The 72,089-nt window shown below is 36.5% G+C and overlaps 3 protein-coding genes across 3 annotated transcripts; 1 reads left to right on the plus strand and 2 right to left on the minus strand.

Moving 5' to 3' along the window:
• The first annotated feature begins 35,596 nt into the window (after positions 1-35,596).
• On the plus strand, positions 35,597-38,063 carry LOC133823692 (uncharacterized). The gene is made up of 3 exons (XM_062256537.1): positions 35,597-37,423; positions 37,504-37,832; positions 38,012-38,063. Exons 1-3 carry the CDS (start codon positions 35,597-35,599, stop codon positions 38,061-38,063), a joined length of 2,208 nt encoding a protein of 735 aa, XP_062112521.1.
• A 440-nt stretch (positions 38,064-38,503) lies between these two features.
• On the minus strand, positions 38,504-39,462 carry LOC133820954 (uncharacterized). The gene is made up of 2 exons (XM_062253508.1): positions 39,048-39,462; positions 38,504-38,950 (listed from the first exon to the last, which is right to left on the minus strand). Exons 1-2 carry the CDS (start codon positions 39,377-39,379, stop codon positions 38,731-38,733), a joined length of 552 nt encoding a protein of 183 aa, XP_062109492.1. The 5' UTR covers positions 39,380-39,462; the 3' UTR covers positions 38,504-38,730.
• Positions 39,463-39,508: 46 nt separating this feature from the next.
• LOC133823693 (uncharacterized) lies at positions 39,509-43,924 on the minus strand. The gene is made up of 7 exons (XM_062256538.1): positions 43,310-43,924; positions 41,600-42,439; positions 40,876-41,508; positions 40,265-40,402; positions 39,878-40,167; positions 39,660-39,783; positions 39,509-39,574 (listed from the first exon to the last, which is right to left on the minus strand). Exons 1-7 carry the CDS (start codon positions 43,727-43,729, stop codon positions 39,509-39,511), a joined length of 2,511 nt encoding a protein of 836 aa, XP_062112522.1. The 5' UTR covers positions 43,730-43,924.
• Positions 43,925-72,089: the final 28,165 nt, after the last annotated feature.

A 72,089-nucleotide genomic window follows, 5' to 3' on the forward strand; every position in this document is an offset into this window, starting at 1 on the left:
TCGGGAGATACTAGATCGGTCAGTATGTATGACCGAGGTCGAAAAAATACTAGGAGCCGCAAGAATCATTCCGACCTGCGGGAACACTTGAATCAGAATCGGGGTAATGTTAACCCGACAAACCCGGACCTGAGGGATCACCTAAATGGGCGAAAAGATCCCCTGTAGAGGCGCGAGCCTGTAATTGTGATCAATGACAGCCAATTTCAGACAAGACCCCTCATGGATCCGATCCAGGAAAGAATTGACCAGTTGGAGAAGGCCTTCAGACTTTTGCAAAATGAGCAAGGCCAAGGTCGGCATGAGGACTTGGATGAGGAGCTCGAACCGTTCGCTCCCCATATTTCCAATACCCCATTTCCTCAAGGATTTCGAATCCCTCACGTCCCAACATTTGAGGGAAAGTCTGACCCGTACAACCATCTGAGTACATTCAATACCATAATGATAGCAAGTAACGTGGGTTACGAGTTCAGATGTATGTTATTTCTGTTATATTATTTTATAATATAATGTAAAATTATATTATATTATTTTATAATATAATGTAAAATTATATTATATTATAATATAATGTTTTAGATTAAATAAATGTGACAAAGTGTGTCACATATTGTAACATATAATAGAGAGTTACAATATTTAGATATATGAGATATATCCAAATAATGTAACATATTTGGTGTTACAAATTTGTAACTTCCAAATATTACCCTTTACTGTGTAAAATTGTTGTTACACAATATTGAGATTAATTTCATAAATTCATATGTGATATGGTTGTTAGAGATATGATTTTAACCCCAATAATGTGTTTTGGGAGTTACAAAATCATTTGGGAGGGATTGGAACCGTTTGGAAAAATAGCACAATTTTTTGTGCTGAAATTGGTCAGTGGCCGCGGCCTGTGGGACAGAGACCAGTGGTCGCGGCCACCAATGTCTCTGGCCGCAGCCACAGGCCAAAAACTGACCAATTTTCAGTTTTTTCAATATTTGTTGAACGGCTCAAAAACCCAAATAACTCCCAAATCTCTTTTTTAATTCCATATTAATCCAATTAAACATTGGTAACAGCCATGGGGGTTGGTGGAATTTGAAATTCAAAGGCTGTCTCTAAACTCTATAAATAGGAGCCTATAGCTCACTTGAAAGACACAATTTTTCTATCCACTAGAGCACTTGGCTAGAAACACCTTGAGGCTTGATAATTCCAGAAAGCTTTTCCAATATCTGAGAGAGATCCCTTAGTGCTTGAGTTAGGGGGAAATAAGCTTTTGGACAAAGGTTTTAAACCTTGTTCAAGTTCGTGATCCCCAATCCTCTTCACTTAGGTTGTGTAAGTGAGAGTTTGATTGTGTTTCTGTTCTTCTTTTTATTCTATTGTTTTTCTTCTTATTCTCTTGTTCTATTTACTTGTATATTTTGTTTAAGAGTTGTAATATTTTTATTTGGTCTAAACACTTTATTTTACTTGTAATCTTTTGGTTAGAGTTGTATTCTCCCTATTCTCTTCTTCATCATCATCTTCTTCCTTTTATTTGTTTATTTGTAATTTTCAGTTATAGAGTTGTAACCTTATTTAATCAATCATTATTTATTTGTAATATATTGCATAGAGTTGTAATATTATAATCATTTCCATTGAGGCAAAACAATATTTTCCTAAAAATTTCCGGCATCGCTAACAGGACCAGCCAAGAGCTGGTTCGAAATATATAGAAGGAACTCAATCACTTCTTGGGATCAGCTGTCTAGGGACTTCAAGAAGCAGTTCAGAGCCATGATGGGGGTCAGGCCCGAAGCATCAACTCTGACTAATGTTCGACAGCAGCCAGGCAAGACATTAAAAACATACCTTACGAGGTTTAACTTAGAAGTTGGACGGGCCCGAAATGTGGATGACAGCAGTCATCTAATGGCTGTCCAAGCTGGAGTAATGCCAGGAAGTGCCCTTTGGGACGACATGCAGAGAAAACTGGTGAGGTCCCTAACCGAGTTTAACAAACGAGCATAGAGGTTTGTCAATGTAAAGGAAGCGAGGTTGACAGTTAATGTGACCTCCCAGCCCGTAACTACAACGATAAACGTGAACTCTGCCTCAACTTTGGCAGACCCACAAACCTCAAAGCCAGCTGCGGAAAACCCTTCCAAGAGAAAGAAGAACGAAGGGAATAACCCTGAGGCTGAAGGAGGAAAGAAACAGAAGGGGGAAAGATATTTCTCCGTATACAGAGTGTACACCGAGCTCAACGAGTCTCGGGAGAACATATACCTGGCTAATGAAAACCAGGTCCCCTTTAGAGGTCCAGACCCAATGAGAAATCAGAAGTCAAAGAGGGACTCCAGTAAATATTGTCGATTTCACAGAGACACTGGGCATACTACTGATGAGTGCCGACAGTTGAAAGACGAGATCGAAGGTTTGATCTCAAGGGGCTACTTTAGGCAATATGTCAAAAACCAGAATACTAATCAGGCGCCTATAAGCCAAAGGTCAGCTGCGCCACCACCTGCACAAAACAATAATTCCCGAGCCAGGGAAGAAGATAGGCCCCCTCCGATCGATGGAGAAGACGTGATAACCATCTCGGGAGGGCCTCATCTCGCGGGAGTGGGCAGAAATGCCCAAAAGAGATATGTGAATGAGCTAAAAACTGGGGACGGGTCTCCTTACGAACCCGAACCCAGAGCTCCTAAAAATCAAAAGATAGAGTCTCAGCCAATAACCTTTACAGAGGACGACGCGTCCCATGTTCAGTTTCCTCACCATGATCCACTGGTCATCACTCTCCAGCTGGAAAATAAGAGAGTTCACCGGGTTCTCATAGACAATGGGAGCTCAGTTAACATTCTCTATAAGGAAACCCTAGAGAAAATGGGACTCACTCTTCGCGACCTGAAAGCATGTGCGACAACACTGTATGGTTTTTCAGGAGAAGGGACCGCCTGCATGGGATCCATCGAACTACCCATAACCTTGGGAGATTACCCAATCTCAACAACCAAGATGATGGAGTTCGTGGTGGTGGACCTGCCTTCGGCCTACAGCGTGCTGCTCGGAAGACCAGCCCTAGTAGGGCTGGGGGTAGTCTCGTCTGTTATACATCTGGCCATTAAGTTTCCTACTCCTAGTGGCATCAGGACGTTGAAGGGAGACCAGTTGGCCGGAAGGGAATGCTATAGCATCTCCTTAAGAGGGAAGAAATAGACGAGTGCTCAGACACTCATGATCATCCAAAATAAAGATGGGATGATCTTGGAGATAGATGAGGAGATCGACCCAAGGGTAGAGGAGAAGACTGACCTCGAACCATTGGAAGAGCTTGAAGAAATCAAGCTCGAAGAGTCAGATCCTTCCAAAACAGTAAAGGTCAGGAAACATCTCCAGGAGGAAACTAAATAGCAATTAATTTGCTTCTTGAAGAACAACCAGGATGTATTCGCGTGGTCGCATTCGGACATGGTTGGAATAAGTCCGTACATAGCAAGCCACGCACTGAATATCGATAAAAGCTTCCCACCGAAGCAACAAAAGCGAAGACAACTGGATGACGACAGGAAAAAGGCACTGAAGGAGGAGGTCGACAGGTTGAAAGCAAACCGGTTCATTAGGGATGCTTTTTATCCTGACTGGGTGGCCAATCCGGTGTTGGTCCCGAAGCCAAATGGGACATGGCGAACCTGCATTGACTATTCGGACAGGTTGAAAGCACCTTGTAACGCCCTGGTTACCCCAGAACAGTTACGGTGAACCAGAAATTTGACTCATTGCCTGAGTCCTTTGGTTAAAAACGTGTTCTAAGTGTTATTAACAGGTTAAGGTGAAAACCAATAAAAAGGAAAGGATATGTTTTATTGATACATAAAACTGTTCATGGGCCCACAAGAACATGTACAAGTTATTTACAACTCAAAAAGGTCATTACTATTTCAAAATTTCAAACCCCGCCAACCTAAGCGGCAAAAATAGGGTAAACCCCCTAGTTCCTCTGAGAACTCCTTGGCCGTGGTGGTCAAGCGGCCACATATGTACACATCACCACCTAAGCTCTCCACTCAAGGCTGGGTGAGCTTTTCTTTCCCTTTACCTGCACCACATAGCACCCATGAGCCAAAGCCCAGCAAGAAAACATAACATTATATGTAAACATCATCAAATGATTATCATTATGATCACACTGAGCTCAAAGCTTTCAAACAAATGAGTGAATATCACTTGAGGTTCTGGTAAACCGTACTGAGTGTCTGACAAGCAAGTCACTAATTCAGATGGAATAGTGGCTGCTAGGTAAGCCACTAGCCTTCAACAGGTTATGGTAAACCATACTGAGTGACTGACAAGCAAGTCACTAAATCAAATGGAAGAGCGGCTGCTAGGTAAGCCACTAGCCTTCAAGCGCTTATAATATTCATCGAACTTGAGGTCGGTCCAACATTAATGCTCTTTGAGTCATTCAATGCAGAAAGTCGATTAGATCTAATCTTTATTGGCTTGTGTTGAACACGCTAAGGCCGTCCTGACTAATGAGTCAGCACAATGTGACCAGTGCCCAGTACCACTGCCGAACCTGACTAATAAATCACAGCTTCACAGTTGATACTAGCACCTTTGCCAAATCTGACTAATGAATCAGTACCATGCACAAGTGAGCAACATTTGCTAAGTATTCCACAATCAATTCATGTCCACATTTATACAACCAACATGCCTCATGAATAATCATGCATGTCACACTTGGGGTGCAATTTTCTTACCTCTGATTCGAGCTAGAATGAACAAAAGAACGACCCTTGAGAACGGTTTAGCTTTTAGTCCTTTAGCGGTTACCTAATCACAACACATTATAGGATACCATCAATAACATGATAATCAAAGGTTCTCACACCAATATCTAGCCTCCGAGAGATCAATCCAAAATAATCCAAGTAGTAGGGACACTCTCGAGGCTTAAAACCATGATCCCGAGGTCAAAACATGCAAATGGGCTCAACCCTGCACCTGAGCCGCGGCCCCCAGAAATTCCAGAGGCAAGTGCTGCGGCGCCCAACCCAAGGGTCGTAGCACCCAGCGCAAACAGAACCCCTCCTTCTTCATCGAGCAAGGGTCGCAGCGCCCAAGAACAGGGCCGCGGCCCCCAACCCTGGGCCATACCCAAACACGTTTTCAACTTCTCAAAACCTCCAAAAACATACCTAAACATTCTCCAATCATCAAAAAAAGGTTCCCAAGCTTCCCAATGCATCAAAACCCTTAAAACCCAAGGTTCAAATGAATTGAAAACTCAACAATTCACAAAGTCCAATTCAAAGCTTAGAAACTCTAAAAACTCAAAACTTAAAACTTAGATTACCTTCAATTAGGTTGTTTTCTGTCAAATCCTTCGGTCAAGAAGCTTCTAATCTTTCCTAGGATCGCTATGCCTCGATCCTCGCTCGATTCTGACTCCTACAACTCGAGATTTCTTCGAAAATGCTTCGGGTGGCAAAAATCAACTAACGAAGGAGAACGAGAGGTTTTCTAATCGTACGTTCTATCTGACAGCTACTTCAAGCTTAAGTAACCTCAAATAAAACCTAGTGCTCGGGGTCCCAAATATACCCCCGGGGACATTATAGTCAAAACTTCCAGAATTTCACCATGATCTCAAATATTCCCAATTTATCATCAAATAAACATTCCTATTACCCCAAAATTGACCCCGTTATAACAAAACCGCTAATCCACTAAATATGACCGTCTCATGCCAAATAGCTCGAATATATCTCCATAATAATGGAATCTCATTCACAAATCACATCATGCACCCAAATACACAAATTACCCTCAATGGGCCAAATTATCAAAACAGCATAATATATCAAATGTGGACCCACATGCATGCATATATCATCATATTATAATATAATTCACATAAACATGCATATATTCATTTAATGGCGTAATTAAACAAGTATGGCCCTCCCGGCCTACTAAACCGCCACTAAACACATCGGAGAATTCGGGGCATTACACACCTCGCAGAACCCCCCATCTTATCAAAGCATGTTACGGGAGAAGTACTATACTTGTATCTTGCCACTACCGAATATGCAATAAGTGCAGTGCTCGTGCGAGAAGAGGAGAAGGTACAGAGGCCCGTATATTACATCAGCAAAAGATTACTGGGGGCAGTATCGAGATACCCCTTGATGAAAAGCTAGCTCTCAGCTTAATTCATTCATCTCGCAAATTACGACCCTACTTTCAGGCGCACCCCATCCATGTATTAACCGATCAACCGCTGAGGCAAGTCTTGTCTAAGCCAGAAGCTTCAGGTCAACTTCTTAAATGGGCAATTGAGCTCGAACAATTCGAGATCACCTACCACCCGAGGATGACCATTAGGGCACAGGCCCTGGCAGACTTTATTGTGGAGTGTACTGGCATGACCAACGATGAAGTTATAACCCCGGCCCATGAGCTGTGGAAACTTTACGTCGATGGGTCATCTAACGAAAATGGATCGGGGGCAGGGGTCATTTTGATTACTCCCGCAGGAAGCAGATTTCATTCTGCATTAAGATTCGACTTCAACGCATCAAATAACAAGGCCGAATACGAGGCTTTACTGGCGGGACTCCGTATAGCCAAAGAGCTCAAAGCTAAGGCCATACATTGCTACAGCGACTCACAGCTTGTGGTGAACCAAATTTTGGGAGAATACCAGGCTCGTGGCACGAAAATGGCAGCTTACTTAGAATAGGCCAAGTCCGCATTGGAACATTTCAAGTTTTATGCAATCGAACAAGTTCCCCGAGAACAAAACTCAAATGCAGATGCCTTAGCTCGACTCACTACTTCCCCCGAGAGTGATGAATTGAATGTTGTGCCAATAGAACATCTCTCGGCACCCAGCATTAATGAGTCAGAGCAAGAAGACGTGTGTATGATTGATTCTGAGCCTACTTGGATGACCCCAATAGTCGAATATCTCGAGACCGGCATCCTTCCGAAAGATCGGAACTAGGCTCGAAAGCTGATGTATCAGCTTCCCCGTTACACCATTTTGGATGGAAGGTTGTATAGAAGGGGATATTCTATGCCATTACTTCAGTGTGTGACTCCTCCCAAAGCCAGGAAAATCATTGAAGAAATTATGTGGAGACCATACTGGGGGGCATAGTCTGTCGAAGAAAATCATACGCCAAGGCTATTTCTTGCCTACCATCAAATCGGATTCTTTAGAATACGTAAAGAAATGTGATAAGTGCCAGCGGTTCGCCACAATTCCTCGAGCTCCACCCTCCAAGCTGACCATGATGACTAGGACCCCATGGCCATTTGCGGTGTGGGGAATCGACCTCATAGGCTCTCTCCCAACTAGCAAGGGCGGTGTGAAGTACGCTGTAGTTGTCGTAGATTACTTCACAAAGTGGACAGAGGCTGAACCGTTAGCAACAATAAATTCCAAGAAGGTCCTTGACTTCGTGGTAAAGAACATCATATGCCGATATGGGATGCCGAGGAAAATTGTATCCGACAACGGAACCCAGTTTAATAGCGATTTGTTCACCAAATTTTGTGGGAGGAATGGAATAATAAAGAGTTTTTCGTCAGTAGCTCATCCCCAGGCGAATGGCCAGGTCAAGGCTGTAAAAAAAACTCTCAAAAGTTCGCTAAAGAAAAAATTGGAGGAAGCAAAAGGACGATGGCCCGAAGAATTACCCCAAGTCCTACGGGGATATAGGACTACAACTCGAACGTCAACAAGACATACCCCGTTCTCTCTGGCATACGGTTGCGAAGCTATGTTGCCCATCGAGGTCGAGATTCCTACAATTTGAACTCACGCATATGACCAAAACTTGAACCACACTCAGCTCGAAGAAACCCTAGACCTGATCGAAGAAAGAAGAAACGAAGCTCAGCTGAGGAATGCTGCCTACCAGCAACGAGCTACCAGGTACTTCAACAAGAGGGTTCGAGATCGAAAGTTCGGTGTGGGCGATCTGGTGCTAAGGCGTGTATTTTTGGCAACGCGAGATCCAGCAGCTGGCGTGCTCGGACCAAATTGGGAATGTAACGCCCTGGATAGCCAAGACCGTTACACTGTGTACTTATAAAGGTGCAAGACTTGCTAATCAAGTCATTATTTTAAAAGCGTGTCACTAAACATGTAAGAGCTAAGGTTAAAAGGGTTTTGGTCTCAAAAGACTCATTTCATATATTTACACTATTATAAACACGGGATCCCATAGGGAAACAGGGTTAAAATAAGTTTACAGACTCCCAAAAGTACATGAGTAATCGCTAGCCATATTAAGGCAAAACAGACAGTTTCCAGGTCTCGCATCCCTGCCTAAACCTCAACCGTGGCGGCCGGGCATCTGGCTATGTACATTCTGCTCGCTGAGCTCTCCAATCAAGGCTGGTCTAACTTGCCCTTGCCTTTACCTGCACCACGTAGCACCCGTGAGCCAAGGCCCAGCGAGAAAACATCTTATACAACTCAATCAATAATAACAGACAGTTAATTCATTAAGCATGTATTCCCATCAGATAATCCACAACAGATGTTCAACACATACATTTAGATTCAAGATACAATCAATCACATATTACGCTCATATCACATAATATTCAGGGTCGACGACTTAGGCCGCACCCTCTGTTTAACCCACTGACTCCGGCCCGCTTAAACCGAGCTCAGTGCATAATAAGCTGTCCTCGGCTACTAGTGGCCGAGCCGCGCCCTGTGCGCTAGTGAAACCCTTGGCACCCTTAGGCTATTGGTCCACTAAATGGCTTGCATGGCATAATACCATCTTTTCAAGCTTTTACAATAGGGAGCCCTTGGTCCCGTCACATATATTCAACCAGGTGCAGTTTTCTTACCTTTAGTCTGTACGGTTATTGATTACGAGCCACACCCCTCAAGCACAATCTGTTCCCGAGCCTAAGCCTTTATCACCTAGTCACAACCAAAGTATAAGGTTCCATTAATACTCGAATATAGGTTTCTGGTCATAAAACTAACTCCCGGGAATCCGAATTCCACCAAGCGCGGTGGTGAAACCAATCCCGAGCACACTAGACCACTTTCCCGTGCCTAAAACCCTCAAAAACTCATGCGTGCAACCAAGGGCTGCGGCCCTTGAAGCTTAGCCGCGGCCCTTGCCTCAAAACAGAACCAAGCCCATGCTGAAAAACACACGCACCATGGCCCTTGCCACGGTGCCCTCCCATGGCCGAGCCTCCTTGGCCCTTTTTCATCCTAGGGTCGCGGCGCTCTAGAACAGAGTCGCGGCCCTCCCCTTCGTGCTCAGAAAACCCATCATTTCTAAGCTTGAAACCTCACCTTAAAACATCCAAAATCTCCCCAACTCATAACCAATTAATCCCAACTCCTTTAACATGACTTAAACGACATAATTCCATAGAAAACACAGCCTAACACACACTAATCTTCTCTTTTCAATTTCTGAAACTCAAGAGCTATAAACACTCAAACCAGCCATTCAAATCCAATTTAAAACCTCTAAACCATGAGTTGAAACTTACCTCTTCTGTTGAACCACTTCACCAAGCCAAAGCCAAGCTAAGTCCCCAAGTTTCCTCCTCAATTCTGCCTTAAAACATCAAAACCATGTTTGCCTCAAAACTTAACCAAAACCTAGAATTTCCAACCACAGAAGAGAAGATTAAATTGCTTACCTTAACCCTGACTCAGTTCTTGATTAATCCCTGAGCTAAGCCTCCAAATCCCCACCTCAATCCTCAGAAATTCCAGCTTAATTCCCTTAAGTTTTCTGTGTTCTCCTTCCCTTTGTTTTCCTTGAGAGTGAGAGTGAACTGAGGTAAAAAGTCGTAGTCGGTTTATCTTTCCTTCTAAAAGTTTCCTTAAGTCTATCTTATTGCTAAGTCAATCCCAAGGCTCGGGGTGCTGGAACCGTCCCCAAGACCAAAACAGTAAAATCCCTCAATATTCCTGCCTAGACATCCTAACCTCAAATATATCTCCATATATTTATTTGCATGACCCGATAGTCCAAATCGCTACCCGATACCTAAAATACCCCTGACTTATCCAAAGTCATATCTTAATTCCCGCTGTGACTTTTCTCACTATCTGACCCTAGGATCGTCTCGAGTCGTGCTCTGCGAACCTGTCCACATAATAATGTGGTTCTCACATATATCACATATTTATTTCATATTATCACATAATATCATCAGCTATCATATAATCAACATTAATCACATATTCGCACATTTAAGTCAACAATGTCCACTCTAATCCCATCTATGCCTTCTCGGCATGCTAATCAAGGCTCCTAAGCCTTATTAGCAAATTTGGGTCGTTACAGGGAAGGACCATACCAGATAGAGTCAGTCATCCGACCTAGTGTCTACAAGCTAGCGAGATTGGATGGGAGCGTAATACCGCAAGCATGGAATGGCGAGCACCTAAGACCTTACTATTAATAGTATAGGAAGGATGTTGCCTGTAACCATGCTTGTCTTTTTGTACTGTTTTGCCTACTTTTGGATTTTATCAAATAAAGATTTATTTCATCCAATATGCTTTATTTTTGCAATCTCTCTTAATCTAATAACCTATGGTCACATTCATAGGATATTAAGGGGGCATCATTGGTATATATAAATACCATCAGCTTGAAAAATAAAGTTACATATACATACAAGTGTTTGGAAATAACCAAATGCGCGAAATAAGATAATTTGGATATAACCAATTATCAAAAACATAAGTGTCTGGATGTAACCAGATGCGCGATCGTAGATAGTTTGGACGTAACCAAATCATCAAAATATTGAAATATTTGGATATAACCAAATATGTGAGTTAGACTAAACATATAAGTGCATGGATTACAAACCAATCACAACCTTAAAAGGTTTGGAGCAAACCAGCTAAAACTAATCGACAGTAAGTTGGAATATAAACCCACTTCGAGTTAAGTCGAGATCGAGGCTGGAATATCTTATAAAAAATAGTTTCGAACTCATAACCTCGGAGAGATAACCGAGAACGAGAAAAAGTAACTAAAAAATAAGGTATAACTAAACCGTCTACATTACACACCATACAAGTACTTTCGGGTTCATGGTTAAAGTAATATCCGACCTTGATGAATAACAAGATCGGAAGCGGATAATTCAAGCAAACTGTGCATGAATGCATTGAACTTCGAGCCTAAATCCAAACTATGTTTGTGCGAATAAACAAGCATATGCGACTCTTTAATGTAAAGTGTGCAAAATATTTCAAATCAAGAAATGTAAAGCATGTATATTAAAAGAAAAGAAAAAGAAATTGTATCAGCCCTACGGGCATAAATTAAAACAATTACAAAAATAAGGGGACGCAGCCCCAAGGTGGGATTCAAGATGGAGCAGTCTCCTTGGCCTTCTCAGCACCAGCAGCGCTAGACTCCCCAAGACGAATAGCATGACTATCCTTCTGAGCAGCCTCCTCCGCCTCAAGCCAAGCATTCCACTTATCAAGGAGCTTCGCCTCAAGAGGACCTAGGAAGCTGGTATCGAGGTCTTCATTATTGGCCCACATTCTGTACATGGCCCAATCGACCGCCTGGTCTTTCTTCTCTTTGTACTCAGCAAGGAGGCGAGCCTTTTCACTCTCGATTATATCAAAAGTGGCAGCCTTGTCTTCTTCGAGCTTTTTATTGGCCTCCTTGATCCGAGCATTCTCCTCCTCAAGCTCCGCGAACTTAGCATTCCGCTGCTCGAGCTCAGATGTCTTGGCCTTAAGCTCCTCAGCTCCTGTCTCAACTTTTGCCTTTGTCGCCTTCAGTTCATCACTCAGTTTGAGTTGATGATCCTTGGCCTCCTGAACGTAGGATCTGCTCGAGTGAACCTCGTTGTTCAAATTATAGTTGAGCTGAGCAGAGACAGCAAGAGCCTGACATACAAAGAAATCAATGTTAGCATACGGACCATCTATAAATATAGCCAGCAGCGAGTTGTCAACTACATACTCCTCAACGTGAGTAGAAACTGACAACTTGTGGGTTCGGGAAACAGAGGGTTTTTTGGGAGGAGGACCGAGCGTCGAGTGAACAAGGACGGAAGGATGGGTCTCGACCATAGTGGATGCCCCGACCTGCAAAGTCGGTACCACAGCGGAGCTCGTGGTAGGCGGAGCTGGTGGGGGAGGTGGCATCTTTTCGGTCTTCTTAAGGACCTTGGCAGGCCGGTCTATTTTTCGCGACCCCGCCACTCTCGAGAATACTGTCGAGATCGGAGTCCATCTCACCTACACAGTCACACCACAGTATGAGTCACCACAAAAGAAAGAAAATATACATAAAGTAACTCAACATCACACAAGTATGCAAAGTGATGAAGAGGCAAGTGAAGAGGAACCTAACTGGAACTCTCCTTCGAGCTTGAGCTCGGAGACCATGAAATTCCCCCATCTTCAGAAGAGGCGGGGGGAGTGCCTTCCCTAAACGTGGACGTCAACCTCGAAAGGTCCCTATAGTCATTGGTCCCATATTGGACGGCTATTCTGTTCCATACCTCATTCAGGCTATACATAGTATCGTATTGCCCGAGCCAGCTATCAAACCTATGAACCCGTTCATCTACCCAAGTCCACACATAGAAGTGGTTCCTATCGTCCTCGCACAACACTAACCTATCGGGTTTGTGTTTTAGTAAGGTAGGGGACCACATTTTCGAGCTTAGGATGACTGTACCTTGATCATCCGAGCCCGAGCTTGAGGCTTCATCGTTGGCCTCATTCCCTGATTGCGGGCTCCTTCGGCAAACCGGAGGCAGGGGCCTCACCTCTCTTCTCGGGGGAAGGACGCCTGTTGGCCAGGGCACGAGCTCCCAGCGGTCGTATTTTTTGTTAGACCAGTCCGACGTGGATTGGCCATCTCCCAAGAGCCCGCAAGCTCGAAGTTTATCTTCATGCAAAAGGTATGAGAGTGATCTCCTGTCATAAGGGAGTTGGTGCAGGGTCTCCCTACGCTCCTTTATCTCGTCAGAAGGAGTGGGACGATGATATTTGGCTGGAAAATAAAATACAACTCAACTAAGTGCAAGCCTATAGAAAAAAGTTCGAGCACAGAGATAAAGAAGGTTGGGATACTTACGAATCCGTCTGAAGGAATAACATTGTGACGGAGACAGGTCGTCCAGAAGAAGGCCTTCTTAAAGTCAGGAGGATGATTGGGAAGATCCTCAAACATCTTTTTCTCCTTCGGGTAGCTCGAAAGATAATAAAATCCATCTCCTCCCCCAGCTCGGGAGGGATTGCTTTTCAAACAGAATAGATACAAGATATCTGCTGGCGTGGGTCCTTCTCACTTCAACTCATTGTAAATCGACTTCAGGGCAGACAAAACCCTATATGAATTAGTGTTGAGCTGGAATGGAGCCAACCCAATGAAGTCTGTGAAGTCCTTGAAGAAAGACTTCAAAGGCAGTATCGCTCCTGCCTTCATATGTTCTTGGCTCCAGGCCGCATACCTCAGCTTGTTGTCAGAATTTTCATCTCCTGGGGTGCGGCAGCTTCGCTCTTGGGAGGTAGGAGCTCAACACCTTAGCGAGCCTGACAGTCTTATACCATGAAAGGCCAAGATATCGCTTATTTGACCTAGCGAGGTAACCGAGCTCCAGTAGTGCTCGGCCTCGAAAAATTCTCTCCTTGGCTGTGAGGTAGAGGGCTCCCCCATCAGTGAGAATTGAAGCTCTCCCGGGTTGTATGTGATCGTCACCTTTAACCTAGGATCAAGGGGGATCGATCTGGGCCCTGAACCAGATTCCGGATAAAGTGCCTCTCCAAGGATTCTTCTCTTCTTCTCTATGACCTCGACGATTTGGCGGCGATAATGATCTCGGGTTTCTTCCTGTTCACGCGCGAGATCGTATTCGCGAATCAGACATTGGTTCCGAGAAAATGACAATTCTGGGCTCGGAGTTTTTGGCGAGTACGGGATGGCAAGCAGGGACCCCCACCGTCTTTCTAGATTCTATGACATCTAGCGAGAAAGAAAAAATGGTGAGGGCCATGCATGCAAGGAGTCAAGAATTATGAGCTTGGCAAGACAAGCTTGGAAGGTGCTTAGGTACGAAACGAGCTCAATCCTGGAAACCCGATTAAGGGTCAGAACATGTATTCTACGAAAGAAAGGAGTGAAGTAGGACTAATTTTTTAGAATCCCGAAATATCAGGAAAAAAGGTGACGGTTGTACAAAAATGGTATTCTTGGGTATCGTGCATTCTTCAAAACCAAGATTTTGTACCCGATATCTTGGTGTGCAAGATACGTCTTTTAAATTTTGAAAAACCCAGAAATAAGAGACCTTGTTTGAGTTTGTTCTACATCAAAACTGGATTTAGAACCAGTAACGGGGAAACTTAAACCTAAATGCCTATCAGTCAAAGCTTCCTAGCGTGTCAAACTAAAAAATAAACCAGCACATTCCCATAAATAAAAGAGCAACACAGACAGAAACCGGCATAAAGAAAAGTGAACAGATCATCAGATACTTACACAATGATGGCGATTGTAGAGAAATCATTGATTAGAGGAGAGGCTGCAGGTATAACCTCACGGTCTCGAACAAGCTGGCGGTCCTTTGTTTCTTTGGCTGGGAGAACATGCAAAAGCAAAAGGCTCTCTGGGACGGCTTCTAGTTTTGTCTCTTTATTTTTTTCTCTGATTAATGTAAAGTAAGAGGAAGAAGATGTCCAGGGCCTTATATATAGACAATCAAAAGTGGTAAAAAGGGATTAATCCGAGCCGTTGACCAGAATCCTTATTAAATCCGACGGCCAGGGACAAATGACAAGATGGTACCGAAAAGATAGCAGGCGAACGATCGTGGGCAGATTTCCAAGGTATTCAAGTACCTTGGATGAGCAATACCCAACTGACACGTGTCCATACTCAAGTATGTGTTGCGGTGCAGTTCCCGAAGAAAGTAGTTCAAAAGTTTGATTCGAACAAATACTTTTGAGGGGGCAAAATGTTACACCCAGATTTCGAGCCTTGAGAGTTGTGATCTCAAAAGCTGGATTCGTCAGGTATGGGCTAGCAATATCTAGAAAACGTGTCCGCAACCTAGGCACCGAACCTATAAAGCAGGTGGCAACCTCGGAGATGGTAGCCTCGAAATCCTCACAAGCTCGGAAGACAGATATCGAAGTACGTCTATTTTCGGATGGCCTCGGATCGGGAGTTCCGAGCCTGACATAAGTATGAGCTCAACGCCACATGATCTCGGGGAAAATACTACAACTCGAAAGTCATTAAGAGACCTGGGTTGGCACAGCACTGACGATGTGAATTGCTAACTTTGAACATCTTAATGAGTCAATGTGGAGAAATGCAGTATACATTTATTGTTGTAACTTCCCTATAATAAATGGGTATTTATTATTCAATTATACGCCCCCTGGTCTTCAGGGGAGGTTTCCTTGTATATAGGAGTTACAGGCTTTTAAAGCCATTAAATATATTTACATAAAGAATAATTTCCCAGAAACATGTGGGAGAGTATCCTGAGACTTCCTCTATAAATAGAGAAGTCCTGTACCTTTGTAAGGGACCGAATTTTTGTAATCTTGAGAGAAACTCTGGAGAATTTATCATTGAAGAATTTCCAGAAATCATCTTAAGTTCTAATAACAAAGACTCGTGGACTAGGCAGAATTAACTGCTGAACCACGTAAAAAATTCTACTTGTGTTATTGTATTTTTCTGGTCATAACTATTTGTTGTTTACATGCTCTATATTCACTGTTGACGAAAAACGGCGTCAACAAGTAATTTTGTTAATTATCAAATTTATTAATAATTTTATATCTTTTAAATTAAAAATTAAATAATTAATTAGATAATAAGTGTTATTTCTCCTACCTTTACCCAAATTTTAACAGAAATATTCACTTAGAGTCAAAATAATATATTTCTTTTACTTTTATTTTTATACTTTATTAATACATTTATACTAATTATTCCACTAACTTTTTAATTTGATTTCAAATTTACATAAAATTTATATTTTTCTTCTAGGCTTGAGGTTGGTCATTGTCGTAGCCCATAATAAAAATCATAGTTTAAAAGAATAAGATAGAGATAGTTATAAATTACACAGAATATATATATACTAGATACAAGTAACGTTTATTTAATATTATTTATAGAATTTATTAATTATTTTTATTAAATTTATATTAATTTCATATAAATTTTAAAATAAATATCCTATTTTAATAAAATAATTTATTTATTTTTGTTTAAGCTTATGTTTGTTCTAATTTTTTAATTTGGGAGTGACAATAAGAGATTATATATTATATGTTTACTGTAATATTAAATATTATACGTGGATTTTAAATTTAAGATTTTGCTAGTTTTCAAAAAAAAACAATTCGTTACTAATTTATATTATATGTTTAATATGATATTATTCTAATAAGTGGGTTTAAGTTTAATTAAATTTTATTTAAGTTTTAAAACGTATGATTTTATTATTTTTAAATAATTATTATTGTAAAATATCTTATTTTAATTTTTTTAGTTATTTATTTTATTTTATTTAAGTATAAGTGTTTACAAACTATATTTAAATATAAGAATATTTCATTAAAGTTAATATTAAAAAATAAAATACCGTTAAAACTAATAAATTTTATTATCTACACACTTATTATATAGAAGATATATATATATACACACAATAATATACCTTATGTAAATATTAGAATTGATATTAATGACGTTATATATGTATTTTGTTTGTAATTCGTAAGTCTCTATCGAATTACTCTTTGATTATGGTAGGTAGAAGTATTGTTATACATACATACGACTCCAGCTAAATAATAGTTTATTTTTTAAATTTATTTATTACTTACCAAACATTAAGCATGGAAATATCATGCCTATATATTAATAAATAGGAACGCAATCTAACTATTTTTTAAAAAAATAATCATAATTAGAAGAACGGATCCACAATTTTTATTTATTGGAGTTAAAAATATATGAGATGATAAAAATATAAAATATTACAACTAAAAATTAAATAATTTTTTTCAGTAAACATATGTTACTAAAATTTTACAAAAATGAACAAAACACACATAAGTAAAAAAAAATATCTTCAATGTCTCTAATCTCTATCATAAGATATAATATAATTAACACTACATATATAAATCATATATACAGTGAGTATCGATGGTGGAAGAATTTGTGTAAGTTGATAAGTTGATGTAGATGGGATTGACTATCAACACTGAACCATATATGTATGACTATTGACTATAAGAAAATCGGGAAAAAGTTGAAGAAGATAGTGCATGTAATTGTCTTTTTCTAATTGAAGCAAAACAAATTAATTAACGAGTGTATTACGTGTAAGCAAGTAAATCATTTTTTACATATAGAAAATCTTACTCAATTAGATTGAATTGATAGCCAACTTGATTTAAATTTATTAGGCAAGCAGGATTCGTCAATAAAAAAATTTGTTTTACTCTTATAAAAATTGTAAGAACCAATACGTCGCTTTCTAGAATTTTTCAATACAAAATTACCTATTAATATTTTTTTTAATTCCTAATAACTCTATAATTAATTAATTAAACATTTTTTCCCAACTCTCACATAAAAAATAATTATTTATAAAACGAAAAAAACCTATAATCTCAAATTTAATTTAATTTTTAACTCCAAATAAAAATAAATATAAGCATCAATAAATTTCAATTAAAATATTTATGTAATTAAAATTAAAATTATTAGCAAATTACAATATTTAATTTATATGTTTATAAACTAATTTAACGATGTAAGTATTTTAATACTCTTATCATTACAAGAATCATGACTTTTGTCGGCGCATTTGAGAATTGTGTCAGCAATAGTCGGCACATTTGTTGCCATAATCAACCTATACCAACGAAACAACAAAACACGTCGGTAAAAATAATGTTTGCCAGTGCAAATCTGAAATATGCTGACAAAAGTTAAAACATTTTCACGAAGATATTTTTGTCGGCACGTTTAATGTAATTGCGCCAGTAAAAGTTTATTTTTTCAAAAGCTATTTGACTTTAGCCGGAGCATTATGTAAATGCGCCGAAAAATGTTAGAAAAATGCGTCTGTGAAGGTATTAAAAGCGTTTGGAAATGTGTGAATTGTGCCGGCAAAAGTATCTTATAATTAAAAAAAACACATTTTTTTAGATTTATATAACCATATTTAATTTTTTTTCTTGAATTATATTCAAACTAATGAGTATTTAAGACATAATCAACCATCTGATTTCCTCGAGAGTCTTCCAAGATTAACAATGATACTAATCAACCTTGTTTTTATTAACTATTAGTGGTTAAAGTGTTGTAGTCGGTGTAGATTGTTGCTGATCTAAACACACGATTAAAGTTTCTTTTTACTATATGTTATCTTAGACCTAATCAAAAGTTTGATTACACACAGAGTGTATGTATATCCACAATTTTAAAATTAGTGGGCATTGTTATAATTTGTATCTATCGATGTTGATATATATATATATATCAAACCAACATGCTAGCTTATGGCAACATTAACTAATTATTCATTATTTAACAACTAATGAAGGGGTCGATATACCACTATTCTACTTGAATAAAAAAAATTATTAATTAATTATGCTCGTATTGAATGTTAGTAGATACTCTCTTGTAATTTGTATCAGGGAGCATCAATCTCATCCAAATTTACCACTTTGTTGCGACATTTATTTATTAGTTATTCTGTACTTAAAAAACATAGTTAGATTAAACCCTAAGTGTTGAATATCCATAATAATGAGAAATAATCTTGTTCATTGATATAATGTGATCATCTCTATTTGAATCGTTGCCAATCGATGACACCCTAAAGTATTAGTTTGTTTAGACTTTTATTTTTTATTTTGTTGTTTAGAAATAATGAATGCTTCGATTATTGTCCCCCAATTATTATTAAAAAATAATATAAAAAACTACATTATTTTTACCGACGCAAAAATTCCTTTCTCAGCGCGTATTTGCACCGGTGTAGAAAGTTTTCCCAGCGCATTCCCAATTGCACCGGGAAAACTGTGAGCGGGAAAAATTCTGCCTTGGCAATTGAAATTTCTCGTAGTTAAAAACTTTTGTCGGGGCATTTCACCTAACACACCGACAAAAGTCCCACGTTTTTTTACCATTGGGACTTTTGCCCGTGTGTTAAGTGAAATGCATCGGCAAAAGTCCACGTGGTTAATGAGGTAGATGAGAAGACTTTTGTTGACGCATTTCATTGCATCAGGAAAATTCATATATGTGATGGTAAATGTTAGGAAAAATACATATTTGCCTCAATGGGAATGGTAAGAAATTTACAACTCTATGCAAAAAATACAGTAGAGAATGATTGACTAAATAAAGTGTTACAACTCTATAACTGAAAATACAAATAAACAAAAGGAGAAATAGAAGTAGAGAATAGTGAAATACAACTCTAAGCAAAAGATACAAATAAAGTGAAGGGTTTGAAACAAAAGAAATAAAGATTACAACTCTAAACAAAGATACGAGTAAATATAACAAGAATGATGAAAAGAGAAGCAATAGAAGAAAAATAAGAACAAGAACAAAACAATAAGAAACTCTCACTCACACAACCAAAGTGAAGAGTGTTGGGGATCACCAACTTGAACAAGGTTTGAAACATTTGTCCAAAAGTTTATTTCCCCCTAACTCAAGCACTAAGGTATCTCTCACATATTTTGGAAATGCTTTTTGGAATAATCAAGCCTCAAGGTGTTTCTAGCCAATTGCTCTAGTGGATAGAAAAGTTGTGTCTTTCAAGTGAGCAATAGGCTCCTATTTATAGAGTTTTGAGACACCCTTTGAATTTCAAATTCCACCAACCCCATGGCTATTACTAATGATTAATTGGATGTTTATGGAATTAAAATAGAGATTTGGGAGTTACTTGGCTGTTGGAAATGTTCAAAATTGGATAAAACTGAAGTTTGGAAAATGTTGTCAGCCGCTCAGGTCGCGGCCTGAAAAACACTGGTTGCGGCCCACGATATTTTTCTGCCTCTTGGGCCGCGGCCTGAAAAACACAGGTCGCGGCCCAAGACGTTTTTTCAGCAACCAATTTGCCAAAACGTTCCAAATTCATTCCCACTTGATTTTGTATTACATACACATTATGGAAGTTAAAATCACATCTCTAACAACCATTTCACATATGGCTTTAAGAAATTCATCTCAATATTGTGTAACAACAAATCTACACAATAATGGGTAATATTTGGAAGTTACAAATTTGTGATTGAATTTGTAACATCAAATATGTTACATATTTGGATATTTCACATATATCTAAATAATGTAACTCTCTATTATATGTTACAATATGTGACACTCTTTGTCACATTTATTTAATCTAAAACAATATATTATAAAATAATGTAATATTACATTATATTATATTATAAAATAATATAACAGTAAAAGTCTGACTTAATGAAACATTAGCGTTTTGATTCAGGATTTTCGGATACACTATTGTTAGCGCAATAATTACTTTTTCCAGCGCAGCGAAAAGCTTCGGCAAAAGTTTAACGATAAATAATTTAATTATCAATTAATAAATTTGGTAATTATAAATTTTCTTTGGTTGTTCATAAGGCAATGCATTACTTTCCATTGACACTGAGACTAAAGAGGATGTTCCACAAGAGATATGTTATATGAGGTGGCACTATTCTAAAAGGCTAAAGGAAGAAGGTGGGATGAGACACCCTACTGTAGTAAGGCATGGAAGCATTTTTATCATTTGTACCCTTCTTTCACAATCAAACCTAGAAATGTTAGACTGGGGTTGGCTACAAACGATTTCAATCTGTCTGGTAACATGAGAAACTCTTACAACATGTAGCATGTTATCTTGGTCCCTGACAACTTATCATCGTGGAAGTGTATGAAACCACATAATGTAATGTTGTATCTTTTGATTCCAGGCCCTTCTTCATCTGAAAAAGATATAGATGTGTATATGATTCATTTACTTGATGAGTTGAAAGAGTTATGGGTGATCGATGTTGAAACACGAGATGCATACAATAGTTCTTTATTCACTATGTGTGCAGCAATCTTGTGGACTATTAATTATTACCCAACTTATTCTATGATGTCCATTTGGAGCACAAAGGGGTATAAGGCGTGTCCTACTTGTAATGAAGAAAATCCTTCTGTAGGAATTCAAAGTAAAATTTCTTACATCGGGCATTGACAGTTTCTTGAAATGGATCATGAATGGAGGAATAAATGTGCATTGTTCGATGGTAACAAAGAACTTAGGGGACTGCCGAAAGATTATTCAGGGGATGATATCTTGAAGCAATTTGGGGGGTGTGAAACGCAAACGGACTCCGGCTGAACTTAACTGGTCTAAGAAAAACATTTTTTTTTAACGTGATTATTTGAAAAACTTGTTAACTAGGCAAAATCTAGATGTAATGCTTATTGATAATAATTTTTGTGACAGTGTCTTGGGTACTTTGTTAAGCATAGATGGAAATTTTAAATATATAGATAAATTAAGCAAGACTCGATCTAGCAAACATGAAAATTAAGAAAAAGCTCCATCTTTTCAAGGATGGGAACAAGTGGAAGAGACCTCCTGGTAATCAACTTCTCAGTGTTGGTGAGCGTCAAGAACTTTGTGAATTTGTGAAATCGGTCAAGTTTCTGGATGGTTTCGCAACCAACCTATAAAAGAATGTTAATGTCCATGACTGTAAGATTTATGGGCTAAAATCACATGATTGCCACATTTTGTTTAAGGCTCGGGATTAGAACTCGGATAGCTTGTGGCTAGGCTAGGGGATCACCATTCACAACTGAGGTAATGGTTTAATCTATGTTTTTAACTGAATTCTGTTAGAGTTATAGGTTGTTCTTGAAGTGTTCTTGAGTCTTATAGTTCAAAAGTTGACTTGGGAGTATTAGTGAGTTTCGCATCTAGGTTTTAGCTAGGTTTTATTGTTGGGAAGATATTAAAACTGTTATGATGATTGCATTATTGTTTTAAGGTGGAATTAGGATGGTTTTGGTTGAATTTGGCTGATGAAATATGGAGGAAATCTATGTTCGCAGGGCCAAGTCGCGGCCCTGTTCTTGTGGGGTCGCGACCCAACTGAACCCAAGGCCCTTGGGGGCTTCTGTCTAGGAGGCGCACTACAACCCTCAAGGGTAGGTCGTGAGCCATGTTCCATTTCCAAAGGAGGAGGGCCTCTGACTTGAGGGGCGCCCTGCGACCCTCAAGGGCAGGTTGCGGCCTGCCTGGGCTGTTTTGGCCATGGTGAGTTTTTAGAGATGGGAATCTTTTCCTTAGGGCTCGCAATCGATTCTACTACCCGTTTTAGTAGAATTCGAGGTCCTTGAGGCTAGGACTCGGTCCGGAAGCCTTTATTTGCTCGTTATTGATGGAATCCTATACTATGGTTGTGACTAGATTATCGCTAGGGGCTCAGAACTGGGATCGTGCTCGAGGGTCGTTCTTATTTTACGTTATACTCGAACCTGAGGTAAGAAAAATGCACCTAATACGTGTTATATGTGAATAGGGTTTGGCCCGACTGTTAATAATAATTATGAATAGGGCTTGGGCCCCTGAGAATGATTATGATTAATTATCATTCCGTTTATTGATTAAACATACTTGAATATTCTATACCTGCTTAAGTGTTTCATGACTGTTCACATGGTTTGCGTGGCTAGGGCTTGGCCCCGTTAAATAAGCATGATTATTATTATGATTATGGTTACTTGATGATGTTATGTGATTAATATGTATGCGTGTATGTCTTGTTGAGGTATGCCTATCAATATCTGTTTCTATATCGATATTCGAATACCTGGTTCAGGGCTTGACTTATTAGTCAAGGACGGCAATAGCGCGTTGCGTGCTGGTCGAAAGGCTTAGGCCTAAATCAGCAACGCACTATTACATTGGTCGACCCAATGGTCATTGTAAAGCCAAAAGTGTTTGGCTAGCTCTATGGCTAGTTACCCAGAGGTAAGGGCGAGGGCCCCAAGTGACTCTATGGTCACATAGCTAGGGCATAGGGCCCCGGGGTTGACCCTATGGTCAACTACTCAAGGCAATGGCCCCAAAATGGTCCAATGACCATTTATTTGTAATTGTATGCCTGTATGAGTAGGTTACTACTACTGGACATGCCAGATAAGTATCTGGAGATTTATACTTTCTGTTCATGCACATGTTTAAGTTTTCTTGCTGAACCTTGGCTCACAGGTGCTTTGTGGTGCAAGTAAGGGAAAAGGAAAGCTTGACCAACCATGAGTTGGAGAGCTTTAGTGGTGGTGTGTACATATGTGACTGCTCGTCCACCATGGCAGAGGATATCTCAGAGGAACTAGGGTTGTAGCCCTGATTTTGCCGCTTAGGTCAGCCGACTGTAACTTTTGATGGATATACACCCTTTTAAACATTTGTTTGTAATATTTTGGGATCCCATGTATGTATAAACTTTTTAAATAAAAGTCAACAGTTCCTTTGACTAAAAATTTTAACCCTAACCTTTGACGTTAACCTTAGTTACACGTTTATAATTAAATGATTTGATTAGCAAGTCTGACACAATTTAAAGTACACAGTGTAATGGTCCTTGATTAGGAGGGTGTTACAAGTTGGAAATTACATGAATTATAGGAGAGGGAATCAAGGAAATTAGAAAATTTGGGACCTTACCCTTTTCCCACTTGCTAGATTTCGGCCACTAGGGCCTCTATAAAGGCAAAGAGAGCATGAGTGTTCTCATTTTGTCTTGGTGGCTATCGTGTACTTGGAGAAGGAAGAGAAGAAGAGAACAAAGGAGAAGGAGAAGAAGAAGAAGAAGGGAATTCCGAACCCTAGGGTAATGTATTTTAGTGTTCTTTTCTTTCTTTTTCATCTATTCTATTCATCTTAAGTTCTAAGCAATAGAATGTTTTCTTTGGATTTTGATTGAACCTAGGTCTTAAGGTGCCAAAGGGTTGATCAAATATTGTGTATATTTGATCACTACAAAGGAGGTAATGGGAAATCCTAGTCTTTTGCTATTTTGATGTTGAGTGTTGTTATTATCATTTTTAGTTTGAATTGTGGTTGTTGTTTTGATGCTAAGTTTCGGCCAAGCATGTGTACAGGTTCTAATATATATTTTTATTAATATTGCTATGGCAAATACATGTATTGGTAAGATATTTTTAATAGAGGCATGTTAGGATTTAATATATAAATGGAAACAAGAATGAGATTTGATGTATGTTTCGGCCTAGTGTATGTTTTAGGGTTCTTTTTTTTTAATTTTTAGAAAACATGCAAGAGATTTGTTGTTGTTGGAACATGTAGGATTCGGCCTAAGGGTCCTTTTGCATGTTGGGTTATATTTTTTTTATTATTTGTATTACATGTTGTCATTGTTGATCATAGGAGTTATGCTAGGTTTTGTCTTTGGTTTGGAAACAACAAGAGATAGAAACATGCTATAGGTTTCGACCTAGTGCTTTAATAAAAGGGTTATGAACTTTGTTTGGTTTTCGTGACTTTACTTTACTATTTTTGGGTAATGAGAATATTGTTACTTGTGATATTTCATGTTATTAGGTTGTATAGAATTCGATATGAGCATGCATTGTGGTGTAAGTTTGTTTTGATTTTGATGTTGGTTTTGCATGATTAATTGTATTCTTGAATTGTTCAAGTGTAGAAACATGTTCATTACATTCCATTTAGGATTAGGAATAGGCGTAATCAAACTTGCTTTCTACATATCTCTCGTTATTTGGGACCGTATTCACCTCTTTGGGCTTCTATTGAATTGAGAAATAGGTTTGATTGTCCATCTTTTTGATATAATTTATATAAATATAAGGCATCCTCCTGATAATTCAAATCGAAGCAATTGGATGTCTGACATGGGCCTATATGACATGATCAATCAATAGAAATACTCTAACACTCTGCCTTTGTCATATATTTCAGACATCACACTGGATAAATATCATATTCATGGAATACGATTCACTTTCAAGATGCCTTGGTGGTGAAATGGTAGACATGCAAGACTCAAAATCTCGTGCTAAAGAGCATGGAGGTTCGAGTCCTCTTCAAGGCATAATATTGAACATTGAGAATGCTCATTGAATTGGAATAAGTTCGGCAGCAGATCACGAAATCTTGGTGATTTTTTCTATCTAATTAATGGGGAGTCCGCTTTGAAATTGTCCGCCCTGCACCCACCCCTCAAGTATATGCTACAACAGGAATCACATAAGGTGTAACGCCCTAAACTCCAGGGACCGTTACAGTATGCCTTGTAAACATGGCTAAACTCGCTAAACAAGTCATTTGGCCAAAATCGTGTAACTAAGTATGATTATCGATTTAGGGATTAAAATTTTTGGTTAATATGTAGTGTTTCACTAGAACGTTTACTGTATACATTGGGATACAAAAAATATAATTTAAAGGTTTATTACAACAAAATATTTACAACTAGCCGATCTAAGCGGCAAAACAGGGTTTAACCCTAGTTCCCCTCCTTCAAACCTCAGTCGTGGCGGTTGAGCAGCTGTATATGTACACATCGTCACCTAAGCTCTCCAACTCAAGGATGGTCCAGCTTTCTTTTGCCTTTACCTGCACCACATAGTACCCGTGAGCCGAAGCCCAGCAAGAAAACTCAATATGCTCATGAACAGTCATATCATGATATCAAATCATATCTGGCATGCCTAGCAAACATAGCTCTACTTAAGCATGTAAATAAACTCAGATAATACTAGGGAATCAAGGATAAGAAATCCTACCTTCCTGATTGGATGACTATCAAGTCAATCCTAATCAGATGAGTGATTTAACACTTGAGGTTCTGGAAAACCATATTGAGTGACTGACAAGCAAGTCACTACGGGGCTCAATACCTAAATCCATGCAAATGATGATCAGAATGATCATACAGAGCTTATATCCCTGAACAGATGAGTGAATATCACTTTGAGGTTCTGTTAACCATACTGAGTGATTGACAAGCAAGTCACTATGGGGCTCATTGCCCATAGCCATGTAACAAAACCGTTACCTGGGCTTTCCTACAATGGCTCTAATCAGATGAGTGACTAATGGGTAGTCACTTGCTTGAACAGATGAGTGAGTGATGGGTAAGTCACTAGCTTGAATAGATGAGTGACTGATGGGTAAGTCACTAGCTTGAACAGATGAGTGACTGATGGGTAAGTCACACAAGCGCTTTTAGTTTTCATCGAACTTGAGGTCGGTCCGGCATTAATGCTCTTGTTGAGTCATCTAACGCAGATGTCAATTAGATCTAATCTTTATTGGCTTGCATTGAACACGCTAAGGTCGTTCCTGACTTATGAGTTAGCACTGTATGACAAGTGCCCAGTACCACTTCTGAACTTGACTAATGAGTCACAGCTTCACAGTTGATACTGACACCTTTGGCAATTCTGACTAATTAGTCAGTGCCATGCACAAGTAAGCAATGCTATCAATATATATCTCATATGTCAAATATCCAAAAGTAGGGCATTCAGCATGCTTACTTAACAGTTGCTAGCATAATTATGATCATGCACAAACACAGAGACTCAAGCTCTGATCAGTCTCATACTCAATATTCATGGCATGCCCTAAACACATGTTTTTCATGCATCACATGTATCACAGTTAAACATCCAACATGCATCAAGAATAACCATGCATGTCACATATGGGGTGCAGTTTTCTTACCTCTGGTTCGAGCGAGAATTAGAACAAGAACGACCCTTGAGAACGATCGATCCTTTAACCCCTTAGCGGTCACCTAGTCATAACCAAATACAATCTTCGATTAATGAAAATCAACAAAGATAGGGTCTTGATCTAAACCCCACTTTCAGGACCTCGAAATGTACCCACATGGTGAGTAGATTTGATCTCAGGCCTTAAGGATTGAAATCCCGAGCCAAAAACCCTTAAAAACACTCAAAACGAGGTTCTGAAGAAATAGGGTAGCGCTACAGCGCTGCTTAATAGCACCCCAGCGCTATACTCAGAACCCCAAACCGCCCAACAAAAATCATGTGTAGCGCTATAGCGCCCTCTGATGGGCGCTGTAGTGCTACCCCCAGCCAGATACTCCCCTGAAATCTCTTCCTTCGACTCCTTCAATTCCAACTCAATTCCAATGCTTCCAAACCCCATTTTTTATGCCAAATGAACCCAAAAACCATCCTCACGTGCCTCAAGCATCACAACCACAAGAACCCTAGCCAAAACTCCAATCAATTCCCAACTTTCCAACTCAAAAACCAGCTGAAACTTAACTAGGAAAACAGAGCAAAACAAGAGTTCTAATGGCTAAAAACTCACCTTAATCTCAGCAACTCACCATCTTCAATGGTGGAGCATAGCCCTAGCTTATCACAGCTTGGTTCCTTGGCTTGGTTTCTCAAATGAGAGCTTGAAAATTCAAAGAGAAATGGGGGAGAAATGATGTATGGGAGAAGGTGATTTTGGTGCTCTGTTTTGAGAAGGTTTCTACAGCTTTCTAAGCTTAAATGGCTGAACAAATCATTTAGGGTGAAAAGACCTAAATGCCCTCAAGTCTAAAATAAACCTTAACAGCCACCAAGGGCAAAACCGTCCTTTCGCACCTAATTCGTTAATCATAATTAACACCCTCCAATTCCCGCTATTCTCAATATTCTCACATACAAATAAATCATATCCCATTACCCTTTAATTCCCAGTAATGTTCTAATCATTAAAATTACCCCGAGACTCATCCCGAGCCCCGAACTTAATCCCCTTATGACCAGACCGAACACTTGCATTTCATGATGGTCTCATGCCGAAAGGCTCGAACAAATCCACATATAATGTGGTACCATTCATAGCTCACCCACATGCACGAAAATACACAACTACGCCCTCAACAGGCCAAATTACCAAAATGCCCTTATAATTAAAAATACACCCATATGCATGCATTTATCATCATATTATAATATAATTCACATAAACATGCATATAACCATTTAATATTGTAATAAATCAATTATGGCCCTCCCGGCCTCCTAATCAAAGTCCTCAACCTTATTAGGAATTTTGGGGCATTACATAAGGGTAGATCGATACAATATAAACCTATGGTAAAATGCCCAACCCAATAGATAAAGTACATTACATAGTTCTTTTTAGGGATTGGCGACTTACCCATTCAGTGACTTTGGCACTAAACGTTCCCAAAATGGGTACTATCACGTCGAGTGAATTCAATAATAGACACCTTTTGACATTCCAGCTTCCCTTCTCCTTTCAGGGCCTATCCAAAAGATAATATAGTACTTACGAATATCTGAATAGGATGAACAGCTCCGTGGATGTCTTTGCTTCAGAACAAAACAATTAGGTATGTGTTAACATGATTAAAGGTGTAATTTTGATAAATATATGCTTGCTGTTTTTTTATTTTTGTGATGGTGATGATAGATCAACGGTTTTAAAATGGAGGTTTTTATCAAAATAAACACATGCTATTTTTTTATATTTTGTGAAAGAAAATATGGTCTTAAATTAATTATGTGATTTTAATAAAATAAAATGTTTGCTGGAATTTTTGGTTTTAGGAGAAAATGTCTTTTAAATGAAATAAGTAAAACATGTTTATCAAATCAATTAAATCTTAAACTATGTATATGATAAATGTGATTTTTCCACACTTTAAATATGTATTTTCTCAGTTATACTTATGCAATTTTTTTTATTTATATATTTACAAAATAGTTTATTAAAATTATTTCTAAAGGTGATCAAAAAATTTATTTAATATTTTTAAGTAACTTCAAACTTTGTCACATTCTTTTAATTGTTATTTAATAATAAATGAGATTATTATTTTATGAAAAATTAAAAGCTAACAATTTATTTTAGTAAATTAAATTTTTGTAATAAATTTTATGAATGACAAATATGTGATTTAAAGGAATGATAAAGTAATAATTAAGTGGTAAATTATTTTATACTTGCTGAATTTTTAAGAAAATGGCTATAAAATGAACAAGTAGGATTATCAACTTGAACGTTAATTTTAAGAACACTCTCACGTATGCATGTTACATGCAAGTGTACTTTTACGTTCAAACATATGCCTATTATTCAAAAGTATTTGTTTTGTAACCATGAATGATTAACTATTAGAATTGACATTATTCTCTATGATTTTATGTGACGTTGTTGTGTGAATAGAGCTATAGTGCAACTTGTGCCACATGTGCATGGCTCATGCACACATGGGGTATGTATGTTGGGCATGTGTATTCTTACGTGATTTTAAAGATGAATGTTTGATTATGATTATAGGCTCATTGCGACGTACTCGCACTTTACTTTTGCTTGGACCTGAGGTAAGGAAGTTAGTTAGAATTTTCTATGAATTATGTTATGAAATGTATGACTTGTTATGTTGCAAGAGATAAAGTGCTATGGAAAGCATATGTTATGATAAGTCAATTGTTATGAAAAGTATGAATTCTATGCTCTGATATGAACTGTGATACATGTGCTTGTATGATGAATGAAAATCAAAAGGGTTGCTAGCTAGTGTGTTGAACACGACACAGCAAAGGAGTTACTAAGGATGTGGCATAACTCATAGGGCGGACGCGCCAAGGTTATTCGAGGACCTGAGATCTTGTTTACCTCATAGAGGAGGGCTTACCTGTTTATGCTTTTGCTGGTTACCTCAAGATGTGACATGAACAATAGGGGTGTCATGATCACAAAAAGTATGATTATGATGTATGACTATGATTATGATTATGATTTATGAGTATGAAGATGATATGTTTTGCCCTGAGTTTACAATACAAATATGCTCTTCTTGCGCTTTCTTTGATATTGTTGTATTTGTTGTACTTCCGTACTGAGCTTTTAGCTCACCCCCTTACTTTTCTCCCTTTCAGGTAAACAATAGGGTTTCTCCTTGGCACGCGCAGTGATGTGAGGAGTTCCAACATCTCAGTATGTATGGCGTGGGGTGTCCTGTGAACAAATAACGATCAAGTTGAGCGCCAAGAATAAATAAGAGCTTATGTTATGATTTTTATTTCAATTACGTCAGTGGGACTTACAACTTTATTTTATTTCTGAATATTGCATAAAGACGCATTATTTTTATTTTTAAACAATTGGACCCAAATTGCATGTTTTATCAAGGCCACACTGAGTTTTTCCTTAAAATGATATTTTTCTAATACTTGTGAGTTGAGCGACGTTTTTATAAAGGAATAGAATTAGGGCACGTTATACAACAGCCAACTCTTTCAATATCCTATCCTGAGCCAGTGCTATGTGAGATTTAATTAATGAATATGAGTTAGAGCCGTTGTCAAATTGTAATGGAATTTGTATAGGATTGACTCTTTTTTTTTAATGTTTAAAGAGTTGATAATCAGTGATAGTGAGAGAAAAGCAAGACGACAATGTCTCAAGATATTACTTTATCACTTAAAGTTTGTCTTGAGTATAGTCGTCATACATATAAGCTTGAGAGTAAGCAGCAAAAGAAAACCAAGTTAGTATTTAAAAAAAATGAACAATAAATATGAATTAAAATAGTCTCCTGTAACTGTCCCAAAAAATTGATGTGTGTTGTAAGCCTACCAAATTTAGTTATTTTTATTCCTTAATACTCACTAAATTATTAGTAAAGCGGTAGTAAGGGTCGATCGCACGAGCACTATTAATTCAATTTATTATTAAAATATCAAAAAGTTAATAAGCATGAGAGTAAGCAGCAAAAGAAAACCAAGTAAGTATTTTTTTTAAAATAAATTGAACAATAAATATGAATTAAAATAGTCCCTGGTAACGACCCCAAAAACTTGATGCGTGTCGTTAGTTGTACCAAATTTAGTTATTTTTATTTCTTATTACTCACTAAATTATTAGTAAAGCGGTAGTAGGGCCGATCCCACTAGGACTATTATTTCAATTTATTAATAAAAGGACAAAAAGTTAATAAATGCGGGCTTTTAAAAAAAAAGAAGATGAATTGAGAATAAAAATATAAACAACAATAAAACAATTGAAAATAAATATAATGGTTGAAATAGTTAAGAGGTCAATCTCCACCACTAAATAGTCATTCAAGCATTTTAATAATAACATTGATTTATATTCCCTATCAAATTATTAACCACGCAGATAACACATAAGCAGTCATTATCTCAAATCTTCCTAATGTACTTCATTAAAGCGAAAGCGCTCTTAATAAACTCTTTTAACTAAACAACCTAATGGAAAAACACATTCGACTTAATCTAGCAAAATCATTAATTTTCATGGAGATGAGTTAATCTAAGCAATCAGCCTAGGTTATATTTTTCATCACAATTAGAGACACATTTGACATTATCCTTGATTGCAAATTATCACAAAAACTTAAAATTCTAAATGATAAGGTGAATGGAAACCCTAGGATGACAGTAGACTATAGCAAAACCCTATTCAGTGGCTATCAAAATAAGATTAAAACAGTAATCATGAAATTAAGCATGGACGAATAAAAGCAATTTGACATACGGGAATATAAGAACAATGAAAATTATTAAGAATAAGAAATCTTACTAATTAAGGATTTGAAATCACCCTTACTAACTAAATAAAAACTTAGCTAAACATAATTAAAAATAAGGACAAATAGCACTTTCCCTCTAAACTATAACTCTTAGAGCATCTCCAACCTCGACACCTTATTTGGTGTCACACCAACATCAAATTTGGTGTCAAAAACTATTTTCACTCCAATCACAACACTAAAAACTACACACACAAAAATATTCTTTATTATTATATTATTTTTTTAAATAAATTGAATATTATTTTTATTATTATATTAATTTATCAAAATCATCACAATTATTATATCTAATTAATATTTTAAATAAAACTACTCATTAATTACATGACAATAATACTATATAAATAATTAAAACTCGATAAATTAAAAAATCATATTGCATGTAGTAACATAAAGATTGCATCACTAGAGAAAAAATATTACATTCATAGAAAAAAAAATATTACAATACATTAGATTAAATTAAACCTAAAAGACACACTTGAAAATATATATTTTAATTTTGTGAGTTACCATATTCGTCCCACAAGTGCTCAATTAATGCATTTCGAAGCTCAATGTGAGCTTCCTTATCCTTGATTTTTCTATTTCTAGTAAGAAATTCTTGAAATCGAGCATTATCATCTTCTACCATCTGAACTTCTGGACTTGGCACTTCGACTCGCTCTTCAATTGATGCATTAATATCACGTTCATCTTCAATTATCATATTATGCATAATAATACATGAAGTCATTATATCATGTAATACTTTTTTATTCCAAAGACGTGCCGGTCCAGCAATAATTGCAAATCTAGACTGCAGTACTCCAAATGCACGTTCCACATCTTTTCTACATGCTTCTTGTTTCATTGCAAATAATCTTTTATTCACGGATTTGGATTCTATATCCGATCCAGAGTTTCGCCAGTACATTCAAAGCGAAAGAAGAAGAATTTACAGAGAAAGAGCACGAACATCCGAAGTTGGGGAACAAGGAGAAGGATCTCAATATCAGGGATCACAATATCGAGCATCTCAATATCAAGGACAAAGTGCTCAAGATGAAGGGCAACGATCTCAAGATCAAGGTGAAAGATCTGAAAATAACTCACAAGATTATAGTCCATATTTTGACTATCTTGGCGGAACAGGGAATAATTTTCCACATTATTGAATTGTTGTCTTTGTATCTCATAAGGTTCATTTCTATGTGATTGCTTTCCGTTTGATTTTGGCGTGTTTAATTTTAATTTTCCAATGTATGTTTAAGTTTGTAACGTTTTTATTGTGTAATATTGATTATGATTTAAGTTTATAATGTTTTATTGTATAATTTTGAGTATGTTTCGTATACATTACTATGGTTAATATTAAAAAAAAAATTGGAATGTGATTGTGAATGTTGAGAATGTGTACTATTAATTATGATGATAATGTGATATTTAATGTGTTCAATTTTAATTTTTTTAATGTGTTTTTAAATTTGTAATGTTTCTATTGTGTAATATTAAAAAAATACAAATATTTAATAATGTTTTATTTAAATTATAATTAAAAAAAATAATTTGTGGTATATACAATTTAATTTCTACCTAATAAACTAAATTCTAAATTATATATAATAATATAAATATATATATATAAATAATAATAATATAAATATATATAATAATAATTAAATATAATAAAATAATGAAAGAAAAAAAAAAAAAAAAGAAGTATGCCGTGTGCTACAGTACACGGCATATATGTTGTGTACTGTAGCCAAGACAGCAAATTTGATATATGTATGCTGCTTCATTAGAGAGTCTCATATTGCATATATGCCATTTTAGTGACACATTGAAGAAACCCTTATAGAGTTTTGTCCCCTGAACTATTTTTTGTAGCAAAAATATCTCATGAACTATAAAAATCATTGCAAATGTGCCATTTTTGTTACATTCTGTTCATTTTTTAAGCAGTTTGTTATATAGTCACATGTCACATGCATAGTTACAATATAATGGTCTATTTAACTAACTGAAGTTAGTCGAAATCGAGACACTAAATATACAAAAATTAGTTCTAAAATGCACATACATATTTTCAAAAATTGTCATTATATCACTATGTATATATGTATTTGTCTGTTAGGATTATCGAATCATGTCATAATAGTGCAATACCAGTGCTACATGAGAAAACTGTTAAAAAAATAAACGAAATACAATATAAAGAGAACATTTGCAATAGTTGTTATAGTTCATGGAAGATTTTTGCCCGAAAAAAATTTTTAAGGGGCAAAACTATATGAATAGGAAATTTTCCTATTTACCCTAAAAATAAGCACAATAATTTCATAAAAATATATAAAAATATGAAAAAGAATATAATTGACACACAAAAACTCACCCTAATTTTATCTTGAAAATTCACTCAAAAATAGTACTAAGTTTACTCTATTAAAAAGCCTCCAAAAATAAAGATTAAAATCTTTATTTATTATTTTTTTCTAATTTTCAAAATTACTAAAAAAAAATTAACTATCTAAAATAAAAATTCAAAAATTAATTAAAAACAAATTAATTTAATTTTGCCTTGTGATATTCCCAATAATTCCGTCTTCATAAGATATACTGTAGCAACCCTTCCATTCGAAATGTTGTTGAATCCACACGTGAAATAGAAATTAAAAGCTTATATAACACACACTGCCCACGGGTCCCACGTGTTTTGGCACATGCTGGCTGAAACAAAATTCCCTATACACACGTGAGTGCAATTAAGCTAAACAAACATTCACTTGTGAGATTCAAACTTTGTTGGAGAGTGGCATGCTACTGAATGAGTCAAACACGTGAGATCCATCATTTTGATATAATGATGTTGTTAATTCCTTGATAATTGACTTGGAGAGATCACGTGGTTTGAGTTTTGAGTAAGACATGCTGCCAATTGCTCTTACTTTGACACATGGCATGCAAATAGAAGATAGCTTGCAACTCAGCTTAAATAGCTGGCTTCAGCTCGACGTGGCTCAGCGGCTCAAATGGCTGGCTTGTCTCTTAGACAGACGGGCTGGGCCTTCTATCTATTGGCCCCTTTTTTTATGGGAAAATTTTATATATACGGCATTTCACCAAAAGAATTCGAAAAATACGGTAATACATACTTCTTACAATATTACGGTAAAAGTGAAGCCCACAATTCACGGAAGACCCAATCCAATACGGAAGACCCAACATTTCCCACCATTATATACCGAAGACCCAACCCAACCATCACAACTCGGCCAAAGTTTTTGTAACATGCTGTACTCAACATTTCCATGGATTTCAGCTTACAAAACCGAGAAAACAGGGAAAAAATGAGAAATTTTCTTCTGCAATCTACTGCAAATTTTTTGAATCGATGGGTCTACAAAACAAATTACACGATATCTGTTTTGTGGTAAGTTTCCTTGAATCGATGGGTCTTCTATTTTGTTATTGGAACATAATTTATAGCTTTCGGAAATCATTAAGATAATTATAGCAAAAACATATATTTTAACACATATCTCCACAGAATCATAAACAAAATTTACCATAGAAACATTTGAAAATCCTGAAAACCTTTTATAAAAAAAAGAAACTGTTACAATATTATAAAGATGTTTCTTAGATTGTCTCATCTTTAAGTTATTTGCTCTTCCTTGTGCAGAATTTGGTCATTTAAAAACCAATAAAGGGACGAGTTTATATGCTAAATTCTCATTTTGTTGGGGGATGTGTTATTGAATAGCTTGTGCTGGATTGGGTAGTTTTTAACCCATAAGGTAGTTTATATCCTATTTTGTTTTATAATGAAAATATAAAATTTCTACATATCAATCTAATTTTTCTTTTTATTCATCTGCAGCCATGAATCCAATAACATCTTTGGTATATTATGATGGTCATTGGAATGAAAATAATGTGTATGAGGATTTCAAAATGCTGGGAGTGTTAATACCATTAGATTGCTCATTTACAACACTAATGAATATCTTGTCTACAGAGTTGTCTACCATTCTGTCAACAGAAAATGCAACAATTGAGTACCAGATTGCAGAAACATTGCCTCCATTGAAGATCAAAAGTGATAGCTCTATACAATTCTACTTGGAGTGCAAAAGAAATGACAAAACACTCACAAAATACCCTTTGATAGTTTCTGTAACAGAGAACAACCAAACAATTACCTGTGGAGCACTTCAAAAGATGAGTTCTACTGTTGCTTCAAGTAGTAATAATATAGAGAATGATATTTCGGACACATCGACATTCTCTATAGATGAACCTCAAGGACTACCAAATTTTATTCAGTTGGCAGATCAAATTACAGATTTGATTTTGGAGAAGGAACGACATGAATCAATTCCTGAACATATTGGAACAGAAACTACAATTATAACTCATGCAATTTCTGATGGAATAAGAGAAAAACAGGTATACAAAAACAAAGAGGTTCTTACAACAACAATTGGTCTCTATGCCATAAAAAACAATTTTCAGTTCAAGGTCCACAAATCTTGCAAAAAAGAATATCAGTTGAAGTGCCTTGATTCAGAATGTACGTGGTCATTTCGTGCTGCAAGATATGGAAAGACAGATATGTTCCAACTTAGGAAGTTCAATCGTGCCCACACATGTTCCTTGGACATTATTCTTGGAGATCACCGACAGGCTTCAAGTAGTATGGTTGGGAATGTTGTGAAGACCAAGTTCACAGATCCAAAAACAAATTATAGACCTAAAGATATAGCTAAAGACATGTTGGACAGATATGGAGTTTCCATGAGTTACCAAAAAGCATGGCGATCTAAGGAAAAAGCAGTTAATTATGTACATGGTTCAAGTCAAGATTCCTACCGAGACATTCCACGATATCTGCACATTTTGAAGCACAAAAATCCAGGTACTGTAACAGATTTGCAAATTGATAGTCTAAACAGATTTAAATATCTTTATATGGCTATGGGACAATCAATTCTAGGTTTGAAACATTGCATTCCAGTAATTGTTGTTGATGGAACATTCCTAAAAGCTGCATTTGGCGGTACACTTCTCACAGCTTCAACACAAGATGCAAATAGACACATCTTCCCATTGGCTTTTGCTATAACAGATTCGGAAAACAATGATTCATGGGAGTGGTTCTTCAGAAAAATAAAAGAATGTTATGGAGAAAGAGAAGAGTTGTGTATAGTTTCAGATAGACACGAAAGCATAGAGAATGCTATAAAAAATGTCTTTCCAAATGTAACTCATGGAGTGTGCTCCTACCATCTTTTCTGCAACATAAAGACCAAGTTTAAAACAGACGCAGAGGCAACCAGTATTGCATTTCATGCTGCTGCAAAAGCTTATAACATGGAAGATTTTGAAAAATACATGAAGGACTTGGACAGTTTACATGAAGGAATCCGTCCTTTTCTGGCCAATGAGGTTAAATATGAAAAGTGGGCAAGAATCCACTCCAAAAGTCGTAGATATGCAGCTATGACTTCAAACATAGCTGAATCCATTAATGCAGCACTAAAAGAAATGAGAGAGCTTCCAGTAACAACATTACTCGAGTGCCTTAGAAACCTGATTCAAAAATGGAGCTACAACAACAAAAAAGAAGCAGAAGCAACATTTACAGAATTGCCAAAGAAACAAGAGGAATACTTAAGAAAGAACTTTGTCAAGTCATTAAGAATGACTGTAAGTACAACTATTTCCTTTATTTATAAATACCTCTGTATTAATATACTTCCTTGTTCATTATTATAATTTCATTGCAGGTAGAACCAGCTAGCACACTCATTTACAGTGTACACAATGGTTTAACAACAAACATTGTTGACATTGCAAAGAAATCTTGCTCTTGTAACAAGTTTGATTTGGATGAATTACCTTGTGAACATGCCATGGCAGTCATTAGAAAGATGAACCTTCAGTATAAAAAATATTGCTCATATTATTTCACAAAACAAGCCATGTTGAACACCTATAATGCATCAATACATCCATTGGGAGATCCAAAAACATGGAGAGTTCCGCCTGATGTTGAGGAAATAGAAGTACTACCTCCAAAGGGAAACAGAAAAAGTGGAAGGCCAAGGAAAAAAAGGTTTGTCTCAGCAAGAGAAGGGTCTTATCAGCTTAAATGTGGAAGGTGTGGAGAGCTTGGGCACAACCGAAAAACCTGCACAAACCAGCCTCTATTGAGAACAAAAAAACAAAAAAGCACTCAAAGCTTATAGATTAAAAATACTTTTTATTTGAATTTTGAAACTTTGTATGTTTCAGTACGGTGATTGGAACATTACTTATCACTATTACTTGTGATAAAGAATTATGAAATTTTATTGAATATATGGAATATTATAAAAACTTAGGAAAAAATTTGCATCAATATATCAGAATTAATGTTCAGGGCGTTATCTGTAAATTTTTGTTACATATTTGATACAGATATATCTGAAATGAATATTAATGTAACATTTTGTTACATAATTGTTACAGATATGTTACTAGTTTCTCACAGACACTTCCAACATCAAATAAATGTGAAATAAGTTCTTTTATCAGCTTATGTTACAGTTTTGAAACAAAAATATTTGATTTTCATTTGTAAATTTCCAGTCCATTTAAAAGGATTAACTTCAAAAGTTTGAAACGATTTGATACATATTTGAAACTGAAGTTATCGTGACTATTAATAGACGTTAAGTAATGCTACGCAATTTTGCATGAACTTAGGTTACAAACTTTTAACAGATGTTACCTAAAACATGAAATATAAAAATAAAGTTGTGAACTCAAGTTACAAACTTGAGACACCTCTGTACAACATTCCTCATAAAAAAGGGCTAATATCAAAATTCAATGATATGCCACAGTATTCAAAATATTCAAACATGATACTTGCTTGAAAGTTTGCAAAACAAAGACACAAAAGTTATCTTGCCATAAGTATGTATCTTCTTTACAAGATAAAAGCCAAAATGTTAACTACTTTGATGCTCTCATACTTCCATTGCATTAACATTCAACATCTTCTTGCTCATTCTTCCTCTGAACTCCCCATCAGATAGATAGCCTTCATCTTTCTTTCTTTTAGCATGGACATATAGCTCGACTGCAATTTTGTTTCTCTGGAAACTAACATTCAGAGGATTGGGGATATTTTCAATAAGTCCATGCATAAGAAATTCAGCAAACTTTATGATAAAAATCCCACAATCGCTACAAAAAAAAAAACAACAAAATCAGTAACACATAAATGCATATAAACAAAATAATGCAACCAAAAAATAACAATAACTAAAAAAAAACCACTTACTTGTTACTCTGTTGTGGAACCTCATCATCAAACACAATGTCCAACGGGTGACACATATCAATGCCCTTGAATGCTTGTGCATTTAGATCAATATCTTCCCTTGACTCATAAAAATTATTTAAAGAAAGAAACAAGGGCAACAAAGTAGAATATGCTTCAACAACTTTCAACACTTTCTTATCCATAACTCTATTCCTCATTGAGTTGTAGACTTTAAAAAATCTCTGCTTCACGTTGAACTCCCCAAGAATCCAATGATTACAGCCAACAACAGTCATATTAATAGGGAATAAAATGAAATCTACTAGCGACCAAGGGGTGTTACAAAGCATTTTATAACCACAAATATACTCAAAAATAACACTGTTATGCGATATAACAGATCGATCACAGTCACTTGACAGATACACATCATACAGAGCAGTGATAACTTGATCAAAAGAGTTATCTGTAGTAGTAACTCAAACATTTATCAACTCACAATACTTGGCTTTTTTTCTAAGGTAATAAAATGCCACATTAATATGCTGAAAAAACAAGAAGCAAACCATAATAAGAATAATGAAAACAGTAAAACTAAAACAACTTAATAATAATAAGGGAAAAAAATACCTCATTGTCCAAATCCCTCCCATCTTTAACTAAATCATAAAACCAAATTTTTCTCTCAATCTCAGTTACACAAAACTGAAATGGCTCCTTAATGATACTATTATTATCATCAAATTTCTTATACCTATAACAATTATAAACATTTAAAAGTGAATTATGGTGAAACAGAAACTGAAATACAAAATAAATAAAAAAACAATTAAAAAATAGAAGCATACTTATTATTTTTTCTCAGCCCCAGAGAAAACCACTTGTTAAAAGAGTCTTGGTCAATTTGATTAGGCAGATCAAAAAGATTGTCTCCAAAAGCATATCGTCCCACAACCTTCCTTTTAGACTTCACAACCTCCAAATGTTTCATATCCTTAGAAGAAGATGATCCAAATTGGTTAACAAAAGGAGATTGCAAAACTGTAGCAGGCTTTGGATTCCTTTTGCCAACAACAGGAGTAGACACAACTACTGGATTCATCAAAGAACCAGCAATGGGTGTTGCCATAATAACTTCCTAGAAACAAAAATAATATGAAAAACTCAATAATACAACTATTGGAACATATTGCAAAAAGAGAAAACAAAATACAATATCTGCCTTGTTTAGTTACCTTTTTCTTTGCCAAATCACCAACAGCTGCATGAACAACTTTATCAAAAATCTCCACATTCATGTTGTTAAAAATATGAGCCTCTTCTTCTAGATCTTTAACAACATCAGCTACATCATCATGAGGTTTGACAATATTCTATGGAAAAACAAAATTTTATAAATTAATACAGAAATACATGAATACATTACCTTAAAAAAATACAAATCATGAAACCAAAATAACCTGGTCATAGCTCTGGAAAAAAAATTTGTATATATAATAAAAAATAATAATTGCCAAACAAAAAATTCCAAAATTCATAAGTTTACAAAAACATAACAGAGTTTATACATGCTCTGGAAAAGTCTTGTACAAAACTAACTTAGAAATAAAAAGTTTACAAATTAATAACAAGAGGTTTACAAAACAAGAATTCTAAACTTTCTCTTCCACTTCTCATACTCCAATGGAAACAAAATCAGATTCCTATCAAAAAGGGAAAACAAAAATTAATAAAAAGAAAATATTAATTATATATATTAACAGAAATATAAACATCTATAAAATATAAAATAAAAAATAACAAACCAACCAAGCAATAAAATTAATATTTAGATAAGAATACATACCATTGTTTCTTCAACATCATTCCCAGTAGTCTTCTCATTCTCATTTACTGTATCATTCTTATCATCTGCAATTACCATATCTCCAGCAGCATCTTCTTGCATTGCTTGAATGCATTCATCAAAAACTTGGGTAAAACTTTCATTCTCAAAAAACTTATCCTTTTCCTTTGAAACACCACCACCACCAGAAGTATCACCAACATCAGCTCCCACAAAACCAACATCAACATGATCAATATCATCATTAATACCACATGATTTTGGCCTCAACTCACCTAACATTTCCATAACTGCCTTGTGTTTTAAATCTTGATCGTTTTTCAAATTAACCAACATCTCCATCAATGCCCTATGTCTAGATTCACTAGCAGACTTTAAAAATGCAATTTCCTTAGACATAATGTTACACTTCTTCTGACATTCATCCACAATAATTTTCATATCAGAAAAACCAAATGTCACACAAGGAACATATGATGAGGAAGGAGCCTCACTGGTTGGTTTCTTTGGAGGAGCAACAAAATCATCATCCTCAAAATCAGCAACATTCATATCCTTGTTGCACTGGAAAAAACCTTCAAGCTTGAAGGCATTGTTCTCTTCATCAGTGGGCAAAACTTTAACAATTTTGGTCTGCAAATAACAACACAGAAAAATCAGTTTACAATATTAAAAAAATCAAATAAATTCATATATAAAGAAAAGCAAAAAGAATAAAAATTACCTTATGTAATGAAAACACATTCCTCTCAAGCTCCTTATGAGATGGGATTGCAACAGATGACCAATTTATAATCCTAGGCAGACCACAACTAACCTTCTCACAATAAGTTCCCTCTAAACTAGGAATTGATTCGTAAATGAAAACTTGGAAAACAAATGGCAAACCATTCAACTTATAGGTTGGGTAAGAACCTTGCCGAGTAATAACAACTTCATTTTCCCTTAAAGCATCTCTCAAAGATGAGAGAGTCACATTAAAAATATCCTTTCCCCATGGAAAATGATTAAAACCACCACTATCACAAAGATACAAGTCAGTTTTTTCAATGTTCTTCTCTTTTTGCCAAGCATACAAAAAGTTAGTGATCAGGTAAAGTACAGCCATCCTAACAGCCTCATCATCATTATCAAAATTGGCAGCCTTAAACCTTTCTTCAACAATAATTCTTGAAATGCCCCTTGTATGGTCACCAAAAAATTTCGAATACAATCCAATAGGATTACTATTCTTAATTCCACCTCTATCAATATCACCAAACACATTTAACCCAGACAATAACCCAAATTCACCCAAAGAAAACCTAATCAGCTTTCCACAAACTTTAAACCACATTTCATTTAAGTTTGGTTGGTTAACTTCTCTCAACAAAACATGGTGAACCAATTTAGCTTGATTAGCATAAGATTTAAGGTTTAGAAAATGACCAAAGCAAGTCTTACTAAACAAAACCTTTTGAGAGTCAGTCAATTTTTCTGAGATCACATTGATCTTCTCAAAACCACAGTGAAAATTGACTCTTGCTCTATAATGATCCTCATGTTTGATAAAACATTCCATATGCTGCATAGAATAATAGACAACCAACAAAATTTTAAAACAAGACAAATCAAATGATTAGATGACAAGAAAAACACAAATTGATGAAATGAAATTAAAACAGATACAATCAAAACTTGAAAAAATGAAAACATATTTCAATAATATAAAACCTATTATCTTTAAATACAAAAACTAACAAATTGGAACTTGTAACATATGTTTACAGAAAAAGAAAAACATATTTACAACATCAGAAAGAACATTAACAACCTTGTAACACTTGGTTACAAAAACTAACAATAGGAACTTGTAACATATGTTTACAGAAAAAGAAAAACATATTTACAACATCAGAAAGAACATTAACAACCTTGTAACACTTGGTTACAAAACTAACAATATAGGACCTGTAACATATGTTTACAAAAAAACAAAAACATGGTTACAAGATCAGTAATACCATTAACAAACATGTAACATATAGGTACAAAAACCTAACAAAAATTAACAAAATTAAAAACATAAATCAGATCAGAGCATGAACAACATAGAAAACATATTTCAAGAATATAAAACCTAATATATAAAATACACAAACTACCAAATTAGAACCTGTAACATAAGTTTAAAGAAAAGAAAAACATATTTACAAACATCGGAAAGAACATTAACAAACTTGTAACACTTCGTTACAAAACTACCAAATTATGACTTGTAACATATGTTTACAAAAATGGAAAACAAGGTTACAAACATCAGAAATACCATTAACAAACCTGTAACACTTTGATACAAAAAAATAACAATTGTTAACAGCAACAAGACAAATAGACCCATAAAAAACAGAAAAAAAAAGAACAAAACGAATTTAAACGACACAAACATAAATACCTTCGGTTTATCCAGTAAACCAACATTCTTCTTCGCAATTTTTCTGTTAGCCTTGCACTTTACTCGACTAGAACCTCCAATAGATAGTTTCTTAGATTTCTTCGCACTGACTTTGCTCTTTGACAATGCAACATGTTTTCGCTTCAACTTTTTCCCAATTAAGTCAACACTCGCATGCATGTCGCCCTCCTTCAACTCATTTGAACCACCAACATCATCCTCGATCACATTAGGAAGGGGAGAATCCAATGAATACTTCAAAACAGCTTTCCCTTTAGACAAAGGAGAAAGATTACTCTTCAGAAGTTTCCCCTTCGTTTCGGAAGACTCTTGATCGTCGGAATGCTTCGAGGATGCTGGGCCAGAGAACGCAGCACCCGACCGAGCAGGAGATGCAGACCCCGCACGAGTGACAACCATTGTTTAACCAGTCAATGCCAAACGATTTTGAAAAAAAATGAAGAAACTCAGTTAGGTTTTCGGACTCGGCCAAAGAAAAAATGAGAAACGGAGAATGAAACAGATGAAAGAGAAAGAGAATACAAAAAAACTTCGGGGTTTGAAATTTGAAAAAAAGACTTTATAAAAAACCGTATATTTGAAATAAAAAACCGTATAAAAGTAAGCAACCGTATATTTCAAATTTTTTTGCTTTATACGGTGTATTATGTAATTTTCCCTTTTTTTATTCCTTTGACAAGTTTTTTTTATAACTACAATAATCCCACATTTATATAAAGAATCTATTAAAATAAATAAATCCAAACTGAAAATATATCAAAATAAATTCATGGAAATACTAATTAAAAATCAAGTCAATTTTAATTATAATAAATATGTATTTTAACTCCTAATTTTTTTTATAACCTAAAAATCACAAAATACTAAAAATAAAATTAAAGTCATTAAAAACACTTAAAACTATCAATATCTCTAAACTTACACACATTATATAGACTTACAATATCTCTAAACACTTCTATATATATATATATATTTACACACATTATATAGACTTACAATATCTCTAAACACTTCTATATATATATTTACACACATTATATAGACTTGTGAGTTTGAACCCCTAACTTTGGCAAAATGCCAGGCCCCGGGCAACTATCATTCTTTATACAAAAGAAAAAGACCTACTAATCTTATCCGGAATCTTGGTGATAAAGTCACACGGCAATTATTAATTGTGGTACCACCTTTGCTTGTTTCACTTCTCTTCCTCCTTCCATCACTGAATATTGTGATAAAGAAAACAAAACAAAAACCTTCCTCCAACACCTCCAAAACATCCCTTTCATTCATAGACAATTTACACCAGCTTGGTTCATTGTCTCACAAACCTTTGCTAACTCTACCAAATAAATATGGCTCAGTTATCCTCTGCTCATCCACCAAAACAACTCATGAAGATTCAATTCATGATGATAAAACTTTTTAAAATAGTTTTGAAAACAATTTTTAACTGATTTAGAGCTTATATATTTTTCAATTATATATTAAATAAGAATAAATTTCAATAATTTGTATTGTTTTAAATAATACTTTTACAAAAGCTTATTTAGTGTTAATAATAAAAATAATGAGGCCATAAGCATAGTTCAGTTGGTAATACACTTGTTCTCACAAAAAGAAAGAGTTCTAAGTTCAAATCTCTTCCCTAATTCAAAGAAAAAAAATTCTACAGATAGATAATTAAACAATGGGAAATTTTCAAACATATGACAAATTACAAAAAAAAAAATCTAAAAATACAACACTTACTTATATTTACAAATTTACGGCTATCAATAAGGAAAAATTACAAATAACACAATAATTTAAAAAAAAAATGATTTATACGGTAATCCAAAATAATTACTAAAATACGGTCTATATACAAACAGTCGTACTAGTTTTCCTAAACAAACTATAAATCTTTTCTTCTCTTTCATTTATATTGTGATAGAATTAAATTAAATTATTTATATGGGATTGTTGACCGCGTTTTTGGCCAACGACGTGAGAACGTCAAAAATGATAAAACCTTCAAGAGAAAATAAACGACACAGACGATTTTTATAGTGGTTCAGCCCCAATGTGATGGTAATAACCTAATCCACTTAGAGTTGTGATTATAGATTTGTACTCAAGATCAGATGAACCTGAGTCAACTGAGTTTCTTCGGTGCAAATTACAGGAATACAAGAATTCTCTCAAATACAAGTACTCTCTCTCTCTCTAGAAAATTCAGATCAAAAGTTCAAAAATCCCCCCCCCCCCCCCCAAGTCCCTTTTATGATGCCATAAGCCTTGTATTTATAGGCTTAGGATCGTACAGATGATATCCCCCATATTCGGGATATTTTATTATTCACATTTTATTTAAATTACAATAATATTCAAATGCTAGAATTTTATATGGACTAATATAATTACAAACATAATTCCATTATCACAATCATTTTCTAGAGTGCCTACGAATAGTTAAAGACCATAATGGGATGGTTAATATTAATCTAATTGCAATTGAGGCACATGGTAGCACCCTAAAGACTATATGTTGGCCCATTAAATCATAGTCCACCATATCTGATAATATAAGCCCAATAGGCCCAATATACCCCTTAGGGTAAGAAGGCATATGAGACATATATATTGAACATATATGTTGTTGGAATAAACACAATGGCATATGGTTTGGTAAGGGTTGTTCTCCATAAGATCTCTCTTGTATTGTTTTTCTAATATTGTTTTGTGTAGATCGTGAGAGATTCAAGGATGAACATTGGAGACTCAATGTCAGGTATGTTTCATCTCAATATATTCAATTCAATGCTCTAAATAAAATGTGTTCCTGGATTGTTTTATGAGCATGCTATGTTGATTTGAATCTGATTTATGGATTTATGCTCATAATATTATTTTATATTTAACATCAAAATGTAACAGTACACTATATTCGTGGGATAAATGAGATATTCCCGCGCAAGCCAAGACCGATTCTTGTTGAAGCCGTTTCTGGGAATCTTGACGTAGTCCTGCTCTATCTAGTCGATCCATATCATATTCAGTCTAGTCGGCCAAACCTTCACTGGGCAGACACACAATTAACTGGGAAGACATGCACTTGACTGGACAGACATGCACTTGGCTGAGCAAACAGGTCATGATTGGTCGGACATGGTCATGACTGGTCAGGCAAGGTCATGCTTGGGCAGACAATCATATGACTGGTCAGACAAGGTCATGCCTGGTCGGTTATGACACTTGACTGGCCAGTCAAAACTCTTCATTGGTCTACCGGGTCACTCCTAATCTAGATCACTTTATCACAACTCTGAGGAGCCAATATATTTATTGACTATTAATGTGTCGTTTACGGACCATGCACTGCCACTTGTCACCTCTATTACCACGTCATCGATCTCCAATTTTTGGGGATAACATTTGCCCCCCAAGTTTATTATACGATTTTCTCGTATGATAAACTTTTCTTCTAGCAAAATGTTCTTGAGGTCATTCAAAAGCTCCTATCCGGTCGATAACTTTCACGTAAACCCACGACTGCACTTGCCTTTTGATTTCTTCAAATTCTATTCTTTGATCTTATGGCTGTGTGTGTTTGGGTGAAAAAATGTGTTTGTGCTAGGGATTTTAGGGCCTTGATTTTTTCGGCTTAGGATTTGGGTTGTGGTAAGGGACATGGCCGATTGGCCATTGCTATTTCTTTTGTAAAAATTATGGTCCGATCGGACCACACAACAGCCCCTCGGTCCCAAGATGCATCCGACCGGATGCTGGCTACAGCACGAACTAGGTCCTTCGGATGCTTAAGCTGCTCAGACTAGACCCCACGAAACCCTCGGACACGCCTCCTCGAACACCACACCACTCCTCGGGTGTCTTGGCATTTCTTGGCTCCTCGGACCAAGCATGGCATGCCTTAGGCACTTGGCGCGCCACTTGGACCAAAAAAATTTCTTGGCTCCTCGGACCAAGCATGGCATGCCTTAGGCACTTGGCGCGCCACTTGGACCAAAAAATTTTCTATGTCCAAAAATTTTAATTCACGCTCATCCTAGGGACCTTAAGCACTGTTTAGGCACTTTAGGCACAAAATTTATTTTTTCTCCATACATACTATATTTTCACTACTTAGATAAAAAATTTCTATCCAGATAATAGGTAGGAGCATAAACTGAAACATTCTGGAGCTCCAAAGATAGTTATTAAATCGTTAGCACCGCATAAAAACATTCCTCCTAGAGTAGCTGTTAATACGAATAACAGAAACTCCGTTATAGCCATTTCTGTACATTCAATGTACTCTACGGATAGAGGAATACATAAAGTTGAACATAGTAAAATAAGAAATTGAAAGATTTCGTTAAAATTATTTTGCTCTTGTTGAATTTTATCTGTATGGTTACTCACCTCCCCATTTTTTATTTTTTGTAGATGAATCGCTTTGACTGTAGGGGAGGTGACAACCACACGAATTCTAATACGGCCATCCCGCAATCGAGCGATACTCCTCCAAGTAGCGCCTCTTCGTTGTTAGTCATGCTCAACAATAGAGTTTCCTACTCGACCAGTGATACATGCTCAACTGACCAGGGAAGTTGTATCCCTCCCAACCGGGAAAACGTTGCACCTGATCAGCTAGACTTTGTACCTTGCCAGTAGTTTACTCTTTTTTGTTGTGAAGACAATTGTTGCTTAGCAGCTTTGATATTTTTCTCGTACAACCGAGTTGTTGGCATTTATACTTTACTTTTCTTTGTTAACTTAAAACATTCTAAGTCTTCTTAGACTTAAAAAGTTATAAGTTTTTTTGTGAATAGTAAAGTCACTCTGATGTATGCCTTATATTTTCGCATGAGTACTTAGTTTTCTAACTTAGAAATTCTAGACATTTCATAAGTCCATACTAAGTATATTTTCTCACACTCTTATTGCTCTAAAATTTTATGAGCATAATGTTTATTGTCACACGAATATCTACTCCTAACTTGAAATTTTAAAAAAATTCCAAGTTACTTAAGCTTTGTCAAACAAGTTAGCTTAATGGCCTTTTTGGACTTCGAAAATTTACAAGTCAGCCTAAAAACAGATATATTAACTCGTGCTCTTATTTCCTATGTTAAATTATATACCAGTATACCCCATGTGCCCCCCAGGTGATCGAGGGTTGAAAGATCCTTAGTCACTCGCTACTTGACTGAATCTGTTCGAGCAGTTAATTACTCGTGAAATACATAGAATATATGGAAAATATTCGAGCAGTTGAACACTGCTTGAACGTATCGACCAGTTGAACACTGTCCGATTTTACCGACCAGTTGAACACTGCTCGGATAACTAACACACATGCATATTTGTAGCAAGAATCGACCACGCTGCGCGCAGTCTCTTTTATTACTCGTAAATTAACAGGGACAAAACATGTCTAACAAAAAGTCTTAAACAACCAAAATTGTTCAAAAATAAAATGACTGGTTAGCAAATAACCAGCTCATAAACCAAACTTAAATAACAAGTCAAACAAATCGAAATCAAGCTACCACTTTGAAAAGCGGTATTTAAAAATAATATATCCTTTGATGCTCGCCACTCCAGTGGTTTCTGATCCTAGCACTCCCACTCAGCATACTTCTCCTTTACTTCGTTGCTTTCCTCAGCCAAGTGTGGACCTCCACATATAGTGTCTAAGGTAAAGTCCACAGGTCCGGGCTGCAATGGTGGAGATCTTTGTCGCTTGAAACCAGGATTGCTGCTGCCTCCTTCTCCCTGGGGTGTCTCTGCCTGATACTTTCTCAACTTGCCCGATCGGAGAAGAAATTCTATTTCTTCCTTGAGGTGATTGCATTCATTCGTGTCATGACCATAATCTCCATGGAAACGACAAAACTTATTCATATCTCTCTTCCTCATCTCTTTCCTGATGGGGGGAGGCTTCTTGTAGGGAACCTCGTTATGACTAGCAAGATATATTTTTGCTTGGCTGGTCAAGAGAGTGGTGTAGTTAGTGAATTGAGGCTCATACTTGGTTGGCTTTTCGTTTGAATTCAACTTTGCTTTCTTTTCCTCATGGTGGTCAGACCCGTTATTTCCACGTTTCCTTCCACCAGAGTCACTTGATCCGCCTGGATTGTTTATGTCATTCTCCTCTTTCTCTATTGCATCATCCAATTTCATATACTTGTCTGCCCGGTCAAGAAATTGCTGAAGTGTTGAAATTGGATTTCTATGTATACTGTCCCACAAAGGGCTCCGATAAGTTATCCCAGCAGATATGGCAACCATATTTCCCTCGTCTCTTACAGCAGTTGCTCTATTGGCTTCTCTCATGAATCTCTGTATATAGTTCTTTAGAGACTCATCTTTTCCTTGTTTGATATCTGCCAAGTGGTTGGCATAAACTAGTGGAGTCCAGGAAGTGTTGAATTGTCTACAAAACTCTTTCCTGAATGCTTCCCAAGAGGTAATGAAGTTTGGCTTAAACTTCCAATACCATTCCTGGGCAGTATCTGATAATGTAGTCGGGAAAACTCTACACCGATAATCGTCACTTACTCCGAGCAATTCCATCTGGTCCTTGAACTTCCCAATATGTCTGATGAGATCTGCCTTTTCTGTATATACTGGTAGTACCGATGCTTTATATTTTTCCGGTGGCTGAGCTGCTCTAATCCAGGCACAAAATGGGCTGCCACTCCGGTGGTCTATTGCATCTATCCCGGAAGGTCGTTTTGACAAACCTTGCACTGCAGCTGCTAGTACATTCAGTTGGGCTTGGATGGCTGGTGCAACTGATGGAGTCCCAAGATCTTGACCACCTGGTCGGGAATTACCATCTAGCGCGCCATCGTCAAGTATTTCTACTTGACTGGCAGGGCGGTCTAGATTTTTCCCTTCGACCGGGACGGTCCTCCTCATGTTGGTGATAACAACCCTTAGATCCTTCCGGGAAGCCTGCTCTCCTACTCGATCGACCACCGTACTCTTCGATTTCCCAGAAGGCTTACTACGTGGGACTTGCATTCTCCCACTACGCTGCTGGTCGGGGTGCAGTGGAGGCCTTTCGGTACGCCCCGGGCAGTCTTTTCCTCCTTGTTGGTCATTGCCCTCTTTTTCCTTTGATTGGTCGATGTGATGACTATCAGTCTCATCACGACCATGACCATCTTTGAATTGTGAAGTCCTCTTCTCTCGAGGAGTCTTGGTTTGATCCTGCCTAGGTGGGGTCTTTTTACTGCCCGACCGGTGACTCCCTGATCTAGAAGTCTCTGATCGGTGGCTCCTGGAGGGGGTTCTAGAGCGCTCCCTTTGCGTCGAGGCAGTTCTGAATCGGTCCCCATCATCTTACCGACCAGGGGGTTACTCCTGCTTTTGCCCGGTCCTCGAGAATCAGTTCTGTCAGTGGTCCTTCGACCAGCGTCATTATTTCTTGCTCCCAGGGTGGCTGCTTGTGCTGCGGCTTGAGCATTGTCTTAGGCCAATTGTGTAGCCACTTCTAGAGCAAGTGCTGCTTCACGATGTCTCTGATTGACCTCCTCCTGTTGTTGTCTGAGCTCTTCGCTTCTGGCCTCCATATCGCGCCTTTGCTGCTCTAACGCAGCTTTCTGCCTAGCCATCTCTTCAGCGAACGCCTCCTGTTTGGCGTGGAACTGTGCCATCTCCTCCTGGAAGGCGCTCATGGCTTCCTGGAGCTCTTCAACCTCTGGGGTTACATCCTCGAGCACGACTCTAGGCTCAGTTTCACGATCTTGAAGGCTAGGACCTTCTAATCTGGCAGGCTCTTTAGAGGAGCCTGTCTTCTTGGAGGCCGCGTTGGTGTTCTTAGGCGCCATAATACCTCAGGGACCGTCTGTCTTTCTCTTCAGGCTCTCAATGAAAGCACCAAAATGTTGACCGTGTTTTTGGCCAACGACGTGAGAACGTCAAAAACGATAAAACCTTCAAGAGAAAATAAACGACACAGACGATTTTTATAGTGGTTCAGCCCCAATGTGATGGTAATAGCCTAATCCACTTAGAGTTGTGATTATAGATCTGCACTCAAGATCAGATGAACCTGAGTCAACTGAGTTTCTTCAATGCAGATTACAAGAATACAAGAATTCTCTCAAATACAAGTACTCTCTCTCTCTAGAAAATTCAGATCAAAAGTTCAAAAATCCCCCCCCCCCCCCCCCCAAGTCCCTTTTATGATGCCATAAGCCTTGTATTTATAGGCTTAGGCCCCCCATATTCGGGATATTTTATTATTCACATTTTATTTAAATTATAATAATATTCAAAATGTAACAGTACACTATATTTGTGGGATAAATGAGAGATTCCCACGCAAGCCAAGACCAATTCTTGTTGAAGCCGTTTTTGGGAATCTTGACGTAGTCCTGCTCTATCTAGTCGATCCATATCACATTCAGTCTGGTCAGCCAAACCTCACTGGGCAGACACGCACTTAACTGGGCAGACATGCACTTGACTGGGCAGACATGCACTTGACTGGGTAGACATGCACTTGACTGGGCAGACAGGTCATGACTGGGCAGACATGCACTTGGCTGGGCAGACAAGTCATGACTGGTCGGACATGGTCATGACTGGGCAGACAAGGTCATGCTTGGGCAAACAAGGTCATGCCTGAGCAGACAATCATATGACTGGTCGGACAAGGTCATGCCTGGTCGGTCATGACACTTGACTGGCCAGTCAAAACTCTTCATTGGTCTACCGGGTCACTCCTAATCTAGATCACTTTATCACAACTCTGAGGAGCCAATATATTTATTGACTATTAATGTGTCGTTTACGGACCATGCACTGCCACTTGTCACCTCTATTGCCACGTCATCGATCTCCAATTTTTTGGGATAACAGGGATATATTAATTAAATATAAAGACATATTGATATTATTGGTATTCATATATATATATAATATTTTTAATTGAACAAATGACATATTTCTTTTTTATTTTATAACTTTCATATTATACATAGAATGTAAATTTATTTATTAATACTAAAAGAAATATTAACATATATATAGATTATTATGGTGTGTATGTTACAATATATAATTAATTGAAATTAATATTAATAACTATATGATATAATATGCAATTAAGGATAATCACAATATCATTATTGTTAGAATATTTTTAAAAATTTTAGCTACAAAATAAATTTCTTACTTTCTAGTTTTAAAATTTTTGTTATAAAAATGATTTTTTTTAGTTATAAAGTAGTCTATAATTTTTTTTTGTTGACAAAAAGATATTTTTTTTCTATAAATTGTTCACAAAAATGTAAATGTTATTTTACTAAAACGCAACTTATGTTTACTTGTTATAATGTAGTAACAATTGTTATTGGTTTAATAATTGTGTGTTACAATATAGTTGTTAATAGTGACCATTTTAAAATTTGAATATTTTTATATTAGATTTGTAAATCTTTGTTACCATCATTTTAATGTTAAAATCATAAATTATTTTTGTAAATATTAGTTACAAAAGTATATTTTTTAGTTATAAAACTAGTTTTGTTAAATTTTGTTAAAACTTTATTTTTGTAACAGATATTTATAAAAATGCAACAACTATTTACACTTGTAACAAATATTTGTTTGTAAACGTTGTTCACAAAAACACCACATATAACTAATTTATACTTATAGTTTTGCAACTCCGTATTTACACTTATGTCCATCTGTGTTTTTGTACAAAAGCTCCGTATTTTTGTAATGCACCGTATTTTTCATATATTTTTTCAAGTTTTAGTGATTTTTTGTAGATTTCCCTATCAACAACCTACCCTTATGAAACCCATCACTCATTACTCACAACCCATATTATCCAGCTCATTACAAATTGAAGCACAACCCACCTAAATTGGTACTATTACAGAACTGATCAAATAATGGAAGAGGTCTGAAAATTCTATCACCTGGAATCGGAAAACTTACATAACTAATCGGAAAAAGCATCTATAAAACTGATATGAAAAGACATTCGAAATTATGAAGGCTGGAATTGAAAAATCTTAAAAAAAGCTAATTCAAAAACTTCCGAAATTCTAAAAAATTATGGGCAATTTCGTATTTTTTTTCTATTAAAATCCCACAACCATTTTTTCGAAATTGGAAGTTTGCATAAACTACATAACCATCAAATATTTATTTCCCAAAATCACTAAGAAAATCTGGGCAAATCATAAATTTTGTCACATGAATCCCACGGCAAAATTTGCAACATGAGGTAAAAGTCATAAATCAAGCCTTTGTTATATTTTTTTACAATAGCGAACTCCAACTAACCATGTTGATTATCTTTCCTTAGTGAGCTCATATCATATGAAAAGCTAGGTCCAGTTGTAAAATCAACAAGCTACACCAAAGTTCAAAATTCTTAATCAAGATAAAAAAAAAATTATAAAACAAATCATTATGATATTATAGCCATCTTTCTCATATTTTGTCTATTATTATTACAATCATGTTAACATCTGAAGTTGATACTCAAACAAGAATAATGAGTGCCTTAAATAGCTAACACAATAAAAGGAAGAAACAATACTAGCATGGTTCAATTTTCAATTCTTCTCTAAATTTCTCTTTACTTAGTTCTTCAAATTCATGAATATGGTTTTGACAACCACCTATTTGATACCTTAGCTTAGTAGCTTTATGTACTTCACTCTTTTGCTGATTGACATTTGGTTTTGTAATGAATTTGTAACCATTCTTTACAGAACAATCTGTAACAAACTTTTACATACATCATAGTATAGGAAATGAATTTACAGATAATACCCTGAACAACAAATCTATATATATTAACACAAATTTCATAAGAATTTCTTATGATTATTAATTAATTATTTGTAAGTTTATGTTCAAATAACCAACTTTTACATAACATAAGAAGACTTTATTAGTATAAAAACCAAAGTTACAAATTTGTGACAAAACTTTACAAATAATTACGTCCAGGTCAAAATATAGACGACATAAAATTAAAAAAAAAAAAGTACAAAAATTTATGTTACAAACTTATAACAAACTTTTACAGATAATACAATAGAAGAATTGAAAATGTGACTTATGTTACAAACCTGTAACAACCTATTTCAATGAAGATCATGAACAAAAAAAAAGACTTTGGGTTTAGAGACTGAATTAGTATTCCTCTTCAAAAAAACATTAGCAATTGACTTAACATTTTCTTTCACCACTTGCCTACAACTTTCTCCAGGGGTCAATTTCTTTGATTTCTTTGAAATGGCTTTTATCTTAGGCAAAGGGAGACGATTTTGGTTTTAATTATTTCTCCTTAGACACTATGGAGCCATCAATGTCCGCCTCCTTAGGCCCCCTCCTTCGTAGCAGGAGAAGCAAACTCCGAGTGGATGACTGTAATTTTAGGAATAATAGAACTAAACGAAAATTAAGATGAAAAATCTTAAAACCCAAATAAATGAGCTCAAAGCTACAAAATTAGCACCATGGATGATTACAAAAGGTTGGCTCAATCAGAAATATGGAGAAAATTTATTGAGAAATGAGAAAGGGGAAGATGAAATGATTAAGAGAGTAAAGTAAGACAGAGAATTGAGTAAGTGATATCACAAAAAGGGAGAGAAAGAATTGCATTTCCTTTTAAATATAACTTTTATTTGGTATAAAATTATATTAAAAAATACAACGTATAAAAAACTTGTAATTTAACGTAAATATGGAGGAAGTAATCGTATAAATGTAACCAAAGGTATATATTTTTTATACCGTGTATTTGGTAATTTTCCCTAACATATTAGGGTGTTAAAATTGAGAATATTTTAGTTTTATTTTTTTAAAAAAAATTAGTTTGATTATTTTGGATTTAATTGAAAAGTAAGAGTAAGCTTTTTAGAAATATTGAGATAAATATAATATAATATTTCACTAACAGGATCAAAATAATATATTTTCTTCTAATTTTATTCTTATACTTTATTAATACATTTATACTAATTTGTCCCACTAACTTTTTAATTTATTATATTTTAAATTTGCAGAAATTTTATATTTTTCTTCTAGGCTTCAGGTTGGTCACTGTCATAGCCCATAATAAGAATCATAGTTTAAAAAAGAATTTATATTTTTTTGGACCATGTATTTTGTTTCATTACTTGTTTGGACCTTATATTTTGACAAATTTTTTTTGGACCATGTGTTTTGTAAAATGGTTCAAATAGACCCCTAAACCCAATTTTGATTAATAATAAATTGAATATAACAACACAGTTGTTAGAAAAAATTATTTTGTTTTTGTTTTAAATTGTTAGTTTTGTGAATTATTTGTAATTTTAACTTAGATAACTTTGACTAAAATTGAATTTATGGTTCTATTTGAACTATTTTATAAAATACAGAGTCCAAAAAATCATTTGTTAAAACATAAGATCCAAACAAGTTATTTGACAAATCAGGATCTAAAAAAATATAAACTCATTAAAAAAAAAACAAAGAATAATAGTATATGAGTAAAGAGTAATGATAGAGATAGATATAAATTACACAGAATATATACACACAATAATATGCCTTACGGTTTTTTTTTAGGGTCCTCGTGAAAGTATTAGAATTGATCAATATTAATGACTTTATATGTGTCGTTTAATTTGTTTGTAATTTGTAATAAGTCTATAGCATTACTCTTTTATTATGGTAGGTAGAAGTATTGTTTTACATATACACCTATAGCTAAATATATAATAGTTTATTTTTTAAATTTACTTACTTACGAAAATATTAAGCATGGAAATGTAATTCCTGATATCATGCCTATTAATAGATGGAATATACCATTTTGGTCCATGTGCTTTTTTTTTTTGAATACGTGATCAGTCTCTGTATTTTATTAAATGACAATTCAGATTATGTGTGTTTTACAAAATGGATCAAAATAGTATTCTAAACATGATTTTGGTCAAAATATTTTCAATTATAAGATCAATGCTCACGTTCAAAGAAGTGAAAAAAGTAGACGGGGAACTGAGCATGAAAGATTATATTTGAAATTTTTTTATCAAAATTAAGTATAAGGTACTATTTTGATCAATTTCGTAAAGTACATGATCCGAATTGTTATTTAATAAAACACAATAATCGATCGCGTATTTAAGAAAAACATAAGAGTCAAACTGATATTTTTCCATTAATAAATAGAAACACAATATAATCTAACTATTTTTTTTTTAAATAATCATAATCATAATTAGAATTAGATACTTATTAGAAGAACGGATCCACATTTTTAATTTATTAGTTAAAAATAAATGAGATGATAAAAATATAAAATATTACAGCTAAAAATTAAATAATTTTTTTTAGTAAACACATGTTACTAAAATTTTGCAAAAATGAACAAAACTCACGTAAGTAAAAAAATATCTTCAATGCCTAATCTCTATCATAAGATATAATATGACTAACACTACATATAAAAATCATATACATAGTGATTATCGATGGTGGAAGAACACGTGTAAGTTGATAAGTTGATGTAGATGGGATTGACTGCGAACACTGAACCATATGTATGTGGGCCATGTGACTATTGACTATAAGAAAATAGAGAAAAAGTTGAAGAAGATAGAGTATGTAATTGTCTTTCTAAATTATAATGCTAAAAAAAATCTTTACAACATATCATTTTTAATAATAATTCGAAGCAAAACAAATTAATTAACGCGTGTGTTACGTGTAAGCAAGCAAATCATTTTTTACTTAAAAAATCTTACTTTTAGCCGACTTGATTTGAATTATGAAGGGTTTGTCAATTAAAGATAAAAGTATATTATTTTAGACTTTATATTTTGTTTCATTACTTTATTAGATTCTGTATTTTGTAAAATAATTTAAATAGATTCATAAAATCAATTTTGATAAACAAAAAATGAATATAACAATACAATTGTGAGGCTGAGTGATTGCACTCACTACACCAAAATACCATTTTTGTGCATTGACTGACGCCATTGACCAAGAATCAACATTTGTGGCAGTTGAGCACTGCCACAAATGAAGGGGTATTTGCGTTAGTGATAACACTGACGCTGTTAATTGGCGAAGTTTGCCTCAATGGCCAACTGACACCATTAATGCACAGTTTGCATAAGTTGCCCAGTGATGCTAACAACATGTTTGCGTCAGTGGGGCATTGACGCAAACGATTAAGCAAAACACGCGTTTGCTTAACCATTTCCGTCAGTGGGCAACTGACGCAAACGGTGCGCCAAGTTATAAATCCTAGCCATCGTCCCCGAGCCCCTTATTCTCCCAAATTCGAAAACTTAGGTTTTCTCCCAACCAGCAACGCCTCCGAATTTCTCAACCCATTAGGTGAGTTTTTTTTCATTTTTTTTTATTTTAAGGTTAAATTGATGAATATAATATGTTTATGAATCTTATACATAGTTTTTTTTTTATATATATTTTGTATAGATTTTTTATTTTGAAGATTCTTGTTTGAAAAACCAAAACCCAAAAACTCTCATCTTGATTTTTTTCTCTGACTGGGTTCGCAAGGGTCATGGGGATGGTTGGGGTCACGGGGGTCGTGGGGGGTGGTTAGGGTCGCGGGGGTTGAGAGGTGGCTGGCTGGGGACTAGGTATAGGGGGGTTGGGGTAGCATAGGGTCGCATATAGGGGTGAGCATCTAAACTGGCAAACCGCGGCGACCGACCGCACCGCACCACACTACACTGCAAACCGCAGTGTCAAAAGTGGAATGATTCAGTATGGTTTGTATCTTACCTAAACCACACAGTGTGGTGCGGTGCACAGTTTGGTGGTGTAAAATTTTGGTTTGCACCACACCGCACTGTATACTTACAAATATGTTAAAAAAAAATTAAACTTTACATGTATACTATTTTTTAGTAACCCAATATAAAACTAGGAGCCCACTTAAGTTAAGGTATAACCTTATTCTCTAACACATCATACACAACAACAATTCCTTCCTCTCTCATCTCATTTGCGCCTCCTCCCTATCACCATCTCTATCTCACACATTTTTTAACACACTTACACCGTGGAAAACCACCCAAACCACACCGCAAAAAATGGTTTGGTTTGGTCGGTTTGGTGCAATGAAATCACACCGCACGGTGTGTTCTAGCTACTACACCGCATTTGTGGCGTGGTGTATTAAAAAGTGTTCAAACTGCCCAAACCACACCGTGCACACCCCTAGTCGCATGGGGTGGCTGAGTACACGGGGTCGCGGTTCATAACATTTTTTTTATATAGCATTTACGTCAGTGGGGCACTGTCACAAACCTGGCATTTGTGACAGTGCCCCACTGACGCAAACGCCTGGCATTTGCGTCAGCGGGGCACTACCACAAATGCCAGGTTTGTGACAGTGCCCCACTGACGCAAATGGCAGCCTGGTTTGCGTCATGGAATTCCGCGTCACATATAAAATTGACGCAAAAACTCAATTGGGGCAGTTAGAAACTGACGCAAATGACATTTTTTGTTATAGTGACTTTTATACTGAGTTGTTAGTTTGGTGAATTATTTATGATTTTAGTTTAAAAAACTTTAATTAAAATCCGGTTCAAGGGTTTATTTAAATTATTTTATAATATACAGAGTCTAAAAATTAATTTATTAAAATACAGAATACAAACAAATAATTAATGAGACAAAAAACACGATCCAAAATATTATAATCCCATTAAAAAATTTGTTTTACTCGTATAAAAAATTGCAAGAGCAAGTATGTGGATTGTTAAAAAGTTATACACCTTATTAGTATAGCAAAAACCTTTTATTTTGACATACTTTCTAGAATTTTTCAATACAAAATTACCATTTAATTTTTTTTGATTCCTAATAACTCTATAATTAATAAATTAAACATATTTTACAACTATCACATAAAAAATTATTTATAAAATGAAAAGAGGTATAATCTCAAATTTAATTTAACTTTTAACTCCAAATAAAAAAATAAGCATCAATAAATTTAAATTAAAATATTTATGTAATTAAAATTAAAATTATTATCAAAATTACAATATTTAATTTATATGTCTGTAAATTTATTTAATGATGTGAGTTTTTTTATACTCTTATGTATTATTCTTTGATCAAAAATGTCAATTGGTTTTTTTTTTAATCTACCCTATTTGTTATTATTTTATTTTGTAATTTATCAAATCTTAAGAGTTTTTCAGGTAAATTATTGACCAATTAATAGAAACTCTTCAATTATTGGATTTATTATTATTATTTTCTAAGTCTGTATCAAATCTGAGTCTATGGTACTAAATATGTATAATTTTAAAATATATGGTACCATATAAACATTATTGAAAAAAAAGAGTACTAAAACAATAATTTACAAAATGTAGAATACCAAATGAATAAATTCTCTTTCTTAGAAGACCATAATTTGAATTTGTGTGTCTTTTAAGGAATAGAAATAATGAGACCATAAGCATAGTTGAGTTGATAATACACTCTTGTTCTCACAAAAAAAAAAAAAAAACAGTGCCTAAGTTCAAATCAATTCCCCAATTCAAAAGATAGATTATTAAATATAGTAGGGTGTTAAAATTGAAAATATTGTAGTTTTATTTTAAAAAATTAGTTTGATTATTTTGGATTTAATTGAAAGTGAGAGTAAGTTTGTCTTTTTAGAAATATTGAGACAAATGCAATATAATATTCCACTTACAGGATCAAAATAATATATTTTCTCCATTTTTATTTTTATACTTTATTAATACATTTATACTAATTTGTCCCACTAGCTTTTTAATTTATTTTGAATTTACAGAAAATTTATATTTTTCTTCTAGGCTTGAGGATGGCCATTGTCGTAGCCCATAATAAGAATCATAGTCTAAAAAAACAAGAAGTATAAAAGTATAAGTAAAGAGTACTGATACAGATAGTTATAAATTACACATAATATATATACACACAATAATATGCCTAATGATTTTTTTTAGGACTCGTGAAAATATTAGAGTTGATATTAATGACGTTATATGTGTATTTTGTTCGTAATATTACTCTTAATAAATGGGAACACAATCTAACTTTTTTTTTTAATTAGATACTAATTAGATGAACGGATCCACAATTTTAATTTAATTGAAGTTAAAAATAAATGAGATGATAAAATCTAAAATATTACAACTAAAAATTAAATAATTTTTTTCAATAAACATATGTTGCTAAAAATTTTAAAAATGAACAAAACTCACATAAGTAAAAAAAAAAAAAATCTTCAATCTCATCTATCATATAAGATAGAGTAAATGACGGCTAAAATGCTAAATATTTTTAAAAAGTTACAATTTTATACTCAATTTTTTTGCGCTAAATATACTAAATGTCTGCACTTTTATACCCAAACTTTTTTTGGCGGCAATATTTTTCAAATGTTCTACTTTTATACTTATTTTTTTTTACTATATTGATAAATAATAACAAAGTGAATGAAAAATATAGGATTTTAATTATTTTTAAAATTTTAAATTATTTTATCTTTTTTATTCTTTCTCAAAATAACTATTTTAAATTAAACATTAATAAATATTCTATTAAAATTAATAAAAATGATTTAAAATAATTAAAAACTTATATATTTTCATCAATTTAAAATATATGTTTTAATTATTTTGATTAATTTTACTAATCTGATTTTTTTTTATTATTTTGAAAAGTGAAATAATTTAAAATTTTATAAGTAACTAAAATCCTATTTTTTCCTTCACTTTCTTATTATTTCTCAAAATAATTTTAAAAAATAGGTATAAAAGTACAACATTTTAAAAACATTAGGTATATTTACTGCAAAAAAAATTGGGTATAAAAGTGTAACATTTTGAAGACATTGAATATATTTACCGCAAAAAAAAAAAGATCGAGTATTGTTGACACCGTTTTTGTCAACTTAATTATGTAGAGCAATAAACAATTAATTTAGGAAGAACAGAAGAAATCAAAGATCTTTAATGTGGTTTAGCAGTTATAATCTGCTTACGTCCATGAGTCACTATTATTATGAACACTTTGTAAAAGCTTCAGATGAAAGCAATTTGGCAGAGTCTCCTCTCCGGACAAAATTGTGTGTGAGTACAAATGACCTAGTCTAGGCTATTTATAGGACTGATTGTAGGAATATCTTCCCCCTAATTCAAGGAAGTTACTATCAAATGTTTAAATTCAAATAAATATTTGAATTAATAATACAAATTAAATGCACTAATTAAATAATAATCCCATAAAAATAGGGATTCATCACATGGTTTTAAAGAGTCCCATTAAAATAAGGATTTCCTAACAACTTTTCTGTGTAGTAAACGCGTCATCGAGCTCGATCGTCGCTTTAATGCGTTTTCGAGACCAACCAAACTTTAAGCTTATCATTCCAGTTGTTGCCTCCTCCTCTCTCGCCGAGTCCATCGAACTCATCCCCCGAAGAAGGTTGGTATCATTGAGCCTGCAACTCATGCTCGAGCGGCGATAATAGATTTGGAATTGTTTGACAATTTGTACAAGTGTACTGCTAACACTTGTTAATCCCAAGCTTACCCTTTACGAGCCTACATTTCGAGGCTATCTGTTTAATCTCGAAATTTGGGTGTAACATTTTTCTTCCTCAAAAGTGTTGGTTCGAATCCTCTGAGAATGAAACTTTTGAACTTCATTTTCAAAAAACGTGCCCACCTACCATACTCGAGTGTGGACACATGCCCTAGGGGATTGCATATCGAGAGTACTCGAGTACTCTTTTCTCTACTCATGTCCTTGTTGGAAAAACAATCAGAGTGCGCAACAAAATAGCATGGTGGGCCTAGTTGATATTAGACAAAAAAAATTCCACCTCTTATATAAACAATTTATATGTTCAAGAATACATCAATGTAGGAAACCATTTGTTATCCAAAAATCAGGTGTGGATGACGTGGCAAACATTTTTTAACACATGGCTGACACCTGGCAGAGGTTCTGTTCGACCATCGACCAGGGAGATTCCGCGGCTTGCCTTGCCTCCGCGGCTTGAAGCTCCTCCATTAGCTTCGACTCCCTAGCACGGGACTGCTCGATGCTTGCACCCGCGCGGGCACGAGCAGCCGTCATGGTTAGCATTGCCTGCAATCAAAGAATAAGAGTTAGACTGACTTCAAAAAGGAAAATCAAGACCATGAGCACAAAAGAGAAGGAAGATTACTTACACTGGCCACTTCATTGAGGGCTCTATTAAGGATCTGGTTGACCCCCATTATTTCTGCTTCAACCATGGCCTCTTTGCAGCGGTCATGCTTAAGAATGTGAGCAAGGCGATCCTTGGCCGACCTTAGGGCGCGGCCCGATAGTTTAGCCCCATGGGGAACACCCTCAGCTTGTTGAGTCTGTTCAGTAGGGGCCAGAGGTGAAGGAGTCGTGGCAGCAGGAGCAGCTGGAGGCGGAATTTCCTGCTCATGAGGAGCAGGAGGCTAAACAGATGTTTGAGCAGAGGGCCCATCCGCCGAAGGATCGGCGGCTCGGTTCTTCTTAGCCGAAGGCATCTGACTAGGCTCCCCGTCATGTTTCCTGGTCAATTTATTCTTTCGGACCAAGGGAACTTCTTCATCCTCCTGAGTGCTGTAGACATCGAAGGCGTTTGCAGAAGCCATTTCTGCAAAAGAGGTAAACATGTGGACAGTAAGTCAAAAATAGATGACAAGTTATGTTGCACCAGAAAAGAAATAAAGAAAATTACAAAGTCAAATACCCGAGCTATTACTACTGGTCGCTATACTATTGACTCTACTAGTCATACACTCACTCTCTGGCATGAAGAAGTTTGGCCCTAGGTTTGGAGCATATGTAAAATTGCCCTCCCCGTTGAATAAATGACAGGGAATTGGCAAGTTATCTAAGAGTGAAATAAATATACCGTTTTCGTCAAAGGACTCATCTAAGTCTATGACAGGCTTGGCTGCCTTTTGTTTTCCTTTTCCTTGGGGGGCAGAAGACCTTTCTGCTGGGGGAGTGCCAACGGGTTCCCTGATTGTAACCCCAGTCGGTCTCTGTCGAGGAGGAGACGCTGGTGGTTGCTGCTCGGGATTTTCCTTGGCTGTGGCACTTCCTGTCGCAGGTTCCCTCACATCCTGGTGAGGGGCCAGGAGGCCAACTAGCCTCAAGTTAGCCTCGGTGACCAGGGATTTGACGCTCTTCCCAACGTCTGTCATGCTGGCCAACATGGCAGACCTCAACACCATGTCTGGTGTTGGGTCTGGTCGCAACCATGGGCCTGAAAAACACAAGAAGTTTCAGAAAAATGCAAGGAAAATTGCTAAGTAAAAATAGCGACCAATGGAAAAAGACTTTTACCTCCTCGAGTGAAGGCCAGGTTATTCGCGACCATGTTAGGCGTGAGGAAATACTCCTGATTGTATTTCCCCACGTTGGAAATGTGGGTTGTGTCACTCAGGAAGGTTCGGTTGGTCTCCTGGTGACAAAAGTGAAAGAACCCCGTACCAAATTGTTGGGGGTTGGACTTAAGGTCAAAAGGTAATTGACCCCGTGGGGGGTAGGCTCTGGGCATTTCTTGTGGTTATAAAGGCTATAGAGTGCAGCAAGCATTCTATATCCATTTGGTGTAATTTGGAAGGGGGCGACTCCAAAATAGTTCGCCACCCCCTGGAAGAATGGATGGAGAGGAAGGGTAGCCCCAGTCTCTATGTGATATCTCGACCAGGCGCTGTAAACGCCTCCAGGAAAATTCGCCCGCTCATCCGCAGTAGGAATTTTGGGGTTACCCCAGAAAGGTCGTACTTTTAGAAGTAGTTGGCTAGCATCCTAGGGGTTACATGGCTGAGTGGGGAAAGATACCACTCGACGTCGGGAAGAACTGAATACCGGGGACGGGCCCTAACTTGGATTTGAGGGTCAGGAACAATATTTTCTCGACCACTGGTCGAAGGAACCCCAGCCTGCGAGTTAGGCTCGGCTGGAGGATTTGAAGGGTTTTCAGGATTTTTCTTCTTTTGGGCAGTGGACTTAACACGACCCATTCTAACTAGAGTTGGTTGAGGTCTGGGAGGAGAAATTATGGAGAAAGGAATCTCGTGGATGCACTGGGCTGGCTGTTCTTCGCCCTCGAGCAGCTGCGCAAGTAGGTCGTCGTCTATCGGCCTCTCACCTCCCCACAAATCTGGCATTAAAAGCTGCGAACAGAAAAAGGGGGAGGTGAGGATGAAGAGCCTAAAAAGTTGGTTAGAATAACGCTATTCGTGTATAAAAGTCTAACTTTTATACAGTAGCATTCTAATGAAAACTAAATTTTTCATACGAACAGTTTGAAAAACAGATCAAAAAGTGAAAGTAAAAAGTTTTTTTCTGAAAAGCTTTTTCAACTTCAATAAGGGCGGGAAAAACCCAGTTTTTCAACTAGTCTAAAAATCAAATTTTTACTTCGATTTTACGTCCTAAATTTATGATCTCGACTATCAAACTGATTCATAACCCCTAAAAGGCAAATATACACTACCATATCTAGCATTACTCGACAAATGCCCTATTTTCATGTATCTCTACCCAAGAACACGGAGCAGCATCAGAACCTAAAAAACTAGCTTAAATCGGCATGCACAGCAAACTAAAGGGTGCAAAAGTTTTGAAGCTTACCTATACGAAGATTGTGAAGTCCTGGAGAAATTTCGAGTTTAGGTGTGCGAATAGCAGATTCCTGGAACGACGAAGGATGGTCTTCAAAGAAATTATGGGTTCTGACTTGGGGGTTCCTGGAAGAGTTCTTGATAGAAAAATAGCTTGTAAAAAGTGAAAAGGAAATTTTGGAAGCTATATATATTGTCTGAGATATGGAAAAAATAGGTAATCATAAGTTCCCCTTTTTCGAAGCATGGGGAAGAGTAATAGCCGTCAAAGGTTTGCTTGGGAACCAAAAATGCATGATTGGACGTGGGTAGGTCACTTTTTCCAAGGAGGCACGAACTACTCTGACAGATTTGGTGGGGTAATCGAATGGTCGTTTTCCTAAAAGTTTATTTATTGCTGGTCGTAATAAATAAACTTGGGGGGCAAATGTTATCCAAAAAGCAGGTGTGGATGACGTGGCAAACATTTTTTAACACATGGCTGACACCTGGCAGAGGTTCTGTTCGACCATCGACTAGGGAGATTCCCCTGACACAACATTTTGGTTTTATATACGACTAGCTTGGTCGTGTACTCCGTATATTTTGAGATAATCTTGTACAATTGTAATCATATCCGAAATTATCTCCCATGATACCTGATTATCCGATTAGTTAGGAAAAAATATCTGTAACTAATTCATGTAACCCTCCTTGAGCCTATAAATAGAGAGAAATAGCTCAAGGGAGGGACTTTTTTGGCTGATTTTGGTTTATGCTTTAGAAGAGAATTTTAGCTATTATCTTTCGGTTGTATTACTCATCCCTCTAAGGTTTGTGAAACTCAAAGAACCCTAGTTCTTTGATCACTACTTTGAGAATCAAGATCAATAATAGCTTAAGTGGACGTAGGTCATTACAAATTCGTGGGGCCGAACCACTATAATTTGTTGTGTCGTTTATTTTTCTTTCCATTAGATTTATTTCAATACTTTCTATCACATCAAGCATTTGACTCCGTGTTAGTTGACCAAAACGAGGGTCAACACCATTAATATGCAGTATCATTAATCATGCAACACATATATATACACATATTTATATATCATATGCACATGTATACAAATATTCAAGAACATAATATTTACCTCTTGAAGTCTATCAAGTGTCCTTGAATCTTTTTGTATAAATGACGATCTTCCTATCGAACGCTTTGAGTACTCAGATCACGATCTTCTGGAGTGTTCTCTACACCTCAAGATGTGTGTGGACACATAGAGAACAAGGGTTTGTAATTTAGAAATCACAAGTTTATCTCAACACATGAGTACTTGGATTATGACTTGAGAAATGTTGGAACAATAAGAGAAGAAGATGTGAATTTCTTGTCTGACAATTTTCTGAAACACTTCTGAATCACCACTCTCATAATAATAATAATAATAATAATAATAATAATAATAATAATAATAATAATAGGAATTGACCTAGGTAATATCTAATTTACCAAATTTAAAAAAAATCTATTTTCAAATTATTAATTAATTAAATTAAATAATACTGATACTTTATCAGTATCATCTTACATGGATGACACAACACCCTGGACTGTGTCATGCATGTAGCAGTTTTCCCTTTCAGGGAATGTTGCATTTTTCCTATTTATTTATTTATTTAATTAAATAAATCATTCCAGCAAAAATATGGTATTATCTTTTTAAGGAAAATATCATAATAATAATTCAAATTTAAATTTTAAATTCAAAATTCAAATTTATGATCATCATTATCATCATATTTTAAAAATCAATAAATCAAAACTATTTTGACTTACTATTTTTATTTTCTCCCACTCAAATAAATTAATTAATTTAAAAAATTAATTAATTTATTATGTATATATTTCAAAATTATATATTTAAATAAATAAATAAATATATTTTTGAAAATTTAATAATTAATTCTAAAATAATTATTCAACCTCAATTATCATATAATTGTATATTTGACCCGAAGAATAAAATTCTTCTCAAAATTTTAAATTACAGTTTTACCATTGTATCAACTCTTACCTTGTGTTACACCCAGATTTCGAGCCATAAGAATTGTTATCTCGAAAGCTGATTCGTAAGGAATGGACTCGTAATGTCTGGAACACGTGTCCGCAACCTAGGCACTGAGCTTGCGGAGCAGAGACAACTTCGAAAATGGTAGCCTCGAAACCGTTACAAGCTCGAAAGATAGACCCCAAAACACGTCTGTTCTCGGACGGCCTCGGATCAGGGTCTCCGAACCTGATATAAGTATGAGCTCGAAGTCGCATGACCTCCGGGAAATGTCATAGCTCGAAGGCCAGTAAGAGACCTGGGTGATAACATCATTGACAATGTAGATTGATAACTTTGAATAACCTAGTAAGTCATTTTGGAGAGACGCGGTCTACATTGATTACTGTAAATCCCCTATAATCAAGGGATATTTATTATTCAGTTATACACCCCCTGATCTTCAGGGGACGTTTTATTATATATAGGATTACAGGCTTTTAATGCCATTAAATTTATTTGCATATACAAAATAACTTTCTGAAATATGTGGGATAGTATTCTGAAATCTTCTCTGTAAATAGAGAGGTCATGTACCATTGTAAAGGACCGAAATTTTGTGATCTTAAGAGAAAACTCTGGAGAATTTATTCTTGAAGAATTTCCAGAGATCATCTTAAGTTTTAATAACAAAGACTCGTGGACTAGGCAGAGTTAACTGCTGAACCACGTAAAAAATCTCATTTGTGTTATCATATTTTTCTTGGCCATAACCAATCATTTTTTTCGTGCTCTTATTTCACTGTTGACGAAAAACGGCGTCAACAGTTTGGTGCTTTCATTGAGAGCCTTAAGCATTCAGTCCCTGAACAAGTTATGGCCGCTAATAATCAGAACGTTCCTGAAGAAAATTATCCGAGACGTCCTGGGAAACAGCCGATGGAAAACCCAAATGTTGAAGAGAGAAGCGGATCCTCCGATTCTCGGGGACCACCCGCTCCACCCAGAGATGAGGATATGTATTACAATCCTGAGCGATATGTTCCCATTGTGGAACTTGAGAACCAACAGTTGAAACTGCAGTTGGCAGAAGCCAACAAGTGGAATGAGGAGTTGGCAAGGATAGCCGCCGAGGCGCAGGCGGCTCAGCCCCCGCCTCCGCGCGAAAACCAAGCCCCTCCTCCGAGGGACGTGCATGTTCCTCCCCGTAGACCCCGTGGGCGTCCACGGAAGAATGTTGCCACAAGAAGGCCGGAGTAACCTCCTACACCAGCAGATCAGTCGGCCCCCTCTAGGCCCCAGAGAAGTACCCGAGCTAGGGCCCCGGTTAATCCACCTGCGGAAGTACTTGTGGGAACTGAGAACAACCGAGCCCCTGCAGAGGCTCGGACTCAAGTCCCTAGGAGCGCACCAAATGCAACCAACACATCTCGGGCAAACTCCGGACCATCTAGGCCACGAAATGGGTGGCAGCCACCGTCACCCATACGGTTCCCTCCATCGCCTATAAGATATCCTTCACCTCCTCGCAGGAATGCTCAACCAGTTCGAGATCAGGACAAAAGGCGTGTGGGGAGGAGACAAGGAAACAGGGAGGCTTTCCAGGAGCGAAGAGGCGCCCTATCTGAAAAAGTCAAACGTCCCGGTCTCGTACGGCAGAAACGAGGCGGCACAAAAAAGACCGATCTCGAAATAATCATGCAACAAGTTTTACTAGTGATGACTCTGGAGATACCAGATCGGTCAGCATGCATGATCGAGGTCGAAAGAATGCTGGGAGCCACAGGAATCGCTCCGACCTACGAGAACACTTGAATCAAAGCCTGGGTAATGTTAACCCAATAAACCTGGACCTGAGGGATCGCCTAAATAGGTGTAAAGACACCCTGCGGAGGCGCGAACCTGGAATTGTGATCGACGACAGTCAATTCCAGACAAGACCCCTCGCGGACTCAGTCCAGGAAAGAATTGATCAGTTAGAAAAGGCTTTTAGACTTTTGAAAAATGAGCAAGGTCAGGATTGATATGAAGATTCTGATGAGGAGCTTGAACCGTTTGCTCCCCATATTTCCAACACTCCATTTCCCCAAGGATTTTGGATCCCTCACGTCCCAACGTTTGAGGGAAAGTCCGACCCGTACAGCCATTTGAGTATGTTCAACACCATAATGAGAGCCAGTAACGTGGGTTACGAGCTCAGATGCATGTTATTTCCAGCATCATTGACAGGACCAGCCAAAAGCTGGTTCGAAAAATATAAGGACACTCAATAACTTCTTGGGAGCAGTTGTCTAAAGACTTCAAGAAGCAGTTCAGAGCCATGATGGGGGTTAGACCTGAGGCGTCAACCCTGACTAACGTTCAACAGCAGCCAGGAGAGACATTGAAAAGTTACCCTACAAGGTTTAACTTGGAAGTTGCTCGAGCTCGGAATGTGGACAACAGCGGTCACCTAATGGCTGTCCAAGCTGGAGTTATGCCAGGAAGTGCTCTCTGGGACGACATGCAAAGGAAACCAGTGAGGTCCCTAACCGAGTTTAACAAACAAGCACAGAGGTTTGTCAATGTAGAGGAAGCGAGGTCGACACTTAATGTGGCTTCCCAGCCCGTAACTACAACGATAAACGTGAACTCTGCCGCAACCTCGGCAGACCCACCAACTTCAAAGCCTACTGCGGAAAGCCCTTCCAAGAGAAAAAAGAACGAAGGGAGTAATCCCGAGGCCGAAGGAGGAAAGAAAAAGAAGGGGGAGAGATATTTCTCCGTGTACAGAGTATACACCGAGCTCAACGAGTCTCGGGAGAACATATATCTGGCTAATGAAAACCAGGTCCCCTTCAGGCGTTCGGACCCAATGAGAAATCAGAAGTCCAAGAGGGACTCCAGCAAATATTGCCGATTTCACAGAGACACCGGGCATACTACCGATGAATGTCAACAGCTGAAAGATGAGATTGAAGGATTGATCTCGAGGGGTTACTTCAGACAATATGTCAAGAACCAAAGTACTAGTCAAGCGACCGCGAGCCATAGAGCAGTCGCGCTGCAGCCCACACAAAACAATAATTCTCGAGCTAGGGAAGAGGATAGGCCCCCACCGATAGATGGAGAAGATGTGATAACCATCTCGGGAGGGCCTTATCCCGCGGGCATGGGCAGAAATGCCCAAAAGAGATACGTTAACGAGCTGAAGACTGGGGATGAGTCTCCCTATGAACCTAAACCTAGAGCTCCAAAAAATCAAAGGGTTGAATCTCAACCAATAACCTTCATTGAGGAAGACGCATCCCATGTTCAGTTTCCTCACCATGATCCGCTGGTCATCACTCTCCAGCTGGCAAATAAAAGGGTCCACCAAGTTCTCATAGACAATGGGAGCTCAATTAACATTCTCTATAAAGCAACCCTTGAAAAGATGGGACTCTCCCTTCGCGACCTGAAAGATTGTGCGACTACGCTATACGGCTTTTCAGGAGAAGGAATCGCCTGCATGGGGTCCATCGAACTCCCCGTGACCTTGGGAGACTACCCAGTCTCAACAACCAAGATGATGCAGTTCGTGGTAGTAGACCTGCCTTCGACCTACAACGTGCTGCTCGGAAGACCCGCCCTGGTTGGGCTGCGGGCAGTCTCATCCGTGAGGCATCTGGCCGTTAAGTTCCCGACCCCTAGTGGCGTCGGAACGTTGAAGGGAGATCAGTTAGCTGGGAGGGAATGCTACAACATTTCCTTAAGAGAAAAGAAACAGATGAGCGCACAGGCTCTCGTCATTGTTTGGAATAAAGGCGGGACGATCTTAGAGATTGATGAAGAAATCGATCCAAGGGTTGAGGACAAAGCTGACCTCGAACCCTTAGAAGAGCTCGAAGAGATTCAGCTCGAAGAGTTAGATCCCTCAAAAAGGGTAAAGGTTGGAAAACACCTCCAGGAAGAGACAAAATAGCAACTAATTTTCTTTTTAAAGAAAAACCAGGATGTCTTCGCATGGTCACATTCGGACATGGTAGGGATAAGTCCGAATATAGCAAGCCACGCACTAAATATAGACAAAAGCTTCCCTCTGAAGCAACAAAAGCGAAGACAGATGGATGACGACAGAAAGAAGGCACTGAAGGAGGAGGTTGACAGGTTAAAAGCAAACCGATTCATTAGGGATGCTTTTTACCCTGACTGGGTAGCCAATCCGGTGTTGGTCCCAAAACCTAATGGGACGTGGCGAACCTGTATTGACTATTCAAACCTCAACAAAGCTTACCCGAAGGACTGTTTTCCATTACCGAGGATTGACCAGCTCGTGGATGCAACGGCGGGGCATGGGCTGATGTCGTTCATGGATGCCTATTCTGGATATAACCAGATTCCCATGCATGCCCCCGACCAAGAACATACGAGCTTTATAACGGATAAGGGACTATACTGCTATAATTTCATGCCTTTCGGGCTCACAAATGTTGGGGCCACATACCAGCGGCTCGTAAATATGATGTTTTCAGAAAAAATAGGGAACAACATGGAAGTTTATGTTGACGACATGCTTGTTAAGTCTCAACTTAACAATAACCATGTTGATGACCTCGAAGAATGCTTTGGCGTGCTCCGGAAGTATAACATGAAACTAAATCTTCATAAGTGCACCTTTGGCGTATCTTTAGGAAAATTCCTGGGCTTTATCGTGAACGCTCGTGGAATAGAGGCCAACCCTGACAAGATCCAGGCCCTGATTGACATGCCCTCACCTCGAAGACACAAGGATGTCCAAAGTTTGACCGGCAGGATGGCGGCCCTAAGTAAGTTCATATCAAAATCTACGGATCGTTGTCTTCTGTTTTTCAACCTTTTGAGGGGAGGTAAGAAATTTGAATGGACGGAGGAGTGCGAGATGGCTTTCTAGGAGCTTAAAAAGCACCTCGCAGAACCCCCCATCTTATCAAAACCTGTTACGGGAGAAGTACTCTACCTATACCTTTCCACCACCGAACACGCAATAAGTGCAGTGCTCGTGCGAGAAGAAGAGAAGGTACAGAGACCCGTCTATTACATCAGCAAAAGGTTACTGGGGGCAGAGTTGAGATACCCTTT

The sequence above is a fragment of the Humulus lupulus genome, chromosome 3 (genome assembly GCF_963169125.1).
Source record: "Humulus lupulus chromosome 3, drHumLupu1.1, whole genome shotgun sequence".
Lineage (NCBI taxonomy): Eukaryota > Viridiplantae > Streptophyta > Magnoliopsida > Rosales > Cannabaceae > Humulus > Humulus lupulus.

Excerpts from the sequence above, each read along its gene's own strand:
- LOC133823692 (XM_062256537.1), top strand. The coding sequence starts at position 35,597 with ATGAATCCAATAACATCTTTGGTATATTATGATGGTCATTGGAATGAA. Across the intron at positions 37,424-37,503 it reads TCAAGTCATTAAGAATGACT|GTAGAACCAGCTAGCACACT; the intron begins GTAAGTACAACT and ends ATTTCATTGCAG. Across the intron at positions 37,833-38,011 it reads GGAAGGCCAAGGAAAAAAAG|TACGGTGATTGGAACATTAC; the intron begins GTTTGTCTCAGC and ends TGTATGTTTCAG.
- LOC133820954 (XM_062253508.1), bottom strand. The coding sequence starts at position 39,379 with ATGCTTTGTAACACCCCTTGGTCGCTAGTAGATTTCATTTTATTCCCT. Across the intron at positions 38,951-39,047 it reads GTTCCACAACAGAGTAACAA|CGATTGTGGGATTTTTATCA; the intron begins GTAAGTGGTTTT and ends TTTTTTTTGTAG.
- LOC133823693 (XM_062256538.1), bottom strand. The coding sequence starts at position 43,729 with ATGGTTGTCACTCGTGCGGGGTCTGCATCTCCTGCTCGGTCGGGTGCT. Across the intron at positions 42,440-43,309 it reads GTTTACTGGATAAACCGAAG|CATATGGAATGTTTTATCAA; the intron begins GTATTTATGTTT and ends TATTCTATGCAG. Across the intron at positions 40,403-40,875 it reads ATGATGTTGAAGAAACAATG|AATATTGTCAAACCTCATGA; the intron begins GTATGTATTCTT and ends GTTTTTCCATAG.